Source organism: Leptodactylus fuscus, chromosome 1 (assembly GCF_031893055.1).
Source record: "Leptodactylus fuscus isolate aLepFus1 chromosome 1, aLepFus1.hap2, whole genome shotgun sequence".
NCBI lineage: Eukaryota > Metazoa > Chordata > Amphibia > Anura > Leptodactylidae > Leptodactylus > Leptodactylus fuscus.
Window position 1 is genome coordinate 50,064,440 of NC_134265.1, and position 65,325 is coordinate 50,129,764.

General features: G+C 43.3%; 1 protein-coding gene across 1 annotated transcript; it reads right to left on the reverse strand.

The window, feature by feature from the left end:
- Positions 1 to 12,080: 12,080 nt before the first annotated feature.
- On the reverse strand, positions 12,081 to 51,967 carry THBS4 (thrombospondin 4). Its single transcript, XM_075270131.1, has 22 exons — positions 51,709 to 51,967; positions 43,410 to 43,613; positions 40,011 to 40,258; positions 36,613 to 36,715; positions 36,099 to 36,181; positions 35,875 to 35,926; positions 35,183 to 35,376; positions 34,182 to 34,319; positions 31,019 to 31,096; positions 30,259 to 30,414; positions 28,153 to 28,257; positions 27,182 to 27,289; positions 23,481 to 23,640; positions 23,253 to 23,371; positions 22,720 to 22,772; positions 21,859 to 22,052; positions 19,393 to 19,571; positions 18,917 to 18,965; positions 17,629 to 17,825; positions 14,896 to 15,068; positions 14,293 to 14,432; positions 12,081 to 12,334 (listed from the first exon to the last, which is right to left on the reverse strand). The coding sequence occupies exons 1-22, from the start codon at positions 51,791 to 51,793 to the stop codon at positions 12,282 to 12,284; spliced, it is 2,871 nt and encodes a 956-aa protein (XP_075126232.1). The 5' UTR covers positions 51,794 to 51,967; the 3' UTR covers positions 12,081 to 12,281.
- Positions 51,968 to 65,325: the final 13,358 nt, after the last annotated feature.

The following is a 65,325-nucleotide window of genomic DNA, read 5'->3' on the forward strand; positions in this document are numbered from 1 at the left end:
ACCCTGCTTCATTGTAACATGAGATAAGACTCTGTATCTCTATGGTAATATGCATAGACATTATCCACAAGATATTCTCTCCCTGCCACCATTCAAATGCCTAGATTCTTCTTAGAGATCATTCAGCTTCCTTCATATCAAGCTGAAGTCTGTGCCGGATTTACACAAAAAATCAGTCTATGGTCATGTGACATTACAGTATCACATGACCATGGACCATACATCACATGATCATGGGCCGTACATCACATGACCATGGACCGTACATCACATGACCATGGACCGTATATCACATGACCATGGACCGTATATCACATGACCATGGACTGATTTTTATCCACTGAAAGTAAACGATGAATGACAACAAGCCAAGACCTAGAAAACCCTGAGGAGTCGATACAGAAAGTATATTGGAAAATTGCAGAACTAATATAACCATGTCATTGGTTGCTATGGGCAACAAAGCCAGTTTTACAGAAGCTTTTTGGGGACATTTACAAGTTGTTGCTTTTTGGCATTTGTCAAGTTGGTGTGTATTCGTTTTCTCCCTGTTTATAAATGATATGGGCCACATTTGTACGCTATATAGTGACCTACGCGGTGGAATACGTTTGTCAATTATTCCAACTTATACCTCCCACAGAAGGCTAAAGCAAAATGTGAACAGCGCCTAACCCCCTAAGGTTTAATGTAATGTATTAAAAGACACTGAAGGGAAAAGTTGTATATGAAGCCAAGGCATCTTCTTAGCCTAATATTTTACAGAATTTTAATATTTATATTTGCCCCTTTTTGTATTTAAGTCCTGACATATACTTATTAATATTGCTTTTGTACAATTTCCTTTTTTTTTTTTTTTTAGTTGGGGGGGTTTGCTAATTTATTATATGCCTAATACATTGGGATGTTGGACGTTGTGCAGAACATTTCTGGTATTTGTGGGCCAATTCTCCGGCCTCTTGGAGTGCGGACTCTAAGGCTTCTGTACCGAATTATCTCAGGAACTGAACATCTCTCGTAATAGATACTGACAGACAATGTGACGAGCGTGATGGGAGTAGAAAGATTTCTATTTCATCTGAAGTTCTTCTGATTTTTCCACAAAATGTGTCGGGTCATGGGAGTACCAGCTTATGAGTTTAGTCAACATTTCTGTGAATTTATAATATCACACAATGTTTCCTTTATAAAGTCTTTTATATCCTTTTTAAACACTGTATTCTTAATAAAGTTTTGTTGTAAAAGGAACATTTGTGGCCTTCTGGTTATTTACATTTCATTTTAGAAAAAATGTACGTGGATCCGAAGTGGCATCACTATTAGAGATGAGGGAACACTAAAGTGTCCGAGGTTCGAAATCCGATTCAAACAGCCGCACACTGTTCAACTGTTCGAACGGATTTCAAACCCCATTATAGTCTATGGGGGGAAATGCTCATTTTAGGGGTAGGCAACATTCGATAAAATCATACTTACCAAGTCCACGAGTGACGGTCGGGCTGGATTCTGCTTGAAGTCTTCTCCCGGCGCAGGGTCCCCGCGTCCTCTTCTGGGTGGAATTCACTCTGCCTAGGCATCCGGCCTAGGCAGAGCCGACTGCGCGTGCGGCTCTGCCCAGGCCAGACGCCTGAGCAGAGCCGACTGCGCATACGCGTGTATGCGCGTGCATCCCCACGCATGCGCAGTCGGCTCTGCCTAGGCCGGATGCCTAGGCAGAGGGAATTCCACCCGGAAGAAGACGCAGCGCAGAGAAGACTTCGGAAAGGTAAGAGAAGAACCAGCGTTGATTGGCAGAATGTATAGCATTCTGCCAATCAACGCTGGTTCTGCATCAAACCTTAAACTTCGAACAGCTAGTAGTGTTCGATCGAGTACGAGTATTTCGAATACCGTACTATTCGATCGAACACCTACTCGATCGAACACTACTCGCTCATCTCTAATCACTATGTCTCCATAGGGCCTTTGTAGGCCGCCTTGTGGTGTGGAAGGTCTTACACACCATGCTGTGAATTCTGGGAAAAGAATATGCAAATAAGGATAACTTGATCTAGCGCCACCTATTGGAAGGTAGATCAGTGCCTAGTTTTCGGAGAAGCCTAGTGACATTGCCTGGGAATAGCCATTCCTTTTGACACCCCGATAAACTTGCATACCTGGGCAATAAGGAGATGGGCATGCACTGCCAGAGACTAAATCAAACTTACCCAATCTGTTCCCAAAGGCTGCCCCTATACACATTAGATTGTTGGCTGGTTCTGCTAAAACTGGCTGGCAACACCAGAACCTATCGATATGTATGGCTAGCTTTATACTATATGACAAACCCCAGTTAAAGGGTCGAGAGGAAAAGGCTGCCGTGTAGGGGGAGTTTACACAGAGTAACGTGCCGCGTGATGTGGCACGTATACGGCGTGTGAGACTTTGAGCGCCGTAAACGCTCCCATTGAGTTCAATGGGAGAGAGGCTGCAAAATCACGGCCGCAAAATAACATCGCGAAGACGATCCAGGCTCCCATTGAAATCAATGGAAGCATATACGGCGCTCAAAGTCTCACACGCCGTATACGTGCCACATCACGCGGCACGTTACTCCGTGTGAACTCCCCCTTTTAGGTAGTAGAACAATCCACCTACAGCTTTGACTGCAATTTAGGCCTCAGCCTTGTTCAGACAGCAGTATTTTCAGTTAGTATTTATAAGCCAAAACCAGGAATGGAACACAAAAAGAAAAAAAATCGATAATGGGAAGAATTGTATCTCTTTCCTGTTTGTGTTCCATTCAAGGTGTTGGCTTACAGATACTGACCCAGAATATTGCTGTATAAATGCCTTACACAAAGTAAAACTAACTTACACCACTTCAGCATAATGGCCAAAGACTAAGAACCCAAAGATGTGAGATGTCTGTAACCCCCCTCCCCATGCCAAAGCTTTACCAAGTTCTTATATAAAGGGTTTTTTCCCATCCCAGGGTTTCACCTGCTCTCCTGTCTCCTCTCCCTTCCACTTCCTGGTTTCGGTGGTAAATTGGTGGGCAGGCTTAGCCTGCGTGATGTACATCCCAGGCTCTTATCAGGGCTCAGCAGCTAAATATACTCTGAAGAGCTGACAGAGAATGCATTTGGCCCCAGGCACTTGGAGTAATCTGGGTTAGGAAACCTAGTACGTACATCAAGCAGATTTCACGGTCCATCCTGAACCAGGGATCAAGGCCCCTTGCGGCATAGTGATCTATAATGCTGGAAGTCCCTGCCGGACTGTGGCTTTACTGTCCTGCACGGTATATAATACATGACAGTACAGCTGCAGACAGGGGCTCCGAGCATCATAGATTATGGAGATGCAAGAAGTCCTGGTCTCCTGACAGGGGTTGGGTGGTTAATGAAAGGACTGGACTTTCTGCCCCAGATTACCTCATCTAGGCAACAAGATGTAAACTATAAGGACACATGTTTAGCAGTATGTAAGAGCAAGATAGATAAAGCAATGTATTGGGAGAACACCTCAGTCCACTTATGCTACAACTTTGGATACAGGAGACATAAGTAAGGTAGAGGTGTAGACTCTGTATCCCATTTGGCTGTTTTCAATGTTCTAGCCCATAGTGTGGAATGACCCCATTTAGGTTTCAACGCACCCGTGCAGTGTCTTACAGTATTTCTGTCTACCACTGGACTATGGTAAACTAGATCTTGACTGGATCTTGTAGCTTTGAAAAAGGGAATCAATAAATGGATTGTCCCAAAATGACCTGCTATAATGTGGGGGAATCTGCCACAAGTCTTAGGGCTCATTCACACGGGGCAAGAGGAGGCGGATTATGACGCCGTATCCACCTCAGAATCCTCCCCCTCACAATAGAGGTCTATGTAGACCGCTACCTTCCTTTTTTCCGTGAGCGGTATGTTCTAGCTCACGGAAAAAAGAAACGAGCTGCCCTTTAGTCAGGTGAATTCTGTAGCTGAGTCAGCCCTGGCGTCCGCCTTGTGACAGCACCCTCCGGACTGGGCCCATTCATTTGAGCCTACTCCGGAGCGGGAAGCCGCGAGTGTCGGAAGCTGCAACAGTCGTGGCAGGCGCATTTTGGTCCAATTCTGATGTGGCTTCCTGCTTCAGAATCAGGACCAAAATACGCCAATTCCGTGCCCCATGTGAACTAGCTCTTATACTTCCCGGACAACGCCCTTTCAAGGAGAATGAAGTATTTTGCAGTTCTTATTAAAATGAAGACACTGTCTATAATATATGGATGCAGCAGGTCGTCCTGGGCTAGAGATACGTTTTGTGGTTGCCGTTGGCTCTGGTTTGTCAACGAGGGCTCTGAATGGAGGATATGGAAGTGAGTTTATGTTCTTCAGCTTGCTAAACCCACTTTCTATACTCATCCCCAAGATAATGGCACTGCACTACTGTGCACATAGTGGCCATCACTCTACGACATAGAGGCTCCATAATGACCTTCAGTCAGTCATTCATTCTTTCTTTCCTACCACTGTACTATAGATTTACTTACAATTCTGTCAAACATGATGACGTCCTAATATGATTTTTCATGATTAAAAATATCTGTTCAATATCCTTCATCCATCCTATTAATATTATAAATGTGTGAGTTTGTGGGTTTGTGTGTTTGGATGTTTGCATGTTCGGATGTTTGTTCCTCAATCACGGAAAAACCGCTCGACCGATTTGGCTGAAATTTTCCACAAACATAGTTAATACACCCGATTAAACAATAGGCTACTTTTCGTCACAATAGCGCACATACATTTGTGCCAGGACCCCCACAAAACCCAAACTCACACCACCATCTCTGCAATCTCACACACTTTGGACCATAGCAAGCCACAAAATTCATATTGCCCTCTGCAGCCCCGCCTCTAACCCCACACAATCTCATATACATATACTTTACCACTTTGGCCCTCACCTTAACGATACTCCAGGAGGCTCTCTTTAATGCTCCGGAGCAGCCATGTTTGCCGACCCCCACCGCTCTGACAATCCGCGACACCGCCCACCCATGTCAATACCCCTAGGCGGTCTAATAAATGCCAAAAAAAAAGTTTAACAAATGTAAAAAAAATATAAAAAATAAAATAAAAAGGATTCAAAATTCAAATCACCCCCCCTTTCCCTAGAACACATATAAAAGTAGTTAAAAACTGTGAAACACATACATGTTAGGTATCCCCGCGTCCAAAATCGCCCGCTCTACAAAGCTATACAAATATTTTTCCTGTTCGGTAAACGCCGTAGCGGGAAAAATGGTCAAAAGTGCCAAACCGCCATTTTTTCACTGTTTTGATTCTGATAAAAATTTGAATAAAAACTGTTCAAAGCAATAACATTTCCCGAAAATGGTAGAACTACAAAGTACACCCGGTCCCGCAAAAAAAGACACCCTATACATCCCCGTACACGCACGTATAAAAAAGTTACGGCTGTCGGAATATGGCGACTTTTCAAAAAATAATTTTTTAACACAGTTTTGGATTTTTTTTAAGGGGTCAAAATGTAAATAAAACCATATAAATTTGGTATCCCCGGAATCGTAACGAAACACAGAATACAGGGGACATGTCATTTTGGTGCACAGTGAACGCCGTAAAACCAAAGCCCGTAAGAAAGTCGCAGAAATGCATTTTTTCTTCAAATCCACCCCATTCTGAATTTTTTTTCTGCTTCCCGGTACATTATATAGAATAAATAATGGTGGCATCATGAAGAAAAATATGTCCCGCAAAAATTAAGACCTCATATGGCTCTGGGAGCGGAGAAATAAAAAAGTTATGGGGTTTAGAAGGAGGGGAGTCAAAAACGAAAATCAAAAAATGCCATCGGCGGGAAAGGGTTAACTTCAAATACTTCTGTCCCAAAGTCACTATGTAAAGTTTCTCACAACACCGTATAGCAGCTCTAATACAAAGTAACTTCAACACAAAAGTCTCACGTATTCTCTGAATTACAGCAACAACAAGATACAAAGTTACATTTCATATCCCATTTTTTTATTTTTTTTTTGTAACCGGACACAAAGTCGGACATGCTGGAAAAAAAACGTTTCGCCGCGGAGAGGCAGAAGACACAGGCAGTCACTTTGCAAACCCATTCACATAACTCCCAACTTTTGAAGAACCGAAAGAGGGACAAAATGTGCAGCGCATATTTAGCCCCGCCCACTTTTGTGTTGACTCCGCCCACTCGTTAATTTTTCATGTGCCCGCACACAGTATAATCCTCCTACAGTCACCCGTAAATTATATGTTCCCCCCTCTATCTCTCCCCCAGTTTCATATACACCCTTCATCTGCCCCCAGATTCATGTCCCCTCCATCTCTGCCCCCAGTTTCATGTCCTCTCCATCTCTGCCCCCAGTTTCATGTCCCCTCCATCTCTGCCCCCATTTTCATGTCCCCTCCATCTCTGCCCCCAGATTCATGTCCCCCCATCTCTGCCCCCAGATTCATGTCCCCTCCATCTCTGCCCCCAGATTCATGTCCCCTCCATCTCTGCCCCCAGATTCATGTCCCTCCATCTCTGCCCCCAGATTCATGTCCCCTCCATCTCTGCCCCCAGATTCATGTCCCTCCATCTCTGCCCCCAGATTCATGTCCCCTCCATCTCTGCCCCCAGATTCATGTCCCTCCATCTCTGCCCCCAGATTCATGTCCCCTCCATCTCTGCCCCCAGATTCATGTCCCCCATCTCTGCCCCCAGATTCATGTCCTCTCCATCTCTGCCCCCAGATTCATGTCTCCACATCTCTGCCCCCAGTGTCATGCCGTCCTCTCCATCTCTGCCCCCAGTGTCATGCCGTCCTCTCCATCTCTGCCCCCAGTGTCATGCCGTCCTCTCCATCTCTGCCCCCCAGTGTCATGCCGTCCTCTCCATCTCTGCCCCCAGTGTCATGCCGTCCTCTCCATCTCTGCCCCCCAGTGTCATGCCGTCCTCTCCTTCATCTGCCCCCAGTTTCACGTTCCACCTCCACATTACACTTACCTTCTCCTCCGCTCCCTCGCCGATCTCTGCGTGCCTCTCTCGCTGACACATATGCGGCTGAAGCGAGGAGCTGACACAGGTCAGCACCTCGCTTCGCCGCTGCCGCCGGCTACTGGCTTGTAGACGATGTGTCAGCTCCTTGCTTCAGCTGCATATGTGGAGGGACATACCTCCCTCCAACCAGGACCGCGGGACATGTCACCCAAATCGTGACTGTCCCGCGGAAATTGGGACGGTTGGGAGGTGTGCATCCAAGTGAATGGGTTTAAAAACCGACTGCCGGGTTTCCGTCTCCTGTCCAGTTTCTCAGCAGAAGACGTAAACCCGCAAAGCGGAGACTGGGAGCTGGTGTGAACCTGCCCTTAGTTTGATGGTGTAGATACCCTGTGACATTGAAGAGATACTGGTAGCAATGAAAAAGTTAGTAGAGGATGACGGGGTACAATATTTCCGACATCATGGCACTTGGCCACAACTAGAAATTAGGACACTTTCAAGAGTGCAAATACATTATAAACTCAGGGTGCATGCAGACTACGTAACGCCGGGCGTGTATGAGAGCCGTACACGCCGGCATTACGGCAGACTGCCGAACACTTCCCATTCACTTCAATGGGAGCGCTCGTAACAGCGGCGTTTACGAGCGCTCCCATTGAAGTGAATGGGAAGTGTTCGGCAGCCCTGCTGTAACGCCGGCGTGTACGGCTCTCATACACGCCCGGCGTTACGTAGTGTGAATGCACCCTCACTTTCTATTTTGTAGCTTTGTATAGATGGTTGTTTTATGGTCTTGACCTTCTTAAGGGTGCATGCACACTAGGTAACGCCGGGCGTGTATGAGAGCCGTACACGCCGGCGTTACGGCAGACTGCCGAACACTTCCCATTCACTTCAATGGGAGCGCTCGTAACAGCGGCGTTTACGAGCGCTCCCATTGAAGTGAATGGGAAGTGTTCGGCAGTCTGCCGTAATGCCGGCGTGTACGGCTCTCATACACGCCCGGCGTTACGTAGTGTGCATGCACCCTTAGGGCTAGTTCATACAGCGTTCCGCGTGAACATATTCCGTTGCAGCTTACTGCTCCGGATTATGCTGAAATGAGGGTGGCGTCGCGAGGCCTGGAGAAAGGGCAGCTCGCTTCTTATTTCCACGAGCGGGAAGAAACCGCTCATGGAAAAAGGAAATGACTGGCTCCCATTGAAATCACAGATTCCGCGTCAAAATCCTGACCATTTTGACCCGTGTGAACTAGCTCTTAAAGGACTTACAGTTATTCTGTGGACTTGGCAAATATTTTGTGCACTTTTCTACTCGGTGCCTACTTCCTACCACATTAAGATGGTAATGGACATGTTTCCTCACAACCCTATTCTGTATCTATCTCGATCATGTGCTCCCTAGCACTGCCTGCTCCTCATATGTATATAAACTGGACAACCCAGTGTAAGGCTACATACGTGTGCAGTTTGCCAGACTGTGATTGAACGATCCAGACGGTACATGGGTGACATCTATATGCTGGCTGTGCCTTCATAGCCCCATTCACTGCTCTCAGTATGGCTTGGCCGTAAAATGGACAAAAATAGGATCCATGATAATACACAATAGTGTGTATGTGGTCATAGAAAGAATGGGTCAGTGTGAAAAACACGGCTAGCACACTGACAATACACACAGTCATGTGTATGAGGCCATGTGTTCTGAAAAAGCTGGGGGGTTTTTTGTTGTTTTTCAAGATTGCCAAGATTGTTTCAACCCTATTTTTTCAATTTTCCTTTTTGACTCCCCACCTTTCAAATCGCCATAATTTTCCGTCTTCTGCCCCAAGAAACTGAACAGGAGACAGAAACCTGGCGGTCAGTTTTCAAACCCATTCACTTTGCAAAGTGACCGCCCATCTGCATCTTCTGCCTCTCCGCAACAAAACCGTTTTGTTTTTTTTTAACCGAACACAAAGTCCTACATGTCCGACTTTGTGTCCAGTTAAAAAAAAAAAAAAAAAATGGTTTCGCTGTGGAGAGAAGATGCAGACGGGCGGTCACTTTGCAAACCCATTCAAGTGAATGTGTTTGAAAACTGACCACCAGGTTTGCGTCCCCTGTTGGCCGCCATCTTTAAAGACCCGAAATACACTGTAATAGTACGGCAGATGTCAGGAAGGGGTTAAAAGAAATGGGAACTGTAAAGACATCACTTAAACTTCTCTGTTTTAGCAAATCCGCTCTTATTTTGGTTTAAAAATTTTACAGTAAAATCGGCAACAAAAGTTCAGCTTTTTTGCAATGTGTGGCTTCAGCTTACGGGTGGGTTCACACGGCTTCTTTTGTCATGTTTTTCGTACATGTTTTTTAAGGTGTCCCATTGATTTCAGTGGGATTTTCTCAGCGTGAAGATGGCACAAGACACTTATTTTTTATCAGCTATATACGTTATATTAAATAAGTATTGTGAGTGGGGAAAATCTCCTTATGTATAATACCACAATAGGCGGCCAGAAGAGGCCTCTACAATATGAGATCCATTGAAAGGATCTGGACATGTCCAGATGTTCTCATGTATGTTCTTCTCATACTTTACAGAGATCTGCCAGTCCAGTGTGGGACTGCTGGGTTATGCTGGAGCTCTGACATGGATCGATGTTTGGAGATTATAGCGATACTCTTTTTACTTGTATTGCCATATTGTACATGATGATAGACCAGTTTGGGTTGCAGATGCTTTTTCTGTAGGTTACACTTGTATGGGGATAGTTGTGGTCTGTCCAGTACATTTTGGATTAAAGGAAACAGACTGAATAAAACTCGGCCTGTTCTCTAAATGGAAACCTCTCATCAGTCTGTGGTTGCCGCCGTTTGCTTTGCTTTCATTCGAGTATATGCAGATCTATAATTTAACGTCCCCTGGAATAACCACGGCATACAGAAGAGTCTTCCCAGAATCATATAGGGCTGTAGTAAAGTATTCCAGGATGAATATTCTCCGCTAACGTGGCTGGTGAATGTATGTATACACAGAATGGAACGTCACGAGAGCAAAATCTATCCAAATTGTATGTTTTACACCCTTAATAAATACCATAAGTATCACTTTCTAGGTGTGTCTTTCCTTTGTTGTATGTAGCTAAATAAGCAACCCCTGCAATTATCTAGAAGCCAGAGACCAAATCCATGTTATTTAGAGACCATAGTAAAAATATCATAGGTGTGGCCTCATGGATGTGACATATAAGTATTAAATGAATAGCACGACTATGAAGGGGCCTTTGTTCCCGGGCATGTACTCATACTTTGGTTGTCTGGTCCGGCTATACCAGGTTGGATTATAACAAGGGTAAAAAGGGCATTTGTCTCAGGGCCTGCGCCATGATAAGATCCTCTCCTATACTCATTGCAATTCTGTGTCTTGTTAGCAAATGGCAGCATATTTTATTCATTCTTAGTATGACCATATTATGTGCTATGGAATAAGTAGTGGGTGGGTGAAGACTGAATATCAAGGATTAGATTCAGAGTTCTGTTGTTTTGGGAGGCTGCATCCTCTTCAAACAGCTGATCTGTGGGGGTTCTGTATGTCAGACCTCCACCGATCACATAGTCATGAACTGTCCTAAGGATAGGAAATGGTCCCAGAAAATCCCTTCAAGGTATTGTATGCAGGGCTGTGGAGTCGGAGTCGGAAAAAAGTTACCGACTCTGACTTCAAAATAAAATACAATATTAATAATTGTTTAGTATAATTAAAAGTAATTAATCTTTAATTACATGTGTAGTTTGTTACATTTACTTGCATAGAAATTCAATTACTGTCACTTTTTACTGAATTAGAGGATCTTCACTGCTTCTGACTATAGAAAAATAGGGAGTCGGAGTTGGTTGTCTTGTCTATGGACTCCACATCCCTGATCCTATGGCCTGTACATGGATCTTGTGTATGCGCCATATTTATTTCTTTGCCTGGGTCAGTTTAGCAAGCACGCAGGACATTTTCATATGAATGTACAATTCTAGTAGTCCATGACAGTGGAAGAGATGTGACTACTATAGAGATTGAAGTTGTCTATCAGGCAACGGCCTTATACTGAAGCTCAGTACATGTACAAGGTTTTCCTTTAGCCTGACTTTTAAGTGGACAGGTTACAATGAAGTTTGTCTATTGTATGGAGCTGTTCTTTGTGGAGGCCCCTCTCCCAAATTCTTAGCCATGACTATCTCGGCTCCAACCTGCTTTGAGAATTTAGGGTCAGGGGATAATCGTACACATTAGGGAGAGTGTGTGCCTTACAAGTCATTCCTGCTCTGTTAGGGATTCTGGGTAAAAAATATGCAAATCTATTCTCCAGGATGTAATTAGGAGAACAGTGCTTCTGTATGCTACCCTCTAGAGCAGGGGTGCCCAACACGTCGATCGCGATCTACTAGTAGATCGCAAAGGACGTATGGGTCGATCGCAGGATGCAGGGAACCCCGGTGTCTGCTTGCTCACAGTGCAGGCTGAGTCATCTCCTGACACTGGCAGGCGAGGCTGCTGTAGCCCCAGCCTGCCAGTGTCCAGAGATAACTCACAGCCTGCGCTGTGAACAGACACCGGGGATCTCTGGGCGGCCTGCTCTCACGATCCCTTCGGCCCCGCCCACATGCCCGGCCACACCCACAGAAACACCCGGGTCTGCCCACAGGCCCGCCTCAGCCCCGCCCACAGGCCCGGCCCCGCCCTAGTAGATTTTTGCCTTGGTCAGCTAACAAAGTGGCTCATACACTGAAAAAGTGTGAGCACCCCTGCTCTAGAGGGCATCCTCCTTAATATCATGCATGACTCAGTTAATAAGACTACTGACATGATGCGGATTTAATTGCCAAATTAGTATTTCTATTCCAAAAGGAACAGATTCCCAGCTATGGACAGCGCTATTTTGGCCTTTTGGACCTCCTCAGCATAGCACAGGGATACTGATTTGGCAGAGTGAGAGACTTTAGACCAGGGTCAGAATTTAGGACACAGATGCCAATAGAAACTGATCTCTTACCTTATTCTGCTGTAACATAGCCAAAGTCTAGAGGTGTCAAAGCATCCTGAACTGTGCCTTTGAGACATCCGAAATGACATCCAGAAATGTGACCTACTTTTAAACCTTTATTGTACCTGTTCCATTTCACATACATTCATGTACAGTAGGTATAAAAAGAACTTTGTTACATCAGAGATTGTTTCCTTATCAACATAGAAAAATGTGAATACAGCAAAACAAAAAATAAACTTCTTCTGTGGCTTCTGTTTCTTTAACTTACAAACTGCCGAGCCTGAAAAGCTTGAAAGTCCTCGGGGATCGTGTCTAGAAATGAAGAGGATAAACACATTATCTTGCAGTTTCAAGTCTGTTTTCTTACTGGCAGAAGAAACCATAACAATTAACTCACACACAAATTCCCTTAGTCTTTATAATAGGAGCCTAGTCTTGGGCACTTTACACCTCAGCGAGACATTTGCTCACCTTCAGGTCCATTATGCACCAATGATGAGATTCAGTAAATTTCAACATCATCTTTCCTTATTTCAAGTGCAAAGAACTTACTGGGTTATTGCATCAGCAAGATAAACTCACATGAAGACCTTAGTATTTTATATAGGAGATGACTATGTGTCATCAATGGTGAGACAAGTTCTCTGGGCACCCAAGGCAAGAGTTGTTGTTCTCACCACCCATAGCATTATAGCCGCTTTTCTTTCTCACTATCTTCCCCATAACACATGTAGAATCTTCAGTGTGGGGACTCTTGATAACACTTCCATATACAGGTATATAATCTAGCAGGCCCTTATGTCCTGTGTATACCGGTTGTTTATAGTTATAGCCTATCCTTCAAGTCACACGTCCAGACCCTCAACACCTCCTGTCGCCTCCAACTCAAGAACATCCATTGAATCTGCTCCTTCCTCACCCTTGAAACCACAAAGATGCTAGTCCATGCCCTCAATCTTTCACTTAGATTACTGTAACATCCTTCTCCCAATGAATACTTTCGCCCCCCTCCAGTCCACCTTACACTGCGCTGCCCGCTTAATTCACCTCTCCCCCTGTTCTTCATCGACTGCTCCCCTCTGCCAATCCCTTCACGGTTACCCGGTGCCCAGCGAATAGAGTTCAAGCTACTAACGCTAACATACAAAGCCATCCACAACCTGTCCCCTCCATATATCTCTGACCTAACCTCCCGCTACCTGCCCACACGTAACCTCAGATCCTCCAATGACCTCCTACTCCGCTCTGCCCTCATCCGCTCCTCACACAACCGCCTCCAAGATTTCTTCTGTGCATCCCCCATACTCTGGAACTCCTTACCAAGACACATAAGACTGACCCCCCCCAATCACAGGCTTCAAGAAGGCCCTGAAGACTCACCTATTCAGGAAGGCCTACAATCTCCAATAACACTATCACCGCACTGCCATCTGTACAGTCTCTCTCCCCTCACCTTCTGTCTCTAGGACCTTCTGTCCCTCTTCCCTCATAGACTGTAAGCCCTCGCTGGCAGGACCCTCTACCCCACTGGGCCAGCCGGTCATTTTTAGTATTATATCGGTTTGTATATTTTGTGTACTATATGTAAACCCTCAAATGTAAAGCACCAAGGAATTAATATAATAATGTACAGAACCTTGGAATTAATATAATAATGTACAGCCATGGAATTAATATAATAATGTACAGCAACAGAAATAAACAAACAATAATCATAATAGGCACCTTTTACTTAGACCTAATTCTGTGTCTATATTATAGTCTCACACATGACCCAGTTTACACCACCATAGATTTCTATGACGACAGTGACAAACATTTGTAATGCAAGGGGAGTATTGTGGATTAAGGCAGTTAGTCCTGGCACTCATCCCAACACCCACAGGGGTCAGTTATTTGTATAGGACCCCAGTGCTACGAGGCAGGTGGGATTTGTAGCTGTAATAGGATTGCTAAAATATGTCCATGCACGTTTATGTGAATAAATAAAAGTGTGATGGGTGGCGTTTTCAATGCACAGTTTCAATGCGTTTTCAGTGCTTGTATCAGACAGCACTCAAATCCAGAAAAATGTCCAAATCCGAAAAACTTATAACCAGAAAATTGTTCTTTTTCACCTCTCCTAATTCACAATTCAGCGGCACCTTAGGATGCTGCCTGTTTTGTCTAACCCTTGTCCTGGCCCAGCTAGGAGTCCTATTATATAGCTATGAGATCCCTCTCTAGTAGTTGCATTTGCTCCATTCAGTTGCTGTATATGGATAGTTTACCGTTACACCGATACTTCAGGTTGGACCAGATAATGTTTTCCTGTGAGAAGCAGAATACTCCAAGTCTTCCACCCCGCATTGTGGTATCCACCGTGACTCCTGAATCTGCTACCAGCTCGGTGCCTTCATAGAATCGTGCCCTGAAATTATAAATGTATGTAAATGCATTAAACATGGAGAACAGACAGGCAATAGTCCAACATGTATTTTATCTTGTAGAGGTTCTGCAATGGAATGGACTGCACCACACAGACATCTACACATAATGGGGCAGATTTATTAAAACCGGTGTGTAATATTCCATTCTTAATAACCTGATGCTGATATGTGATGTACCTCTTATTTATTAGGGCATATCTTGGGTCTATGCCATGCACCAGAACTAAGATCTAAGCCAGCTAGGAGTTGGCTCACATTCCAGTTATATTTAGTTTTAGTAGTGAAGTACGAGCCGGTTTGTGACAATGCCCATCCCCTTCCACTCTCCTCCAAATTTTCTCTGCAGTAGCGTGACCCAATATTTACCCCACTTTTATAACAAAATTTAGGCACACGACAAATCTGCCCCCAGTGTACCTTACACATCCTACTGGATACACTAACCTGATATATCCAACCTGAGGTCTGTGCTGCAGGAACCAGCGATAGGACACCTTGTCTTTCCAGCCTACATTTCTGGGGTCTTTCCACAACAGCCTGACTTGGTCAGTGGTGTCCCCAGTGTGCCACAGTGAGTTTCGAAGATGTTCTCCAGGCCCTGTCTTGGATTTGACTGCCTAAAAGCACATGAATCATAGAACTAGTTACATATGAGTCAGGAACGGGATGTTTAAAACTAGGTTTTGTAAAGCAGAAAATGTGTAATACCATCCGAGGGCAGACTTGTATCTCCTTTACCGTGGGCACTTTGTGCCATATCAATAAGCATGAGCTGCTGATGAATATGGCGCCAGAAAATAAATAATGCCAGATTGGGCTGGTCATTGTTTTGCACAAGTTTTCTAAGAAATCCAGTGCAAAATGTGATATGAACAGTAAATCTCATAGGGTGGCCATTTTTTCCTGACACTTTCAACTTTAAGTGAACTGATCCATGTAGGGCAAACAGGTAAAGTTACTGACCCCCCCATCACCTTCTACAAGGATTGGTACCATAGATGACCAGAAGTTCTTTACTGTAAACTGGACAGCAGGGGTGTAAGTACCGGGGTAGCAGTTGCCACAGGGCCCAGGACATTAGGGGCCTGGCGACAGCCGCCACTGCTGCGTTTTTTTTTTTTTGTGACCTTTTTTAATAGGCCGTTACCGGCTGGAGTAACTTCATTTACTGATCCTGGCAGGGGCCGGGATTGGTAAGTGACGCCGCTGGCCCCACAAACACTATTATTATACTCAGGGGTCTTTTCAGACCCCCGAGTATATTGATCGGAGGCCCAGGAGAGGCAAGGGAACATAAAAAACACTGTTACTTACCTCTCCGAGCTCCAGACAGGCTTCGGGCCTACTTCTGTGACATCCCTAACATCACATGACCAGGGCCTGCGTCTCGGGTCTTATGACGTCCCGGACATCACTGAAGATGGCTGACACCAGCAAGGACTGCAGCGGAGCCAGAGATAGGTAAGTAACAGTGTTTTATATGTTTGTATCCCCTTCTTGGGTCTCCGAATATTACCGTATTTTCCGGACTATAAGGCGCACATAAAAACCTACGATTTCCTCAGAAATCGTACGTGCGGCTTATAGTCCGGTGCGGCTTATATATGGATGGAAGCGGCGGCAAAGTCTGCGTGCCGCTTCCATACATACATAAAAGGCACCGTAAGGGTGCATGCACACTACGTAACGCCGGCGTGTATGAGAGCCGTACACGCCGGCGTTACAGCAGGGCTGCCGGACACTTCCCATTCATTTCTATGGGAGCCGGCATGCGAGCGCTCCCCATAGAAATGAATGGAAAAAGCAGTCCATTCATTTCTATGGGGAGCGCTCGCATGCCGGCTCCCATAGAAATGAATGGGAAGTGTCCGGCAGCCCTGCTGTCACACCGGCCTGAAACAGAACGTGAAAGTTACCCAGCGGTGCAGGGCGGGCGGGCGGGCATTCAGGCCTCCTCTTCCTCCGATGTTCCGTCCTTCTCCTCCGGCGCTCGCTGATAATGGCCGGGGCGCATGCGCAATATCATAATGCTTCTACTACGGCTACGCATGCGCCCAGGCCATTATCAGTTAGCGAGCGGCGGAGGAGGAGGACGGAACATCGGAGGAAGAGGAGGCCTGAATGCCCGCCCACCCTGCACCGCTCGGTAAGTTTCACATTCTGTTTCAGGCTTTTATTTTAAAACAGGGAGGGGGGGTAGTTTAATCTAACTTTTACGGTTGGGCTCTATCAGCATGATTTTGCTGATAGAGCCCCTCCTCGCCTGCCGAGCGCTTCCAATAGAAGCGGCTGGCACGCGGGGGGTTAAGCGGCCGCTGGCAAAGTCTGCCTGCCGGCGCTTTCAATAACATATAATGCGCACCGGACTGCGGCTTATAGTCCGGTGCGCATTATATATGAACCGAGACGGACTATAAGCCGCTCATGGGCAATGCGCCTTATAGTCCGTAAAATACGGTATATCTTATATTATTGTATCTTTTCAGACCCCAGAGTATAATAATTGTTCATGGGCATCCACAATGGAGCATAATACTGTGGGGCCACTATGGGGCATAATAGTGCATGCAGGAATGAAGGGGAAGGGGGTCGGTTGGGGGAGGGGGACCCATGTCAAAAGTTCACCACGGAGACCTGCCATTCCTAGTTACGCCACTGCCGTACAGTATACAGTGTATTGTGTATTGTTTACGTGACTATTAAGATTTTTGCATATTGTAATACATGCCTCATAATATCGATACCACATGTTTATGACGCCAGATAATCTTCTTAGAGTGCTGGGGAGATGCCATCTTACTGTAATGAGCTATGTGCTAGAAGACGAGTATGACTTCACCCTTCTGTTACCAGGGATGAGTTCCCAGGCGAGACTCATGCCTCTGGAATGATGGCCTCACTGCACACACCTACCATCCCTGCGCTGAGAACATTACATGGAAGTTTACCAAGAGCTGACCTCGCACATCTCCCAGTGCAACTGGAATCACAATGGAGCCAAGAAATATTCACACAGTCTAATCATAAAAAGATATCCATACTCTTGTTACTGTTCTTTAGGAAACGTGCCAGGAAGATCGTAAAAAACCTCACCTTTTATGTTTAGATCCCAGTCATATAGCAGTAATATAAAAGTAGCAATGTATGGAGAATCCTAGGAGAGTGTCTTAAGCTTACCTTCAGCTGAATGCCAGGTTCTGCTACAGCTCGGAAAGGAGTGGCCTGCCAGTATGTCTGCTCTGTTTGCTTCCACATAACCACATAGAAACTAGAACTGTCCTGATAGCCAAAAATGAATCCGGCATAATCGTCATCTGTAACTGTGTTCACATGGAAGGTGCCTTCAAAGTCAACGCCATTAAACGCTGTATAACCTGGAGAAACAACATGGCGATATGAATGAAGCCCGTCCTCCGCTGAGCTGATGTTAGCAGGAGTCTGTCATCAGTCACCTGAATCAGTGTTTCTCCTTGTGCTTCAGCTCCTCCGTTGCCAAGATATTGCTATTTTTGTCAAGATTTAAAGGAGCTCTTTAGAGCAATGACATTGTTTCCGCTTACTTGTTTGGAGCAATAGCAATGCCCTCCTTGCTCCAAAGGTCTAATTTCTGCATTTACAAAAATGGCGATATCTCAGCAATGGAGGCACTAATTCATAATGGGAACCGATTCAGGTGGCCCTAACCTATCTATCTGCAGGGCTGAATGGACCCGTTGGGTTCTGGTGATACACATTCTTTAAATTGTTTATCCCAAGATAAATAAGATAGGTGATAAATGTACAGTCACAGGAGACCCCACCCTGAGACCTCCACAATTACTAGAACTGGGGTCCCAAGACTACCCCCATTCCTCCTTAACCTATGACTGATTTTGAAGCAGAAGTCACACATACACCCTGCAGATCCATCCAACATCTCGGTCAGTCTCATAGTCTGGAGTAGCAGTATCCGTACTGAACTATTGTTCCATCCAAACTCCATGTCACTGTGGTTGGATATTGAGGAGCAACGGGGGAATTAAGACTCCAATATTAGTGACTGGTGGGCGTCCAGGGGACAGAGTCCCCCAATGGATTTATATTATTTATTTAAGCTGTGAGCAAGTGATGAATTTTTTTCACAGAATATTCCCTTGAATTAGAGGAAAAGTCTATTAATATTGCCGCGGTAATGTGATGGATCTTCAGCTGTTCTGGAAGTGTATTGGGCTTCATACACACAGCATAAAGACAGTATGATAGCACATGAAGTGCATATCATAGCACAATGCAGGACTCCAGCAAAAAGCTACATCAAAAGGTCTATATATATACGGAGCAATTCGTCCTTAGAAACAATTTTCTATGTGAAACAGGACACAAATAGAGGTCTAGTCAGAGTGCACGATACTGAGCTGCCATGTACACCAGGCCGAAATCCGATGTGTCTCTGTACGCTCTGAAAGGGGCCGAGGTGATGACGTACCTACAGCAAGTCCTGGGTCACTGTTCATAGTTTGTACAATCTCCATTCCCTGTAAATGGAAGAAAATGGTTTGGAAAATGAATAATTAATAATGCAAATGTTATAAGGTAGAGGAAACTATCACATTACATAAACCTGCTCTGCCCCATGCCCTTTCTTTTTATACATAGTTGTACGTTACAGCTTCGGCTGATGTCTGCACTAGGACATGTTATTTTCTATAATCTGAATTATATCTCATATAGCCTGTGGTGTGCTAGAAACGTGAAGATTATATGTTACACTTTGGGTAAAACCGTGTCATGCCTAGTGGAGGGTCCTATGTTATCTACCACGCATCAAGCCCTGCACTCAGTTTTACCCGGCGTGTTCCTTTAAGACACAATAGTTCAGTCTCTCGTCTATTGCTGTTCGGGCCCATTCAATTGATTCCCAATGGGTCTTCATTCATCATATTCACAAGATAAAGCTCTCACCTGGTTCAGGACAATCCAGTTGGGATCAATTTGAGCATCACCCTCAGGGTCGAGAACTACAGTCTGATAGGCTCTAAAGTCAGTCAGGGTGATCTCAGCATTTTCTGGGCAAACATCAATACGATCAATGATGGTGTCCTGGTCAAAATCAGACTCACAGATGTCTCCAACTCCATCATCTAGGCATAGGAGAAGACATGTCAGACATCATAAATGGAGATTGTTAATAATGAGAGCCCCTGGTACATTGGATCATTGAGGACCTCAGTAGCTATATACAAGATGATAGGAAATCGACATAATCTCAGCTTTTTAGGTAATACAAGGCTACACAAATAATCTGCTTACACAAAGTCCTAAAAACAGAGTCTGTTTAAGGGGGCTGTCTGGTTTAGAAACCGATTTCTAAACGCTCTATAAAGTTACAAGTGTAGGGTCTACTGTTTAAGACCATCATTTACAAGAAAGAACATACAGTCCTATGAAAAAGTTTGGGCACCCCTATTAATCTTAATCATTTTTAGTTCTAAATATTTTGGTGTTTGCAGCAGCCATTTCAGTTTGATATATCTAATAACTGATGGACACAGTAATATTTCAGGATTGAAATGAGGTTTATTGTACTAACAGAAAATGTGCAATATGCATTAAACCAAAATTTGACCGGTGCAAAAGTATGGGCACCTCAACAGAAAAGTGACATTAATATTTAGTACATCCTCCTTTTGCAAAGATAACAGCCTCTAGACGCTTCCTGTAGCTTTTAATCAGTTCCTGGATCCTGGATAAAGGTATTTTGGACAAACAATTCAAGTTCAGTTAAGTTAGATGGTCGCCGAGCATGGACAGCCCGCTTCAAATCATCCCACAGATGTTCAATGATATTCAGGTCTGGGGACTGGGATGGCCATTCCAGAACATTGTAATTGTTCCTCTGCATGAATGCCTGAGGATTTGGAGCAGTGTTTTGGATCATTGTCTTGCTGAAATATCCATCCCCGGCGTAACTTCAACTTCGTCACTGATTCTTGAACATTATTCTCAAGAATCTGCTGATACTGAGTGGAATCCATGCGACCCTCAACTTTAACAAGATTCCCAGTGCCGGCATTGGCCACACAGCCCCAAAGCATGATGGAACCTCCACCAAATTTTACAGTGGGTAGCATGTGTTTTTCTTGGAATGCTGTTTCTTTTTGGACGCCATGCATAACGCCTTTTTTTATAACCAAACAACTCAATCTTTGTTTCCAAAATGAAGATGGCTTCTCCAAATGTGCTTTTGCATACCTCAGGCAACTCTATTTGTGGCGTACGTGCAGAAACGGCTTCTTTCTCATCACTCTCCCATACAGCTTCTATTTGTGCAAAGTGCGCTGTATTGCTGACTGATGCACAGTGACACCATCTGCAGCAAGATGATGCTGCAGCTCTTTGGAGGTGGTCTGTGGATTGTCCTTGACTGTTCTCACCATTCTTCTTCTCTGCCTTTCTGATATTTTTCTTGGCCTGCCACTTCTGGGCTTAACAAGAACTGTCCCTGTGGTCTTCCATTTCCTTACTATGTTCCTCACAGTGGAAACTGACAGGTTAAATCTCTGAGACAACGTTTTGTATCCTTCCCCTGAACAACTATGTTGAACAATCTTTGTTTTCAGATCATTTGAGAGCGGGCTGTCCATGTTCGGCGACCATCTAACTTAACTGAACTTGAATTGTTTTGTAGAAAGAAATGGTCCAAAATACCTTCATCCAGGATCCAGGAACTGATTAAAAGCTACAGGAAGCGACTAGAGGCTGTTATCTTTGCAAAAGGAGGATCTACTAAATATTAATGTCACTTTTCTGTTGAGGTGCCCATATTTTTGCACCGGTCAAATTTTGGTTTAATGCATATTGCACATTTTCTGTTAGTACAATAAACCTCATTTCAATCCTGAAATATTACTGTGTCCATCAGTTATTAGATATATCAAACTGAAATGGCTGCTGCAAACACCAAAATATTTAGAACTAAAAATGATTAAGATTAATAGGGGTGCCCAAACTTTTTCATAGGACTGTAGGATACATACAAAAAATGTTTGGATCTGGAGAACCGGACGCAACCTCTTAAGAATGCTGTCACCAGTTGGAAAGGGTATTGTAGTCAGGGGCATATCTATAGGGATTGCAACAGCAGCAGTCACTACCAGACACTGGACCCTTAGAGGGGCCCACAGGTTAGGCATAGGGTAGGCGGGGGTCCTGTCACATATTTTATGTTAGGGCTCTAGAATTTCAAGTTGCACCTCTGGTTATAGTAATGATTTTTTCTTGGTGGATTATTATGTTGATTTCATTGGGGAAACATGATGTCATGTTCTATTTAATGCAGCAGGATGTGACATGAGCTGGATCCTTACTGATATCCTTACTGATATCTCATCTATGGGAATATTGAATAAAGTCATAATGCGTTCATACTGTTGTCATCTTCTTGTCCTGGGTTGGGGACTAGTCTGCAGTTGTCAGGTCCTGGAGGGATAAGATCAGGTATTCCGTCATTATCATCATCATCGTCGCACTCATCTCCCAGGCCATCCTTGTCTGTGTCCAGCTGGGAGCTGTTGATGACGGTAGGACAATTGTCCGTGCTGTCCTGGTGACCATCTCCATCACTGCGCAAAAGATATCAGCATTCAGCATGTACAGTACGTGCAGATAGATAGTAGAAGACACATTTTATAGCGCCATAGCTTATAGAGAAGGTCCGGAGCATGAGATGAAGCTTTATGATGTCCATATGTTCTACTAGGGTGTACATCTCATTTATAGTGAACATATACAGTATGCAGTCTATTATAGAGCACATGTATAGTAAGGCCCTAATAAATAACTAATACTTAATTTACCATTTACAAACAGGAAACATTGGGGTTTCAAGTAAAAGCAAACATGATGAAATACCAAATAACAACAAAATACAGGGGCAATGGTGATGGTATGCTGTTCTCCTCTCTATATTTTTTAGAATGCAATTACGGTGGAATTACAATGTATACCTTTGGAGAACCTTCAGTAAAAGAAAGAAGGATTTTATTATGTATTTACGCCATCTAGTGGCCAAAAGCATGAAGTACCACTCAGCCAAATATCAGCCCAAAGACAAGTATGCTGGAGATTTATCATATTGGGTCCAAGTCTAGCTATTTTATTGCTTGACGACAACCGCAGACTTGCACATTGGCGAAGCTCAGTATAAAGTCTGATTCACATGGACATTAGAAGGTTTCATGCATTTGTTACACGACATATAGTATGAGACTGATGATAAATATACTGTACCTGTCTTGGTTAGTGTCACAGGAATCTCCCACAAGGTCATTATCAATATCTGACTATGGAGACAAGAGGAGACACATCATACACTGCCACGGTGACATGTATATAGGCTACATAATGATATCCTTCTTATTTAAGTTTCCTATTTGGGTAGGGGGGTCATTAGACAAAACACCCCTGTTCTTGTGATTGGTGGGGATCACGGGCGGTCACATCCCCACTGAACAGCAAGTTGGGCCACAACACCCATAAGCAGACACAGCTTTGTACGTTGTATAATGGCTGTGAATGAAGCTACGGCTCTCTCCTATTCACTTGAATGGGGCTGAGCTGCAGTAACCAGACATTTGATATTGATGAACTCTACTAAGGAAAGGTCATGGATATTAGTCATGCAAAGCCCCTTTAACCGCTACACATAGTCTACAAGGTACGTATCACATGCCTGTGAGTTGGGGGTCAAAAGAACCTGACCTGTCACAGTTCTGAGAAACCTCTTAGCTTCAGGTCCAATCTTCATATACTTCAGCACTAACCTGATTTGGATTAATAATATCAGGACAGCTGTCACAGGCATCACCAACACCATCTCCATCCTTGTCCTTCTGATCTATGTTAGGGACACGCTGACAGTTGTCCAGGAAGTTCTTGATACCTTTTATAACATGCATTGGGTCAACAGGGTCATTTTTGGACCATACCAAAGTATATATCTGTTACTGGAAATACAGGATATAGTTCAAGGAATGTCATCATCTACTTACCATCTCCATCCATATCATCATCACAGGCGTCACCATCCCCGTCATTGTCTGTGTCTCTCTGGTCATTATTGAGCTTATACCGGCAGTTATCACAGGCGTCTCCAAAGATATCCTGATCGCTATTTTTCTGGTTGATGTTGGCGACTAGTACACAGTTATCCTGAAGAGAAAAAAAATGGTCATCCAGGGGACAACTGGTCTCATTGAGAACCTACGGAAAAAAACTTCATCCTGTAGGGAGATCCTGTCCTCATAGATCAAATAGAAACAGATGATTGTCAGTAGGAAAAGACCATACGGTCCATCTAGTCTGCCCTTATATTATTCTATGACTATATTATATATACAGTGCCTACAAGTAGTATTCAACCCCCTGCAGATTTAGCAGGTTTACACATTCGGAATTAACTTGGCATTGTGACATTTGGACTGTAGATCAGCCTGGAAGTGTGAAATGCTCTGCAGCAAAAAAGAATGTTATTTCTTTAATTTTTTTTTAAATTGTGAAAAGTTTATTCAGAGGGTCATTTATTATTCAACCCCTCAAACCACCAGAATTCTGTTTGGTTCCCCTAAAGTATTAAGAAGTAGTTCAGGCACAAAGAACAATGAGCTTCACATGTTTGGATTAATTCTCTCTTTTTCCAGCCTTTTCTGACTATTTAAGACCCTCCCCAAACTTGTGAACAGCACTCATACATGGTCAACATGGGAAAGACAAAGGAGCATTCCAAGGCCATCAGAGACAAGATCGTGGAGGGTCACAAGGCTGGCAAGGGGTACAAAACCCTTTCCAAGGAGTTGGGCCTACCTGTCTCCACTGTTGGGAGCATCATCCAGAAGTGGAAGGCTTATGGAACTACTGTTAGCCTTCCACGGCCTGGACAGCCTTTGAAAGTTTCCTCCCGTGCCGAGGCCAGGCTTGTCCGAAGAGTCAAGGCTAACCCAAGGACCACAAGGAAGGAGCTCCGGGAAGATCTCATGGCAGTGGGGACATTGGTTTCAGTCAATACCATAAGTAACGTACTCCACCGCAATGGTCTCCGTTCCAGACGAGCCCGTAAGGTACCTTTACTTTCAAAGCGTCATGTCAAGGCTCGTCTACAGTTTGCTCATGATCACTTGGAGGACTCTGAGACAGACTGGTTCAAGGTTCTCTGGTCTGATGAGACCAAGATCGAGCTCTTTGGTGCCAACCACACACGTGACGTTTGGAGACTGGATGGCACTGCATACGACCCCAAGAATACCATCCCTACAGTCAAGCATGGTGGTGGCAGCATCATGCTGTGGGGCTGCTTCTCAGCCAAGGGGCCTGGCCATCTGGTCCGCATCCATGGGAAGATGGATAGCACGGCCTACCTGGAGATTTTGGCCAAAAACCTCCGCTCCTCCATCAAGGATCTTAAGATGGGTCGTCATTTCATCTTCCAACAAGACAACGACCCAAAGCACACAGCCAAGAAAACCAAGGCCTGGTTCAAGAGGGAAAAAATCAAGGTGTTGCAGTGGCCTAGTCAGTCTCCTGACCTTAACCCAATTGAAAACTTGTGGAAGGAGCTCAAGATTAAAGTCCACATGAGACACCCAAAGAACCTAGATAACTTGGAGAAGATCTGCATGGAGGAGTGGGCCAAGATAACTCCAGAGACCTGTGCCAGCCTGATCAGGTCTTATAAAAGACGATTATTAGCTGTAATTGCAAACAAGGGTTATTCCACAAAATATTAAACCTAGGGGTTGAATAATAATTGACCCACACTTTTATGTTTAAAATTTATTAAAATTTAACTGAGCAACATAACTTTTTGGTTTGCATCTGTTAATAAATCCTGCTCTTGTTTGAAGTATGAAGCCTCTAACTTATTTGCATCTTATCAAACCTGCTAAATCTGCAGGGGGTTGAATACTACTTGTAGGCACTGTATATAGACATGCATTTATCCCAGGCATGCTTACATTCACATTCACTGTACACTGGTCCCAACTATATCTGTTGGAAGTTTCTACCAATACTCAGTTACTTTCAGTGAAATAATATTTCCTGACGTTGCTTCTGAGCTTCCCCCAACTCATTTCAGATTGTGCCCCTTGTTCTTATGTAGAGAGTTACAAAACTGTTACAGCCTGCTTGCTTACAGGAGTAACGGCACAATGAGTAGTTATTCTCTGTCCATAAGATAGGGGGATACATAGCTGACCGATCCTGAGAATGGAGGTGATTTCAGACCAATAATAAAAACAGCACTATTCAGTAATGATAGATGGTATATTTGACGTGCTATATAACATATTTATCAATATGAGCTTTGTGTTATAAAATAGGTTAATTTGTAGGACTGATCATCGATGGTGGAAAGCACCTGCCCATATGTTCCTCCTATGAGATGTAAATATCTTAGATGGAGGAAGATCCCTAAATATTAGCAATTCTCACTTTAGCAGATTCAGCCAGGGTGTGTATTACATAGTCACCCTTTAAATGGCCAGCTTTTTTAATAGACCCCTTTATAATAAGTTCAACAATACAAGAGAGGAGCAAATAAAGAATAGAGGATTCTCCAAAACAGATCATTTGTCTCCTATCTCTGGTTGTAGCACTGAGTAGGATCTATCAATCAAATTATTACACAGAAAGTGATGTCGCTCGTATAGCGATAACTGGACATGGTGGTAAAACCAGCCCACATAAATCCAGATTATTATAGGTAAAATTGGACTGAACCAAATTTATTACTCATGGGCATAACCATAGGAAGTGCAGAGGTGACAATTAGAGAAGAGCAAGTACTATTCGAAACAGCAGTTTCAAATAGCACACTCCCATAGGAATGAATGGGAGCGGCTGGCGCGCAGGGTGTTAAGCGGCAGGACGCCGGCCCCGGCTGCGTCCATTCATTCCTATGGAGCATGCTATTTGAAACTGCCGTTTCGAATAGTACTCGCTCATCTCTAGTGACAACCATTACTGGGCCCTGGAGGTTGAAGGGACCCAAAGGTCTCAATACAGCATATTAAGACCCCAGGATTATACAGAGCACATGGTAAGTACATCCCCTGTTATAGCACTGGGGCCCAAGACCTTCTGCACACATTGTACGATACATTTGGCTCATTTTTCTGCACATTACGCTAGGTTCACACCTGCATTCAGGTTTCCGTTATTTGCGTCTGCTTGGGGACCCAAAAAACAAAACCCCAAGTGATTTAAAAAGCTGTGACCTGCAGAAACCCACGGACTACACAGACTATGATGGAATCTGCTGGGTTTCCGCCTGAAATGTATGGAGAAAAATGCTATTCACAGGAGTTCTCTCCACATTTTTCAAGCGAATTTGGGGACAGAATCCCTGAATGGAGACCGGGCGCAGGTGTGACCCTAGCCTAAGACACTTAATATTCTTATTCTGTTGGGTAGATATGCTTTACAACATTACTGTGCACCAAAATATTGGCCATTTTTACAACTCTTCTTATCTATAACCTTTCATCAAGACACTTTTCTCCCTTTTTTTTTACTCAAGTCTTGGACATTTTGCTCTGCAAATCTCCCTCATTGTACCTGGTCTGTATAGTGCAATCTCAGGTATCTCACGTAATCTGTCCTGTATGATAAAATGATAACCACCCTATGGGTACTGGGAATACAGAAGTACATTCTAATTTGTATTTACTGTACCATTCAATAAGGTCCAAGTTACCTGCTCGTTCATGATACCATCTCCATCTGCGTCATCATCACAGGCATTTCCTATACCATCCTTGTCAGTGTCTTCCTGGCCGGAGTTGGGAACATACATGCAATTGTCCTGAGAGAGAAAAATATATATTATATTAGAAAGTGGGGGAGATAAAATTAAAATTGGTTATTCTAGTGTTAGTCAGATTTAGGCATATATAGATAAATGAACATATGTCTGTACTAGCAATACCTGCGACTTCGTCCGCGTCCCTGCCCGACACACCTGCAGCGCGGCCCCAGCCGCCCCCTATTGCCCTGTGACCATCGCGACCCGGGCCTCCCCTCCTCTCGACGCGCGACCCTGGGCCCCCGCTGCGACCCCAGCCTACCCCCCTCCCAAACCCGACCCCAGCTTCCCGTTACCCCCCTGCAACCCCGGCTCCCCCCAAACCACCCCCCTTCCCCACTGCAGGGCCCTGGCTCGCTTCCCTACCCCTGTGTGACCCCGGCTTGCGATCCTCCACCCTACCACCCTGAGGCAGAGAGAACGTTAGCCGGTCGCGGTCGGGATTCCGAGTGAGTGTGGGACCTAAGAAGTCGCCTATCTTTCCTTCCTAGTGAATAACTAGGTAAGTGTGAAATCTCACCTAAATCCGTTCAGCCGTTTGGCTGTGATTGCGGAACAAATATCCAAACACACAAACCCACAACCAAACACATAAACTTTCACCTTTATAATATTAGTAGGATTTACACAGATCATATCAATAGAATACACAGACAGGAATAGGACCTGCTCCATTTTTCAGAGCTCCATCCTACAGCCCACACATGGATCCGTAAAAGATGCAGCCATGTGTATGGGGCGATTGAATGAGTCTGTCTGCTATTCACTGTGATGGATCTGTAATAACATGTCCCTGGGCCTTTAGGATCTGACTTTTTTTTCCTGAATGTTTTGACTACTGTTTAGGAATAGAAATGGTTAACCTTCTTGCACTTTGAATCACTGCACAGAAGTGCTTCATCGGGGTATCCATCAATATCGGTGTCTTTCCCACAGACGTATCCATTACCAGCCCAGCCGACTGCGCACTGTAGTGAAGACAAAGAGTAGAGGAGAGAGGTTATCATCTATTAACCCTGTATCCCACCAACTATATGTATATCTATTGCATGTAGTATCATTTGGCCACGTGGAGGGAAGGCACTTGCCTTACTCTATTATCCTTAGTTTACAAGCACCACAAATAGTTACAGCCTAGTATACGGGTTTTAGCAATGTGTGACTCCTGTGTAGGACTTCAGAAAAACTTCAGACCAAATCCTCATTTTTGTATCGATAATTGTAATAAATATCTGTTGAAAAGGAAGAAACGGCCCATTTTTAACAGCCATTTTCCATCCACGTGTCACATATTTTTCATTCATTTCCCAGCTTTGTGACCATTTTTAACATCCATTTGTTAACCATTTTTAACGTTAAACTTCGGTGGTCTTCGACCAGACACACTTATTTATTCCTAACAACCATTACTCGGATGCCGATGGCTGATGACAACAGCCAAAGGGACAAACAGACATTAAAAACAGACAGATGAAATAATAATAATTTAAAAAAAATAGACCTAAGGATGAAAATGGATAAAATTCATGTTACACATGTAGGGAAACTCATTTTTATAGGCTGTATTTACTTCTCCAGTCTTCTGTTCCATTACAGGATCCATCATATTCCTGGCACAAATGAAGTTCAACAGAACCCATTGATAGAATCGGGAATGGAAGACCTAATGAAAAATCTGAAGCAGATGTGAACACTCGTAGCCTTATTCTAAATAATTTATCTTTTGATAAAAACTATTGAAGTTTTTCTCTAACTAGTTATTTATCTTCATTTATCATTTAGATTATTTTTCAAAATTTTTCTAAATAATTTTATTTAATGATTTAAATAATTACATGGTGGATTGCTTGTAGGTTGTCGCCTTTTCTTATAAATAAATAATAATAATATAATAATAATAATAATAATAATAATAATAATAATAATAATAATAATAATATCATTCAGAATTAGTTTTTACATCTTTTGTGTTCAATTCCAGTTATCACCACTAGATGTCAGGAAAGCGCTTACAAAGGGACCATTGGAATTCTCTACATATTCTTCAGTTCCTCACATTAGGCATGATACATGGCATCTCTTATGTACAGAGTCCACTTGACTTTAGCTTTAATGTTTCATCATTTATTGTCCATCAGGTATCCATTATATTGTCCTTCCATACACCAGATGAAGTGCTCATGCATGCAGGGCTATTTCACCTGCTATTTTGGATAGAAACTGAGAAAAAGGCTCTTGACGCTACTTCTGATGCATGTATGAATATAGGAAATGCTAAGTTCACACTAGTGTTCAGGTTTCTGTCCTTCAGGTTCGCTTGGGGACCCAAAAAAACGGAAACCCTATTCGTGTAGAAAGCAGTGACCCATAGAAACCTGCGCATCTGGATCTATCTACAGACTATAGTCTTCTCTCTGTCTGTGTTAAGTGGAATTATAGGTGAATTGACTCAAACATTAGTATGAATTTAGCGTAAGTAACTATTCTTCTCCGGTTCACATTAGCGTTCATGCACTCCGTCCCAGATTCCACTTAAAATCAGCAGAGAGAAAAGTCCTGCAAGCTCCTTGCAGACCCCATTAATGTCTATGGGGTTTGCAGGTTTCCATAGGTAGCATAGCAGATAGGGTTTCTGTTTTTCAGCTCCCCAAGTGGTGTGAACCTGGCAGACTACTTTTTTGTCAGATAAAAAACAAAAAGTACAGCAACAGATCCATTTTTTCTACATAGAACCCTGTGCGCACAGATGTCCTTCTATTGGCTTCTGCTTGCATCCATTTCTACCGGATTCGTAAATGGACTGTAGAAAAACGTTATGTGAATGTATCCTAATATAGGTGGCAGTTCACATGGCAATGATATACATTGGAAGATTCAGAATTCTTTTAGTGTGCCCTGGCTTTCTGCTGCAGTGGGTTGGCACGCTTACAAGTTCCCTATATCCATAAAACTATATAATATATACTCACAACACAGGTTATGTCGCCATCCTTCTCCTCGATACACTGGGCATTAGCATGGCAGGGGTACTGCCCTCTGTTCCAGCAGCTTTTCCTTTCTGCTTTGCAGCCTTTGACCTGATCCCCGACAAAGCCTTCTTTACAAGGTCCACAGCGGTAAGAACCCTGGATGACATGATATTAGTTTTATTACACTGGTTGTAATCTAATGAAGGGACGTATATCGATACTACATACAGACATAACATGCACACTGTGTATAAACAAGTCGATACTCTGCTAAACAAGTCTTTGTAGGAACCCCAGCTGACTGCCGACAATACAATGACTGTCCATCTGATTAACCTCAATGCAGATTCTGTTCCACTCTCTTTCGATGTCAGGACCTGCCCTATAATCATTGGAATGGAGAATCAGACCCACCATGGGGAGAGCTTCGGCCTACAGACAGTCGTGTGCATGAGGCCTTACTCTAAATCAACCATACCTACTTCACCCATAAATAAGCAAAGTGATGCGATTTGTGTAAATGGCGCAAATAAAAGATACCCCACAGTGTAAACCATTACCCCCCCCCCCCCCATAGAATAAGAAGAAAGGTGCAAGAGATTTGATAAATTCCCCCAATATGTTTATTCAGAAGTCCTGTTTTCCCCCAGATGGAAGCCTGAGCTATTTTTGTCCATCTTTTGGACAGAAAACACTCATTCAAATCAATGGATCCAAGAAAAATCATACATGATATCTTTACGTGAAAAAAGCGACTTACCATGGTATTAATGCAAAGAGAGTTAGCGACACATCCGCCGTTTCTTCCGTTTTCACATTCGTTGATATCCAGGCAGATCTGTAGAGAAACAAGAAAAGTTTTTATATCAACACCCCCTTTTTTTTTTTTTTTTTGCTAAGCCACACCCATTTTATCTAAGCCACACCCCCTTGTCACACTAAGCATAAAAAGGTTCCTTAATGTTTGATATGACGTGTTTAGTCCAGTTTTTGGTTTGCACTGAGGCTTTTTAAACATTGCACCGGAACGTCACGTTTGTAAAAAAAAAAATTTTATTATGGTGTTCACCGTATGGGATAAATAATGCTATTTTTGGATAGTGGGGGTACCTAACATGTCTGTCTATTTATTTGTGTTCACATTATATATTTTAAGATGGATTATTTTTTTTACTTTTTATTGTTTGCTTGTTTACTAGTCTGTTTTATAAACTATGTGTGTATTTCTTTTTTTACTTTTTACATGCCCCACTAAAAGCTGGGGTCTCAGATCCTCAGTGCAATGTCCTGCAATACATGATATTCAGAACATTGTAAATTAGTTCTTATGGGAACTATGCATAGGCAGTGAGGACGTCAAGGCCCCAGCTCCTGGCTGCCATGGCACCCCCTTGGAACCCCCGATCTTATCCAAAGGGGTCTGAGGGGTGAGGTGATCTTGCTGCACCCAGACCCCCTGTATTCCGTAATTGCTATTGATCAATGTATCCTGGAGTTAATCCACCGGAGTCGGAAGACTATACACTCAGCGCGAAGTAATAGTACGCCATCTGCTTCATGATTACGCCGCTGTGGGAGCAGCTGGTTGAGGGACATTACACTGGGGCAACTGGAGGTACATTAACCTGTTGGGGTAGCTGGAGAAGGACATTAAACTGGGGGCAACTGGAGGGAGACATTAAAGTGGGGGAAACTGGGGTAGGCATTAAACTAGGGACAACTGGAGGGGGACGATAAACTGTAGGGGCAATTGGAGGGGAACATTATAATGTGGGGGGGCATATCATGTTAATGTGACTGTAGGGGCATTTTACTGTGTGGGGACACAAATGAATGGAAGTGGGTGGGGTCAAAGAGGAAGATGGTGAGCCTAAATTTGCACCGCACATTCTGTCCATCTATCTGTCCTTTAAATGTTGAGGTATGTGAGTGTTGTTAGGGGGAGGGCAACTGGAGCATGTGCCTTGGGTACTGGCTGTCAGAGGGGTGCCAAGAAGGAAAGAGGGATGCTGGGACAGTGAAGGAAAGCTTAGCTACAACTCTGGTCCCTGGTCGGATACTTTGCCTTCTACAATCACCCGCTGGTGCCAATCCCACAAGAGACCTAGCTGTGAAGCTACTAACATTCCTAGGGCTGGGCTCAAGATGTCGTAGAGAAGGACCACTGATTTATTGGCTGGTGGAAACCATGGGCGCAGAATATTCTCAACTGTATCATCAAATAAAATGAACATAAAATGTTGTAACCTCTTAAGATAATGCGATACAAGGACGTAGATACAACAAAGGATTAGACTCCAGAACTAAAATAAGCCAATATTGTTGGCGCTCATCAGTCTCCAGGTCTCATCGTTCATTCCTACAAATGGACCATTACTCCTAACTATGCGCAGTATAGCAGACAATTCCCCCTCAGTCTGGTCACTTTCTATACAGGAAGCCAGTGTCAGGTAATGCAGCCATATGATCGCCATATGTCGTCTGCTCGGCTTCCTGCAAAGTTCTCAATGATGCAACCACAATGAATATATATAATTTCCTCCATAAATATTATCATACGCTGTGGTTTTCCCATCAATCTGAAAACGATCATTCATGCTGTGTATTTTTCCTCTAGCCGTCAGACGTGTTTCACTATGTCTCTGTCTCTGCTATATTGTAAAGGGGAAAATACTCATATAGACTGACAGGCCATAGAACCGAAAATACTGGGAAAATACTCTAAGTCTTATATAATGTGGAACATTTCTAACAACTGCTAAAGAAATGCTGCTGCCATAATAACAAGCTAACGTCTTTACAGAACTATTATACATTGTACATCTCTTGGTTCTACTGGTGTCCTGGCAATATTGGGCTCTGTATTATGGAGATCCCTTATCTAGGAGGTAGAGCTCCATAATATGACATCTGATGGAACAATTACAGAGATTTGTAGGGAGAAATACGGTATAGCCCCATAGATGCTGTATGGCACTATAATACTGTCATGACCATGAGGTCAAATATAAAGTAACAGCATGATCACATCTGCACCGATGAGAAACAGACCGTCTAATGACAGACATCAATAGATCCTGAGGGACCACATTGACTACAATGGGTCAGTGCATGTTAGGTTTGTAGGTCTTTTTAGTCTTGGATTTCTGACGGACACTGCATCAGAAAATCTGACACGTGAACATAGACTAAAGTGATACCACTTTTAGTGCTGCGTTGCATAACCCTCAGTCCTCGTTCACATCTGCGTTGGTAATCCGTTTGGGGGAGTCCGCATCGGGACCCCCCCAAATGGAATACCAAACGCACTGGCAAGCGGAGTGCCAGTGAAAGCACACGGATCCCCATAGACTATAATGGGGTCCGTGTGTTTACTGCGAGATCTCTGCAGGGAACATGCGGACAGGAAAGTACATCACAATCTACTTTCCTGTCCACATGATTCTCGTGGCAAGCACACGCACCCCATTATAGTCTATGGGGTCTTTGTGCTTTTACTGCACACCGCTTGCAAATGTGTTCGGTATTCCGTTTGGGGGGTCCCTATGCAGAGTGCCCGAACAGAATACCGAACACAGATGTGAACCATGGGTCAGGTTAGGTTCACACCTGCACTCGGGGACCATACAGGGATTCTGTCCCCGATTCCGCTTGAAAAATGAATTTTTCAGGTGGAAACCCAGGGCACCCCATGATAGTCTATGGGTTATATGAGTTTCCACTGGTGACCGCTTCTTAAGAGGATTGGAATTACTTTTATTGGGTCCCAAAGAACAAAAATCCCAACGCACGTGTGAACCTAGAATCTTTTGTTAAAACCTGTGAAACTTTACAATATCATCAATGCAACACACCCATCTGAACCTTACTCAGATTTTCTGTCTACCAATTTCTACATTCTGTGTATTTCAATGTGCATTTACCTGTTTATTTTGCTTGGCATATAAATTGCCAACACCCTGCACCACTGCTCCTGAGTATCCAGGCGGGCAGGCTTCACATCTGAAACCTGGCATAGTGTTTATGCACCGAACTCCGGGGAAACAAGGGTTCAATCGGCACTGAAACAAAAAGTGAAATAAATAAAGGATAGAGAGCAATGAAATATTGTACTGATGTCCCTGTAGTGCTGGGTACTTGGCTTATCACTAAAAACAAAGCTAATATGCTAATATCACTTGGAATATTCTGATATCACTGAAACAAAGGTAGAAGAGTATCTGTCACCGGGTCTGAAAAACCCAATTACATTTTCATCTCATAGGCGCAGTCACCCTGAGCATTTTATTATTTTGTTATCTAAATCTGTTTAGCTATTCCAGAGATATAAGTCCTTTAGTTTTTATACAAATTAGTCAGCTGATTGAAGAGGCCATGGTGCTCTAAAATAGGGACCAGAACAAGTACAGCTCTGTACACTGCATAGTGGCGGTGAATGGTATTGCAGCTCTTTACAGTTCATTTATTCATTGTATAAAGAATTGTACTGGAATATAACTGTGAGCCTTTCAACTCCACATCATTTTCACGATCTGTGGCTGAAAACATGTCCTGGTCATGCCCTTCTCAAGTGGATGAATGTGTTCTTAAAGGGGTATTCCCATCCCAGCATCCATCGCTATATGCATAGAGTATACCATAACTGCTATTTTTTGAACTTCTATACAAGTGAATGGAGAGACTTGTGCGTATGTGGCGCTGTTCTCCATACAGATGCAAGTGCCCGAGTTGGGATCTGCATCTGCCAAGCATTGATGGTATATCCTACATATATATCTATAAATGGTCTTGAATGGAAATGTCCCTTTCAGGATATCAGTTGCGCCGTGGTGTCAGAACAGGTGTAGAGCACCAATAATGGAAATTCAAAGAACATCTTAAAATTGCAGAACTTGTCATTAAGATATTATTACAGATTTATTACCTCGTCTATATCAGTACATATGACACCATTGCCAGTGTAACCTTCAGGACAAGGTCCACACTGAAACCCACTTTGGGTCTCTGTGCATTTCACACCTCGGAAACATGACGTTGCATCACATCGAGGCTTTGGAGGTGGAGTAGGTTGTGGTGGTTTTGGAGCTTCTGTTGGATTAGGATAGTCTGGAGTTAAACCTTCAATGGAGGAAAAAATAAGATATAGTAAAAACAGAATGATAAAATAGAGCAAACTATAAATTAGTAATGGATTAGGAGATTCCCTAAAGTTTTTGTAGTATATTTTGTGTTTTATTTAGGTTCTTGTAGTTGTGCAACATAAGACCCTCCCTGTGAGCAGTTCATTCAGCAACTTAAACATCACATCAGCATGTGATCTCAGATGGGAAAATTACCTATTATCTGTGATTTCATAGCTGGGAAGGGTGGAGAAGGGAGGGGTACACAGAAAGTGAGAGCAGGCAGATGAATCATGGGAAATGTAGTTTGTCCACAAATTCACTTAATGTAAATAACAGTGATACAAGGAGCAGCAAGTAAAATAAAGCCAAGCAAAAGGTGCACAGGGAACAGTGAGTATTTAGCTCTGCTGTGGGTATATCTGCAGATCATTTTTGGAAGCTGGATAACTCTTTTAATGCCACATCGCCATACAACCAACAGTACAGTACTTACCACAAGCCTGGCATTCTGAAACAGTGTTCCTCAAAAACATGGTCTCTTTCACCTTTAATATAGAAATAAAACAATTGAAATACTTTCCATTTTTCCAGTTCTATCCAAATAAAACAATATAGGATCCATCTTAAGCCCTATGGATAAGCTATTCCAGTATATTGCCCTTATCTTGATATTTATATAATTTATAAACCTTATTATTATTTTATTATCCAATTTACCTGTTGTCTCATAACATCCCTGAGTTCTCCGAGTAGTTGGTTGAGCTGCGAGATTTGCCCCAAGAGCTGTCTGCTGACGTCACCTGCTCAAAAACACATCTATATTATACATGTACAGTAAATTAAGGGGATATAGACAGGTATGGTGGTGACTTTCTGGGATGGTCAATCCCTTTGCAATTGCAACTACACTGATTGAGTCCTGCAAGGAAATTCTTCATAAAAGAAATGATTACCTATACATCTATCTATAACCACCTAATAATTCTAATACTAAGAATGCAGTTAGGGCTGGCTTTATCTTGTATCAAATATGGGCCTTATTATCACGATTCTTTACCATAATAACTTATCATGTTAAGTTTCTGCCATTACTTTGGGAAATGAACAATGAAAACAGATTGTAGTGATATTGCTGAGACTGTAGTTATTTTAATGTGCCACCAAGTATATGTTGCTGTTTTTTTTGTCTTCTTTGGTGGGGTAGGTCCAACACATATTTCTGGAAACCTACCTGCATATTGTCCAGGTTCACTCTGCTGCATGAAGCACTCTTGTATTGATGCTACTTGTGTAAGAGAACCACCTAGTACCAACTTCAGTTCATCCATAGAATCCTACAACACAAGAACATATATCTAAGAAAACTCTCAGGAGAGAAAAGAGAATTAAATCCGCTAATTGTGCAATAAGATTATTTGCTTAATTCATTTGGCTGACAACTCAGCCAACCAATGTGCGTCTGTATTCGAGTAGTAAACAGGAGAAAGACACTGTTAGACTCTTCTGGCATTGGGCAGCTGAAATCCCTTCCCTTATTTCCCCAACATCTGCTGTCAGGGGGGAGTTGGGAGACCCCCATACACATTAGATGATCCCTGCAGTTACCTAGAATCTATGGGAACACCAGCAGTGAAAGTAGCCATAGACGTAAGATGTTTATCTTCGATCCATCTAAATTGTGAGATGTGCAGGCAATCTGATATCTGTGATACACCTAGGATGAGTTCACATGGGGTATTTTGGTCAGGATTTTGAGGCCAAATCTGCCTCAATATCCTGACCAAAAAGACAGCTCCCATTGAAATCAACAGGAGCCGGTCAGTTCTTTTTTTTCCGGCAGCCATTTGTTCCGGCTCCTGGAAAAAAGAAGCGACATGCTCATTCTTCAGGCGGATTCGCGACACTCCCTCCTCCCAACTAGGCCAGCATTTCTACCTGCCCCTACTTATACACATGCGTGCTCAGTTTAGGAATGGAAGTAAAGTTAGCCATACACATTAGATGATTGCTGGTCAAACCTTCTGATTTCAGCAAGACTGGCCAATCATCTAAGGGTCAGTGCAGACTGAGTTTTTTGGCACTGATTTTGACACTGAATCTGCCTCAAAATCAGCCTCCCAATAGAGTTCAGCGTCAAAGTCAGCACCAAAAAACTCAGTCTGCACTGATCCTAAGGGTAAGTCCACACGGAGTAAAGTTCCGCGTGATGTGGCACGTACACTCCGCGTGAGCTTTTGCGGGCTGTATACACTCCCATTGATTTCAATGGGAGCCGGGATTGTATATGTGGCGCTATTTTGCGGCCGCAAAATCATGGCCGCATATATGATCCACGTTCCCATTGAAATCAATGGGAGTGTATACGGCCCGCAAAAGCTCATGCGGAGTGTACGTGCCACATCACGCGGCACTTTACTCTGTGTGAACTCACCCTAACATGTATGGTGGTCTCTCGACTATTCCCTGATCACAGATGTTGTGGGTTGATAACATAGGAGAGGATATATAAAAGGGGTTTTCCTGTATCTTAACATTTTTTGATACTGATGACCTATCCTGTGGATAGTTTACCAGTATCAGATTGGTCGAGGTCTGACATCTGAACCATGAACCTATAAGTTGATGTAGACCCCGGAAGCCATATACTGGAAAACTCCTTTAATATACAGTCCTATGAAAAAGTTTGGGCACCCCTATTAATCTTAATCATTTTTAGTTCTAAATATTTTGGTGTTTGCAACAGCCATTTCAGTTTGATATATCTAATAACTGATGGACACAGTAATATTTCAGGATTGAAATGAGGTTTATTGTACTAACAGAAAATGCGCAATATGCATTAAACCAAAATTTGACCAGTGCAAAAGTATGGGCACCCTTATCATTTTATTGATTTGAATACTCCTAACTACTTTTTACTGACTTACTGAAGCACAAAATTGGTTTTGTAACCTCAGTGAGCTTTGAACTTCATAGCCAGATGTATCCAATCATAAGAAAAGGTATTTAAGGTGGCCAATTGCAAGTTGTTCTACTATTTGAATCTCCTCTGAAGAGTGGCATCATGGGCTACTCAAAACAACTCTCAAATGATCTGAAAACAAAGATTGTTCAACATAGTTGTTCAGGGGAAGGATACAAAAAGCTGTCTCAGATATTTAACCTGTCAGTTTCCACTGTGAGGAACATAGTAAGGAAATGGAAGACCACAGGGACAGTTCTTGTTAAGCCCAGAAGTGGCAGGCCAAGAAAAATATCAGAAAGGCAGAGAAGAAGAATGGTGAGAACAGTCAAGGACAATCCACAGACCACCTCCAAAGAGCTGCAGCATCATCTTGCTGCAGATGGTGTCACTGTGCATCGGTCAACTATACAGCGCACTTTGCACAAATAGAAGCTGTATGGGAGAGTGATGAGAAAGAAGCCGTTTCTGCACGTACGCCACAAATAGAGTTGCCTGAGGTATGAAAAAGCACATTTGGACAAGGCAGCTTCATTTTGGAAACAAAAATTGAGTTGTTTGGTTATAAAAAAAGGCGTTATGCATGGCGTCCAAAAAGAAACAGCATTCCAAGAAAAACACATGCTACCCACTGTAAAATTTGGTGGAGGTTCCATCATGCTTTGGGGCTGTGTGGCCAATGCCGGCATCGGGAATCTTGTTAAAGTTGAGGGTCACATGGATTCCACTCAGTATCAGCAGATTCTTGAGAATAATGTTCAAGAATCAGTGACGAAGTTGAAGTTACGCCGGGGATGGATATTTCAGCAAGACAATGATCCAAAACACCGCTCCAAATCCTCAGGCATTCATGCAGAGGAACAATTACAATGTTCTGGAATGGCCATCCCAGTCCCCAGACCTGAATATCATTGGAAATCTGTGGGATGATTTGAAGCGGGCTGTCCATGCTCGGCGACCATCTACCTTAACTGAACTTGAATTGTTTGTCCAAAATCCCTTCATCCAGGATCCAGGAACTGATTAAAAGCTACAGGAAGCGACTAGAGGCTGTTATCTTTGCAAAAGGAGGATGTACTAAATATTAATGTCACTTTTCTGTTGAGGTGCCCATACTTTTGCACCGGTCAAATTTTGGTTTAATGCATATTGCGCATTTTCTGTTAGTACAATAAACCTCATTTCAATCCTGAAATATTACTGTGTCCATCAGTTATTAGATATATCAAACTGAAATGGCTGTTGCAAACACCAAAATATTTAGAACTAAAAATGATTAAGATTAATAGGGGTGCCCAAACTTTTTCATAGGACTGTATTGTAGTTGACTTTAGAATTGCCATCTGCTGCTATTCCATAGGTTGTGTCATCTATTCTCTCTCCGTTTCCACTACTGCATTTGGCCTCGACCAGTCATTGCTTGCTGTATTATGCTCGACAGGTCAGCATACACACATGTGAAGAATACTAAGATATAGCATTCATTCTATCGTTCTACATAATAAAACACAGGCTTAACATAATAACATAATGCATACATACCATTCTCAAAAATCAACCAATATAAAAAAAAACTACTTAAATTAAAAAATTGGTAGATATGTTGAAATACAGGTAGGTAGCAATAAAAGAATCTTGCAGGATATTTCTTCCATGCGTTTGGTTACCTGAGCTCTTTTCTGCAGTGTCTTTAGGCTGACAGATCCCGTGTTTAGGCTGACTCCTGCGAGCGGCCGAGGCAGATCTTTGACAGCATCCACCTGGTCACAGTCCAAGTAGAGCTCAGCAGTGCTAGGCCCTCGGTGCAGACCACTGAGGTGTAGAAGGATGGAGTGCTGCTTCCCATCAGCTAGCTCGATATTGCTGAAGATGACAGAGTTCATTTTGCCATCACTCTTGAGGTATCGAAGGGAAGCTGAGCCAAAGTGAACACAGAACAGAAAAGACAAGTTATATAATGTATTGCATCTAATACACCTTCAGGAACGCTCTGACCTATGAACTCTTCTCATCATTGTATCTGTCCATCCCAATCTGCCCAACCCGATCAGTAAACTTGTTAATGGAGTTACATTTTTTACAGCTGCCAAGTCTGAGATCAGGTATGGAGGCTGTCAAAAGCTTTGCGGGGAAAACGTGACGCATTTTCCCCCTATGTGGGGCCATAGCCTTAACACGCAGATACCTTAAAGATTCTCCCTCCTTACTATTTATTAGTACGACCTGTAGCATGATCATAGAGGAGCTTGGAGTGGGGTTAAGTTCACTGTAAAACCCATCTTCCCTCAGTTCATGAAGTACTGAAGTCTTACTGGTAGCTACCGCAAATGCACATGGTTGTAAAGACTGCTGCAACTGTTATTTCCTAAGTTATGACATACTAAAGAACACTGAATGTGATTTTAGGATGGGGCATGAGCATCTGTAGGTCTTGATGAAAATTTGCTATGAGGCCAACACTTTACTGCCAGTTCTTTCCTGCCAGGAGTCCAAAAAGCTGCAAGTGCCAAATGTCCTGAAAATGCCCTGACTGTTGGATATTATGAATGAAGTTAATCTAAATTGTGTCTCCATGTACGATATTAATAAGATTATGGCATTGTAATATAGTACTGCCCTAATACAGTAGTGTATTAGATGTATCCATGACATGAAGATATACAGTATGTAAAGCTTAATAATCTAAGTCCTACATTGTGGGTCTGTAACACATTTGGCTGCTTGGCACTACTGAAGGGGGCACTATGTGCCCTGTTGCCAGATGGAGGCATAAAAAAAAAATGAGTCACATTATAAGACACTAGTATTATATGGCACATTGCACCAGGCAGCAGATTGTAGACCCACTGTGCTTCCAAGCTAGTTTAGTCACGTCTAAGGGCATTATCTTGGCAGACTTCCAGATATGAGGGACTCCACCAGGCCACTACTTCCTGAGCTGGTTTAGGTTGGGTATCAGCTGACCAGGCGGGTCAAGACTGGGATATGGAGGACCACAGAAACAGGATAGAAAATGTGATCCATACAGAGACTAAAACCAGGACAGACAGGTGAACAAACTAAAAACAGAAGATCGGTAGCACAAAATTCCAGGGAAAGACACAGGACAGGTAGCAGAAGCTCACACAGAGGCCACAAGTGTCAGAAGTATACTGTAGAAAGCCCAAAACAATAGGTAACAGAGCTATCTTACAGAAAGGGTTAAACTAGTAACATAAATAATAGCAGGGCTAGCATAAAAACAGGGAAGACAAAGACTCTGGTATAACAACTGAGGGAGCCTTCACACGGAGTTACGCTCCGCTCGTTCTGAACATAAAACTCGTACAGAATGAGCGCGTAAAAAACAGATCCCATTGATTTCTATGGGTGCCGACACGTATCACATTGAAAGCAATAGTTAAAAAAGCCTCACATTGATTTCAATGGGTAGCGCACGTATGCCGGCACCCATAGAAATCAATGGTATCTGGTTTTTACGCGCTCATTATGAACGAGTTTTACGTTCAGCGGAGTGTAACTCCGTGTGAAGGCTCCCTGAGAATACATACATATCAGGAACAGAACTTACATAACAAAAAGGACGTGTAGATGAACAGACAGGAAGAATAAAACAACAGGATGAATGCATGGGAATAGAACTCATTGCTCAGCCAAAGTGGGATTAGATACACAGACTTACATAGATACAGAGGCAAAGGGATTGGCAGGAGGAAGTTTCGATGGTGCAACACTAATAGTTAAAGAGACAAGAGCACCCAGAGGAGGCCAGAAAGCTAGGTCTGTAAGAAAGGTAGTATTCCAGCAAACCACAGCGCAGGCGATACACACACAGATTTTGCATTAGTGGCCAGTAGTTACATTGTTGAATAGTAAGGTTGCTTTTAAATATTATTATTATTGTTTATTTATATAGCACCATTAATTCCATGGAGCTTTACATTTGGGGGTTACATAAAATACACAGAATATACAGGTAGATATAATACTAACAGTGATCGGCTGGCACAGTGGGGTAGAGGGCCCTGCCCGCGAGGGCTTACAATCTATGAGGGGAGGGGGGTAGAGACAGAAGGAGAGGGGGAGACTGTACAGATGGCAGTGCGGTGATAGTGTTATTGGAGGTTGTAGGCCTTCCTGAATAGGTGAGTCTTCAGGGCCTTTTTGAAGCCTGTGATTGTGGGGGTCAGTCTTATGTGTCTTGGTAAGGAGTTCCAGAGTATGGGGGATGCACGGGAGAAATCTTGGAGGCGGTTGTGTGAGGAGTGGATGAGAGCAGAGCGGAGTAGGAGGTCATTGGAGGATCTGAGGTTACGTGTGGGCAGGTAGCGGGAGATGAGGTCAGAGATATATGGAGGGGACAGGTTGTGGATGGCTTTGGTGTGGTGGTGTGCGAGTGGGAGACGCTGAATGTGCGGTCGGAGAGGTATGAGGAGATCCAAGAAAGGGCCAAGTCTGAGATACCAAGGGATGAGAGAATTTCTAACAGGAGGGAGTGGTCAACTGTGTCAAAGGCAGAGGAGAGGTCAAGGAGGAGGAGGACAGAGTAATGGCGCTTGGCTTTGGCGGTTAGCAGGTCATTGGTGACTTTTGTTAGGGCAAATATTGAGGGGATCTAGTTAAAATCTCCATCATTTGACCCATCCACTACTGTCTGTAATGTAGCAAGGAGAGGAGACAGATAGAAGGGAATAACCTTATCATTGCAGGATGAGACAACATTGTAGTCTGTAACCCTGGAGACACATATATCTACATAAGAGTTGTATACACAATACAGGATTCATTTTAATGACGTCTACAAAGTTATAGATGATAGTAAATGGGAACATATCCTGAGGACACATTGGTCAGTGTCATTTTTATGGCACAGAGCTAAAGACAGCAAATCTACAGGTGTAGATATCAAATTTATCATTTTTAGCTGTGTTTCTATTCTTATCAGGTTTATTATAGACTTTAGGATAATTACACATAGGATAAAACTATTGTACTAAGCATAAGAATCCAGTGACTTTGTGTGGATTTCACTCTTAGTGTCAGTATAGAAATTCTTTCGGACTTACCTTTATTTAGTCGTCCCATCACTGTGAATTCAAAGAAGCGACTGTTGTCTTTTGTGGAGTAAAGACCAAAGAGAGAGGCTGTGGATTTAGGCTGCAGCTTAAATGTGGACAGTATATACACTTCATTCATGGAGGGATTATTGAGCGCCTGTTGAAGGTAATGTGTGATCTGTCTCTGGACTGAAGGCGACAGGAGATCAAGAGCTGGAATAGAAAAAAGTAATGGAATCAACATTGCACAAATCTAAAATATATTCTGTATATTCTCTAAGGTTATTCATTGAAAAGAAAAGAAAGTGCATTATTTTCTATAAGAAACTATAGCTAGGAGAAATTATACCCTTGTCAGGACATGACCAGTACACAACAAAATTCAGATTTTAGTGAAATGGGTTTCCATTAACTGACAGTAAGCAGAGATTTTACAACTAAGGGTCTATTCACACGGAGGAAAAAAAATCCTCCCATTGACTTCAATGGGTTCCTTTTTCTGCTAGCAAAATTCGCGACAAAATCCGGCCCAAAAAACCCTGTGTAAACCCAGCCTAAGTAGTTCCACATTCAGCAGCAAAATGGGGCCTCCTCATAGTTTATACAGACACATGAACTCACCTGTATATACTCTTCTGCCTGTTACTGCAGCTCGGCCGCTATTACATGGTCACTAACTTTTCAGACATCTTAGTCTCATTTAATAGAGCAACTGATTCTTGGCCAAAATAAAATGAACTTTAATTAAAAATATTGTTGCTTTTTTCCTGAAAAAACCTCTTGCCTCTAGAAGTCTCCCTTCTAACTAATCAGTTAACCCCTTTTTGTTATATCATTTTCATCTCCATAGATGCAAGTCAGGATCATGATAAGTAGAAGGGGGCGTTTCTTTTCTGTCTTTACGCAGCAATCTGTGCTCTATGCAAAGGACTGAACATTCTGCAAATCTCATAGTTTATAATGTAAGTAAAGTCTTCTATGCACATGTATCTACTTCTGATTGCTTGTGTGATTACAGATGGCATGATATTCACAGACAGCAAGCAGCTTTCCTGACTGTGCCCATAGATTTTTCCTTTCTTGTGTCATGCTTCCATATAATCACTAACAACCCCAGTCACATAATTTGTCATATTGTGATATCCCTTTAATACCTTGTTTTACAAGTTTGCACAATCCCACACTTACAATAATAACAGTCTCAGCTGCCTGATGTGTTATCACCTATATCATAATTAAGTATTTATAAGTTGTGTGATCTTTTTTTAACATAATCCCACCACCAAGGAACTGACATTAATACAGTCCCTGACAGAAGTTCTGTCGCTTATCCATGTTGTGGAATCAAAAGCTTATAACCTGACTTTAAATTCATCTATTGGTTTTAGAAATGACTCGTATGAAAGCTGAAACCCTCCCAAATGTGTTTTGTTTTATTAAGAAAATAAATTGGTTTCACCTCTGAAATATTGATCATTTAATGAACACAGAAAGGTCAGATTTTGGCAAGACAAAAGTTGTGATGTGATGCCCCCAATCCTCACCTGTGCTCACTAATTGATCAGTTAATTAGTGGGTGCGTATTAAAAAAACTCCAGCACCCCAGACCTTCACTTCAACTTCACCTCTGAGATCATTCCTAAAGTCAACCCTGCGACCAAAGCCTTGATTATCAAGAATTTAAGGTTAGGTCCTTTTAGAATTTTAGAATTTAAGCTTTTGAGTCCACAACATGGATAAGTGACAGAACTTCTGTCAGGGACTGTATTATCCAGTAACCCTCATTATGTACCATATATTGTTATAAGGCATTGGTTAACCATTGAAAACACTATATTGTAATTTTCTTGACTTAAACCCAAAAATGTCTCCAAGCCATATATACCCAAATTCACTGTCAATGATAATGTTGGCAGTCATGCAAGTAAAATCCTACAACTCTGAGCTTCTAGCTGGTACACTGTTGGGATGTGATTCTGATAAGGATAGGTCATCATTGTTTAATTCCTGGAAGGTAACCTAAAAAGGCGACTATTGCTACGATTTACATATAACATAATACAAGCCTATTAATAGAGTGCAAATCACACTGGCATCCTGGCTTCCATTTTTTATATGAATCAAGTTGAGAATGAAAGATCCATTCTTTTCCATTATAAACCACTGTGATCTGTTTGCCTTCCATTCAATAATAATAGATCCACTAGATATCTGCTTTACCAAATGGTATACTGCAGCATGCAATGCTTTCCGGACAGTCTACAAGCAATGAAAACATGATGGAAAAGACCTAAGGCTTTGTTCACATAGATGGTGTTTTCCATTCCTTTAGGCAGGGGATGCCATCAAAGATATCTGTGATATCTGGCTTCATATAGTCCAATGGTTAGGGTCCCGATTTCTCTATTCTGTGCATCAATCTTTTGCCATTTGATAACTTTTTACCATCAGGTTTGCCCATAAAGTTTTATTAAAACAGACTGATTTTTTTTTTATAAGAGAATTTTTTTTAGCTGATACAGTGACTAGTTGGTTCTAGGTAGCCCACAGCCTGGGCCCCTAATTTGTTGGGGTCCTGTCAACAGTCGGACCTATAGTGGCTTGATATCAGCCCTGGGGTCTTGATATGAATAGTGAAGTATTCAGCACTTTCTTGCTATGAAAAACACAAAAACCACAACTAAATACTGATGAACTTCACTATAGGTCAGTCGGATTGGTCAGGATTCATTGACACCCAATATGGATCCTACATACAGGTTGTGGCTCATGACATCAAGAACAGCAGCCATTACAGCGGTGAGTACCTTTCATGTCCTCGGGCACATGCGGTTTTATATACCAATAGAATTCAGCACACTGTGAGCTTTTCCGCTATGTGCCCCAGGTGAAGAGCTATCGGTGCCGTTACTGATAGCTCTTCATTGTCAGACGGGCGTTCCTGACAGTCTAACTGGGAGCTCCCATCCTGACAGTACTGTTTGTAGCTCTATACTGTCAGAGGTGACGTTCCTTACCACCCAGCTATATATGACAAGGCATCATAGCTGGGTGGTAGAGAATGTCTCCTCTGTCGGCTTTCTAGTGGTATATAAAACTGCATGTGCCCGAGGACATGAAAGGTTCTCTTTAAATACAAGAATATTGCTTTAACGGGTTATCCGGACTTCAATGCGGAGGCGCCGCAGCACTTAAACCAACCATTACACTTTGTAGGGCAAGTGTACAGCTGATCTGTGCCGGTCCCAGGTTTCTAACCATGACGATCTAATATTGATGGCTTATCTCAAGGATAGGCCATCAATATTAGAAACTTGATAACCCCTTTAATGGTTTTAGATAATGAAGTTTGTCTTCAACAATGTCATGGTGGGACAAAACCTGCTAATTGTGGATGTGTTTCAGGAATCTTTCCCCGAATATGGCTTTACTTCCTCTGCATCAACACTGTAGAAATATGGGTTAAATTTGATGAACACGTATCTTTATTCAACCTTTCATGTCACCTAACACCAGCAGTTTTAAATACGGTAGAAAGCTGACAGAGCACCATCAACTTTGCCAGTATACGTCCCAATGCCAGAAATATCGGCGCTGTTAGTTTTGGCACTGATATCCTTTTACTGTCTGGAGGGTGGACCTTAGAGTCTAACATCATCTTTGGACTGCGAGGAATGCCTCCCACCCCCTCCTTTTGACGGTATTCTTCATAATCCTTGTACTGTCATGAGGGGCGTTCCTCGCAGCCCAACAATGATGCCAGACAATAAGGCCACCTTCTGACAGTGGAGGGATATTGGTGCCGAAACTAACGTCACTGATATTTTTGGCACCAGGGCACATACCTGCAAAGCTGACAGTCCTCTTTAAATATGTGACTATGTAACCATATACCTTTATAATAATTCTAATAGTTATTTTAATGTAATCTGACTGCAACATTGATTGGCTGTAATTCCAGATATAGACAAGAGTGGCGCTATTTCTGGAAAAAAAACGAAACTTTTTTCTTGTCTCACATAAATCCTATAGACCAGTTTGACTACATCAGAAAATGACATTTATTTTCTTATAAGATGACTAATACCAGTTCTCAGTCGCAGTTACTTGCATTATGCATGAAGTATGTCTGCACATTTTGCTACATAGAAAACGTCTTGCGTGGCACTACACAAGTAAGCTTATGAAAAAAAGCCTGACTGGGCAATGGAAAATATGCATGATGGCATCAACAGAGTCCATTCTTAGAGCTCGAAGAATAAAAACAGATGTTGGCAAAGTCCAGATAGACTGCTATTGTCATCATAGGTTTTACAGAACAGCCTATTGTGCACAGGGACCATAAATACCACCAAGGTATGCCAGTATAACTCTAATGAGAGAAGACGTCCTCCAGAATCCCTCTAAGAAAGGCTTCGAAGTAGGTTGTTATGTGTATACACATACAGTAGACTTGGCTCTACTACATCATAAGGGAGACATTTTATTACAGTGCTTGGCTGTACATTAGGTACCTGACACATTTTAATGTACTCTAATAATCTATAAAGAACGTAATACATATATATATAGAACTCTATTCATGGTAGGATTATTGTAAGAAAGGAAGAATGAATGAAATGAAATGAATGTATTTATGTCATATCTATCTATCTATCTATCTATTATATTTATCTATCTCTAATATATAATATGTTTATCTACTGATCAAGTAGGTTCTATTCCATGCTGGCATTGCTATGCAAAATCACATACAACATACTCCTCAATTTTCGTGAAAAACCTAGTCGGCTCCCAAAAAAAGAAGAGACCTCCAGGACTCTCGGAAGAATTGGCAAACCTCCCCAGAGATAGGTAGAGGTACAGTAGACTCTTGCCATGGCACTGGGAGACGGCATCATAAAATACAGTCCCGGCATTACATTGCTGTGAAATGGTATGGACGCCATAACTGAACCATCCTCCATCCAAGTCTCTTGAAAGCCAACCATGGGTAAGGACCTGATGCTGCAATGCTGGCAGCATGCAATCCTCAGGAAAGTTACATTATGGGTTGTCATTGAGATTCTTGAGTCAAAGTTCCATCCCAAACAATGAAAAATTGAGAAAGAGTTTTACTCCTCCACCAAACCTTACTGTGCTAAAGTCAGCTTTGTACTTGATACTGTGTATTTTGGCTAAATGTTCGTTCAGCCAACAGCTAGCTTGCCAACTCCCATATACACATGCATGCTTGGCTCGGCTAAGTGTATGGCCAGTTTAAGAAATGTTCTCCAGGCAGCTAGTAAACCTAGATATTCCATTACTACACCATAGTGAAGTCTGATTACTTTATAGACTGAGGCCCAGTTCACATCTGCATTCGGGTTTCCATTCGGGGAGTCCGCTTGGGGACCCCCGAATAGAAACCTATACACATAAAAAAAGCGGTTAACTTGGAAACCCACAGACCCCATAGACTATAATGGGGTCCATGTGGTTTCCGCACGAAACATGCGGAGAGAAAATTACTGCAAACAGAGATTACCGCATGTTTCGTGCAGAAACCACATGGACCTCATTACAGTCTATGGGGTCCGTGTGTTTCCTTAGGTAACTGCTTTTTATACATATAGGTTTCCGTTCAGGAGGATCCCCAAGCAGACTTCCTGATTGGAAACCCAAATGCAGATGTGAACCGCGCCTGAGGTCCCATTGGTTGGGTTTGATGTTACTTTTAAGATTAGAATAGAATTTGATGGGCAGATATTTTACTGTACTTTCACATTGCCCAGTGGTTTTTCCTTAGCAATTCCTTGACAGTCCATAAGAAGTAATTATGTCATGATTCCTCAATTGCCATGTTGCTACTAGGATAGAATATGGCACCTTATAGAGTTACATAAAGTACACACAGCAAAACATACAGAAACAAATGCCAAAATCTAGCCATACATGGACGGGTGACTTGCATAAATAGCTGCCCAATGAGATATCTTAAAGGAAACCTGTCAGGTGTATTTTCCACCCTAAACTGTCCCCAGCATTTGTAACATCAATGACTTTTCCTATGGGGCCCCTCACTAAGCCTTCTGTGGCTGAGTCAAGTTATAAGTTATTAAAGCCTTCGATTGGCTTATGCAAAGTTACGTTAACTAGTCACGGGGTGGGGAGCAGCATCATCTAGTCATGCAGTCATTACGGTAAATTGCACCCTGCACAGCTGGCTATTAGGTAGGATATCTGGCTGATGTCTGACGCTAAGGGACATGTCAGTCACACTGTATACAGTGTGATTTAGCACAATGACTTGACTATATGACTTGACTTTTCAGTAACAGATATCATGGTCACCATAGGTGAGCGGCACCATATGAAAAGTCATTCCTCGATGTTATACATACTGGGACCAGTTTAGGGTGGAAAAGCCATCGGACAGTTTCCTTTAATATTCTATTAGACTGGACATAATAAGGAACATGTACTCAGTACCTCTCCATACATGACTTGAGTCTCAGTATCTACAAAGTTACAATCACACATCTGCAGCTAAATAAATATGGTTTCCTGGATCAGTATTTTGTTTTTTTTGCTATAAAATCAACTTATTCCTGGTAAAATCCATGACACTAGGGATCTAATTTTAGTTACACAGTTGGTAAGACCCACCGTCCTGGTAGGAACATAACAGGCTGCAATTTTTAATCATTTGCTGGCAACCATGGCGGTTTGCCAGTGACATCTATTATTACACTCATATCTTTGCCAAAATAGGTGTAATGTGCTGGCAGCGAAGCTCTCTGCATTGGTCATTCTGTAATATCCTTGAAATATGTTCATTTATTCTAGACGTCGCAAATAAGCTCTTACATATGGCTTGCTACGTGTGACAATCCACATAGGTAACATCATAGAGGGCAGATCCCATCTATAGGAGCTTGTCTATAAGAAGCTTTATGTTGGTGACTTTGTTCTTCACATTCACACAGCTGAGCTCCTACAGCATATCTACATTAAAGGGGTTGTCGCTTTGCTTGTAAAGGTTCCTAAAATTGTTGCCGCTCTTCTGAGTACTAAACAATTGGATGTTACTTTCAATGGGGTGAGTTGGAGATTCAGGGGCATACGTTCCTCTTAGTGTAGGGGTGTGAGGGCTTCCCAGAAAGCACCATAGTCTCATATTTCTGGGCCATGAGAAAGGCATACCGTATGGTTTTTTGTAAATCTGACTATTTATAAGTGGTATTTCCCAGCAAAACTAGGCAGATTCTTGGCGTCTCATTGGCAACTTTTATGCTAACTGTGATATCAGCCATATTGTTTTCTATCCAGCATATACAAATTGTTAACTTGAACGGAGAAACAGAAAGGTTGTACCTTAGTCTTATAAATACATTTCTGTGCAAAGAAATTCTACTAACTGTTCCTTCACCATGATCACACTGGAAAACCCATTTTTGGCAACTAATAGAGTTTAATATGATTTGCTTGTGACATTTATTTCCAATGACTCCCAACATTCTGTGTGATGTCGCCAGCTTAGACTCATATCCCAATAATTTATTATGGAGACGTCTCTGAAACCAATAACATAGTTCAAACCATTATCCAACATGATTGACTCAGAGAAGTAGGTATAAGCCTACTGTAGGCTTAGGCAGAAATTTTTGGATGAACAATCTATCTCCAGAAAGGTAAGGTGTCTGATCTTTGGTGTCCCAGTTTTCTTGAGAATATGGGTTCCCAAGAGCCCTATGAGATTGACACATACTAAGACACTGCTCCAATCACTGCAATAAGATTTTGGACCGGCAATTTTCTCAATTTTCACAGAAATAAATCGAGCAGTGAATGAGAATGTGAGAGAATCTCCGCTCCCATGGAGCACGCAGGGATCCCCGTTCTCTTGACAAGCACTCAAGGACCCCCATTGTCTTAAGTGAGCACTCAAGGACCCCCATTGTCTTAACTGAGCACTCAAGGATCCCTATTCTCTTGACTGAGCCCTTAAAGATCCCCATTCTTGTGACTGCTGGGGGTCCAGTAATCCAAACTCCAGTACCCAGATACTTCTCCCCTATCCTGTGGCATCTACCATTAATTTAAAAAAATTAAGGCAAAAATTGTTCAGACACTCAGTATTTCTAGTAAAATTAGGAAAGAGAATAGTAATCCATGCATACAATATTATCTAATGTGACTATACATGTGGCAATATGCTGATTTAGCGGAGTTCAATAGAGTTGTGCTATATGACAAACACACCTCTAATAGGTGCATATAACATTTGCAAGCTTTTGTTGTATAGAAGTAAGTCTAATGTGGTTACCTTGATAATTTGCTTGTGCCTCGCATCCTCGGTATAATTCCAGCAACACCTGCAACAGAAGCAGCAAGATTTTCCTTTTAGGCATCTTGATGTGAGCTGTGTCTTCCCCTGGACCAGCAGATTGCGCTCTCTTAGAGAGACAGTGGATGTAGACAGCTCCCCAGTAGAGGGCAGGTCTACAGACAGCCTGGCAGCACTGGAAGGGCTTGAGCTCCTCTATTAAACATGCATGGGAAGAGGCTACAGCTGGCCAGCAGAATACTTCTTGGGGACACTGAAGAATTGCTCTTGCTCCTTCAGAGTTTATTTGGCAGTCCCTCTGACAAAAAGAGGTGGGGTCTTGGGGGGAGACACCAGCTGGGCTTTAAATCCCAAGGTGTTTATTACCTCCGCCTTCAAAGAAAGTGTAAAAGTACTTGAAGGGATACAGAATACTTCTTGCCTGGCACAGAGAGGTTATACCAGTGAGTTAAGGTTTCGTGCTGTAAAAACATTCACAATCCCATAAGGAGATAAGCCAAGGTTAACTATGCCTCAGATGGCAGACACATGGCATGTAGGAAACGTTGGGCTGTCAAAGAATTTTTTGTATAATTTATGTAACAGACCTAGTATTAATTCCTGAGATTACACGAAAAGCGTCAAAAATACGTTATAAAAATATACTGAATCCTAAGACTAACACAACCCCCATATTGTAGGTCTATTGTGGCTCCCAATGCGATTTTTTTCACACGTTAATAGTAGGCTCCCATACAAAATAAACAAATGCGCCATTTTTATTTATACCATTTAATATGTTAAATATATATTCATTTTATTATGTGATTGGGAACGGTTACGGTAGTGTAGAAGATGTCTATGTTACTTATGCTAGTTCCACTTGGGGACTGAAAAAATAGTAACCCATCTACTTAAAAAGTGGTTACCCGCGGACCCCTAGACTATAATGCAAATCACTATCTAATGGACATGTCAGTTTTTCTGCTACATTTCTTAGTAGTAAGATTTGCATATTTTTTACCCAGAATCCCTAGCGGAGCAGGAATGACTTGTAAGTCTCCGTATGCCTATGTAGGCACACACTCTCCCTAATGTGTATGATTATCCCCTGACCCTATCCTAAAAGACAAATTAGTTTATACACTTGAGAACTACAGGTATGAAAAAGACAACACAGTGTTCCAGCAGGACAACAACCTCAAGCATACATTGAGTAATGGAGAAATGGTTCAAAGACAATGAAGTAGAGGTGCTGGATTGGCCCCCACAGTTCCCAGATCTGATCCCAATCGAACACTTGTAGGTAGAGTTGAAGAAAAACCTGTATTCATGCCCAAGTAAATTGATCAGTATACACCAACACTGGGAACATGTAGAAGAGACCTGGAATCAGATTTCATTCAAGACATACTTGAATCAGATCAAGAATATGCCCAGAAGTATTCTAACATTATTGAAAGCCAAAGTTGGATTTACAAAATACTAAAAATTTAAATTTAGATTTTTTTGGAGCAAAACAGTGACAATGCAGTTACATGCCAAGAATCTACATAACTAATCATAGGCTAAATAGTTGCAAGTAAGATTTATGTATGAGATAGCCAAAATGATTGTCTATAAGGTAATGGTAGTCTCACGTTGGAAATTGTAGTGGATGGTGAGATATGGAGCCTGAAAGTCACAAGTTCAAACCATTGTTACCCTTTTGCTCATATATGTGTGTGATTTATGAAGTATTGATTCTTTTTAGGCGCATTGAATGAAAACTCCAGCAAAGATGACCTAGGACTATTGGGCAACTACAATGTTACATCAGACATGAATGGGACAGCATTCCTTTGCCAAAACTCCAGCAATTGGTCCTCTCATTTCCTAGAGATTTACAGAATGACGTAAAAAGAAGAGGAATGCTACTCGATAGTAGACGCGGCCATGTCCCAACCTTTTGAGACACACCATCAATTTCTAAATGCATTATGTTTCAGATGAAATGGAAACATGTCTATTTGTCTCCTTCTATGTTCTTTTGTGAATAAATATGGTTATATGAGATTTCTAAATCATTACATTCTTGCTTTCTTTACATTTCATGCAGTATCCCAACTTGCGGTTATACAATCTCAGATTTATTTTCTTGTTCATTTCTTTACTATTAGAATACAAGTCTGTCTGTGCCCAGTGAATACAATCCTCCTCTGAGTGACATTCAGTTGTACATAGACTTGCACTGATTGATTTCTAGTGGTTAGGACCTGGAAAACGTCCAATCCCATAAAGTACATTCTATCCATATAGTGGTTTGTAAACAAAACCATGTTGGTGATCTCAGTAACCCATGTTTATCTAGCTTGCCGCATAACCTTTCTTCAATAAAGTGTCTTGTGGTTGCAAGACAGCTGAAATCCTTCCAGACTGAAAACACTTGTATAATTTTTTTTGTTGAGTGTACATTCATAGAACCCCTACAAAGATGGTTAGGCAGGAGCTGCACAGCCTTCTAAATGATATACTGGAAGGGAATAGTGTCCTCCGGATCCAAAATCATGTATAGAAGATAAAATAAAAAATCTACAATTGGAAAATAAAAACAGATTAGAACAAAAGTGATAGATTTGGCTTTAATAAATGAATATAAAAGATGGGGATAATTTTCTTTTAAAGGGGTTGTCCCATCACAAGGATCCTATCTATACTGCTTGTTAATGTGGATGTAAGACTTTTCCTAAATACATTGCTTCAGTAAAACTGCTTTGTTTGTCCACTATCTTACTTTATTGATTTTTTTTTACACATCCCTTGACTTATCTGGTCATATCTGGACTTATCTGCTGCTCTGAGGGGGGAGGGGCTAAGTGCACAGGAGCGAGCCTGGAGGGGGGGGGGGATAGTTTACACTTTGGGAGGAAGGGGCCACCAATACAGACCCGGTATCCGCTGTAATAGAGAGGCGTATGCCGGGGAGTGTTAGACGCCGGCACAGGTGCCTGCGACATCGCTATGCTTCTGCCCTGCATGAAGCCAGCATGCCGCTGCTGGCTTCATGCAGGGCAGGAGCATAGCGATGTCGCAGGCACCTGTGCCGGCATCTAACACTCCCCGGCATACGCCTCTCTATTACAGCGGATGCCGGGTCTGTATTACATTGTGAAGGCTAGACTGGTCTCACCATCTATGAGCGTGCACGCAGGGCCAGCGGCATCTTGCCGCTGGCTTTGCATATGTAACCCCGCCCACCAATGACGCAACAAAGCAGGAAGACAGAAGATTTTAGAGCAATGAAGAGTGGTGAGTATGCGACGTGGGAATACCCCTTTAAGTCTTGTCCTGTTTAGAAGTCCCATTTTTATATCCCCTATTAGACAATTCTGAGTAAATAGAGGGGGCTGCACTGTTCAGGATCCTCATCTCATGGTCATAGTAGATAACAGTTGCAAGGAACACCACTCACTCCAAGCATTTTTTTTTATTTTTTTTTTTGGCTTAAACTCATTTCTAAGACACCAACTTCTGAAATGCCATTGTGGGTTTTCCTTATTTGCTGTTTCTGGGTTATGTCATGTCTGCTACTGATCAAACACATACATGGATAATGAGTTACGAAGGAAACCGCTTATATAAACACTAAACATATTCACATCAATGCGTATGTTCATTTGGAGATCACTGTTATGTTGGGCTGCTTCCTAAAACCAAAGCATATTGCTTTTCCAATTCAATTCAATATCTGTCTCCATTTTTCAAAGCAGGATGTCTTACTTAAAGCTGCCGGTGTAAGTAGAAGCGACTCTCTCTCTTCTGTCAAAATGAATAATATCCAAGTGGATCATTTTCTTCTGCAGCTGCTGTTATTTTTAAGATCACTGAGCCACTGTAATGCAGAGGTTCCAAAATGTGTCCTGTGCAACCCATGGGTACCATGGTGGGGGTCTACATCTGCCTGCAGGTTTGTGGTGTATGCAGGTGCATGGATGTACACTGATCTCCTGGATCTGACCCCCAGCTGCCATCGGGCTACCCTTCTGTGCCACATTGTTGACATATCTTACTGCCAACTGGTGCTTTTTTTTGAGGTCCACTTTAGGGGATCGGCCCAGTCAAGTCCAAACTTCCTTACAGGCATCCCTGGAGAAGAATGGGAGTATTCCTTGGACTCTGCATATGTTATTCCTTGGACTGTGACATGTTTCATAATATTTTATCCTTACTGTAAATATTCCTTTTATAATATTCTGTAACCCAGACACAGCATATTAACCCAGCCTCGTAGATAGGTTAGGGTCACCTTTGTTCCCCCTTGCGAATCAGTGCCTTCATTGCTGAGATATACCGTATTTTTCGGACTATAAGACGCACCGGACCATAGTTTTTAGGTTTTAGAGGAGGAAAATAGGGAAAAAAAAAATTTTAAGGAAAAAAAATTGGTGAAATATTTAATAACCTAATAATATAATATTTCACCAATGTAAATAGAACTGGGGGCTTTCGGACACAGGGATACCAAATGTGTATGTGTTTCACAGTAATGTTTTTGTTTTATATGTATTCTAGGGATATGGGGGTGATTTGAACATATCTATCTAATCTATCTATCTATCTATCTATCTATCTATCTATCTATCTAATCTATCTAATCTATCTATCTATTCTCATCCATGGATGGAAAGAGACACCCTGCAGTGAAGCTATGCAAGAAGAGAAAAAGGGGCGGGCCAGACGGGTGAAGGAGGTGTGGTTTTCTAAGCAAACTTGAAAACATGCCTCTTTCACCCATCTGGCTCGTCCCTCTTTCACTGCCTCTCAGATCTGGCTCTTGCAATGAAGCCACACAGGCAGGGAAGTAGGGGCGGGCCAGACGGGTGAAGGAGGCGTGGTTTCGAGCTTGCCGAGAAAACCACGCCTCCTCCTCCCGTTTGGCCCGCCCCTCCTTCCCTGTCTGTGTGGCTTCATTGCAAGATCCAGATCTGAGAGGCAGTGAAGAAGGGGCGGGCCAGACGGGAGAAGGAGGCGTGGTTTTCTCGGCAAGCTTGAAACCACGCTTCCTTCACTTGTCTGGCCCGCCCCTACTTCCCTGCCTCTCATATCTCGCTCCTGCAAACACGCGACACAGACAGGGAAGGAGGGGCAGAGCAGGCAGGCACCGAGCTGCTCTCCGTGCTGCTCCTCATAGACAGGACACAGACGCTGCACACGCTGCATTCGGACTATAAGACGCACACACATTTTCCTCCCATATTGGGAGGAAAAAAAGTGCGTCTTATAGTCCGAAAAATAAGGTATGCAAATGAGCTCTAGAAGTAATGGGGATGTTGTCATTACTTCAAAGAGTCCTCATTTCTCCAAAGAGATCATTTGCATATTGACAAAACTGGTGATCTCTTCTTGGCAATGGGCACACCGATTCACAAGGGCAAATCCCCATTTCATTTCAGTGACCCTAACCTGTTGTTAGAGTCTGAGCCGAAGCCTCCACTGTAATGCACAGAGGCTGCCGACCTGCTCTGTTTCCAGTGTCGTGTTCGGCGCTTCCAGTCCCTGGAAGGGGAAGACCAGAGCCTGCCAATCTCCTCCTGGGATAGAAATCGGCGCTTCCAGGGTCAGAGGGGTTAGTGGTGGACTGGAGGCTATTTAGGCCTCATACTGGCTCCAGTCCTCCACTGGTTACTCAGTTCTCTTGGGATCAGTTCACCCCGTGCTCCTACTCTTGCCTGTTGCCTTTCCCTGCCTTCCTGTTGTGTTCCTGTTTTGGCCTCCATGTATGACCCTGCTAACCTTCTAGACCAACTCTCCTTGACCTGTGATTTGGATACCTCGTGACCTCCAGTGTATGACCCCACTTGCCTGAAGACCACCTCTCCTTGACCTGTGATTTGGATTCCTCATGACCTCCAGTTTATTACCCCGGATTATCTGATTACTCTTCTGCTGCACCCTCTGTTAACTTGTGACCTCCTGTGTACCGACCCGACTTGTTTTACATTGAACTATTCCTGGACACTGCGTGACCTCCTGTGTACTGACCCAGCCGGTACGACCCCTGCGGTGCTTCCGCTATCCCCTGGCGATCATCCGTTACTGCACTCGACCCTGCTGACCAGCTTCCCCTGTTTCTTCACCCACCTAGGTGAGTGGTTTTCGGGTTTTCTGGTTTCACTGCGACTTGGGGAGCGCTGTGTGTGTGACGCTCTCTAGGCAACTGTGGTTCTGGGTCCCAGAATTTATCAGTCCAACTCCACCATCAAGAGCTCTGGCGAAGACCTCTGGGGCTTGGTTCAGAGAGCGTTAGATGGTCAGTGCTGTTTTGCCTGTGTGTGTGCGGGTGACTCTAATTGCCCAGGACTGTCCATTTTATATTGCACTAGGTTCCTAACACCTGACTGTTGGGTGGATTATTATGCCGGGTTCTGTTGACAGACTCCCTTTAAAGAAGCTGTCATCTTCTTTGAGAAGTCATAGTATCATATGCTAATGCTATGATGGCAGCATTGTTGTGTGTACCCCAATGTTCACCCTACCACTGCAGGAAGATCCAGGCCAATAACTGCAGACGATTCACTGATAGAACTGACCCTACTGACTTCATTGACTGCATTCTCATTGACGTATGGTAATATGCCAACAGAAGTCTATCTCTGCTGATATTTCAGGGACAGGATCAGCATCTGGAGCCAATTCATCTACCACCAAGTACACAAAGAACTAGTTCTGACAGTTTCACTAAGGAAAATGTTCTAGAAACAATGTGTCATAGCATATAAACTACGACCTTCCCATCTACATCTTGTAAAATGACATTTCCATTCTAGGATCCTGCACATGAGAAGATCCTTCCTGCCAAACCTTTTCCAAAGAATTTTAATATGCCTTGTCATGCCCAATATGATGATGCATGGCAAGAGAGAATATTCGAAAAGCCAAGGCATTAAATGTGTAAGCAACACCAATGCCGGATATGAGAATGTGACCATGGCTTTATTTTCAGTATTTCTGTATCATCAGGGAGGCGGCAGAATGCAACCAAAGTGTTCCAGGCTTGTGGCGGATGGCAGGGGATCGCTATAATTTACTTCAGATGTCATATTGGCTTTTGATCTTAACACTGGATAAGAATAAAAACTTTTCCAGACTTGCCTAGGGGAACCTGCACACTGCACTACCAGGCTCTGGAGAACAGATCGACTGTTATCATGGGCACAACCATTTCTGACTATACAGCTGATATCACAATGAATATGTCATTGAAAGGAATGGCTAGCCATGATATGCATATATTGTCTGGCTCTACCAGAGTGGGATTTGCTCTGGCTCATAGAGAGTGGTCCTAGGTGGGGACTCTAATCTATAATCCCTAATGTGGCAAATAGACAGGAGTTGCCTTCTTAAAAAAAACCCTTTATATTAGCCCAGATGCGGCTAATGGGCAGCCGTGTCCATTAAAAACCAGTATAAATTGTATGAGTTGCCTGTACTACCTGTAGGCTGCTGCCACACAAAGTTCCAAATGCGGCTATAGCCATATTCAGTGCTGGGGCCGCTGTATCTTGTTACTGACCATGATGTTTTGCTGTTACTGCATGGTCAGCAATGAGATGTGGCTGCAATTGATTGATGTTTCACTTACTTTTAATTGAAAGTGCTGCAGCCCATTGGAGGATGGCTAGGAAAATAGGAGTGGTTGGCACTGTGAACACAATGGCAAGGATCTCCACCAGGTTCTTCAGATCTCCTCCAAGGCTGGTGCAGTGCTGAAAGTGTTTGAAGGATGTCTGATGGTGGTAGTAGTGTTATCCCTCCTATAACCCCGTTCACATGGGGCATGGGATGGCGTATTTTGGTCCAGATTTTGATGCGGGAAGCGGGGACTTCCAACAGTCGCGGAAATGTCACCCAAATGAATGGGCCCAGCTAGGAGGGTGCTGCTGTGAGGTGGACGCCGCGGCTGGATCAGCTGCAGAATCCGCCTGAAGAAAGGGCAGCTCAATTCTTTTTACCATGAGAAACCGCTCATGGAAAAAAGGACACTAGCGGTCTACATAGACCGCTATTGTGAGGAGGCAGATTTTGAGGAGGATTCAGCTCCAGAATCTGCCCCCTCTCGCCCCGTGTGAACGGGGCCTTTAATGGTTGTAAGCCTTGCTGAGCCTGATGGTGGCTGGAATACCCATTATTGCCATGCAGAAATAAGACTCAGGAGACAGGGATTTCTAGAACAAAGTAACTCATGGTGTTTACAGAAAAGAACAGGGTATATCCAACAGCTTCCAGCTTCTTAAAGAGGGCTGGGACTGATCTGATTGATGGCAGTCTGTATCTCTCTTGTTGGGACAGTCTTCTACTTTAACAGTGTGATACACTATTAAAAATCTACAACTACAAGAAGGGTTGCAGCTATGAGGTCCATATATCTATAACCTCTGCACACTCTATCTTCTGCAAAATGAGCAGGAATAAATCCAATCTTCCGACTTCAGAACAACACTAAGACTGTCCTTGAGTTAGTGGACCCCAGCCGTACCCCAGCTCTACAGACAGCTATGACATCAACAGAAGCAGAAAATGTCAATCATGGCTAAAGGTTCATCATTGGGTAGTGAGAGTAGGAGCACGTGTAGCGGTTTGTAGGCAAATCTAGTAAATCAGACCCTACCCCTGGTGCACTTGCAGACTGATTTGCTTCTCCTCCTAGTAAAGGTCCCTGCACCCTGTTATTGGTTTGAGAGGCATTTTGGACCTGATAGACTCTTTTTTAAATTAAAATGCCAGGAGCTAAAGTTTTTGAGGATTAGTTGAAATTATAGAAAGCAGGAAGAGAACATAATTATAGAACTGATGATTTTTCCAGACAACGACTTACAGTGAAAAATCTCTGAAGTCAAATTAAACAACATTATTCTAAGTACTTGCAGATTTAAGGAAGCAAAGCCTGAAAGGACATCCAGAGCTAAGATTGATTGTGTATATACTAAACGTGGCTGATAATTGTAGTCAATTGATGGTTCACTGAAGGAATGGACATACCTGAGGAGAACACTGGAAAAGTTCGACTGCAAAAGGGAACGATTATAAAACTTGGACTATGATTTAAAGTTGCACTTCCCACAAAATTTTACTCTCTGGCTGGTTAGAAAGAATGGAGGATTATATGGATAATTTGTTTTCCCTTAGCCCAAACAGCAGCACAAAATGGGGTATCCCTGCCCCTGCGTGCTGTTAGGACAGGTGGAACTTTTAATTAACTAACAAAACCCCTATAAGACGCCGGAGAGACCTCCCCCACCCTGTGTTAGTCATAAAGTATTCTATACATGAGACATAAAATAAATATAGTTCTAACAACAAAAAAAGTAACAAAATCACAAGGGAGGGAGCCTTGTGCTACTGTTTGGGCTAAGGGAAAACAGATTACCTATATAATCCTCCATTCCCCCTACGCCCAACAGCAGCACAAGATGGGGAACTAGCAAGTATAATCCCCCTAGGGAGGGAGATCTTGGCAAGTAGATGACAAGACTGAATGGCCAAAAACAGCTGCTTCAGAGGTGCGCCAATCCAGTCTATAATGCCTTGCAAAAGTCAGATGAGAAGACCAGGTAGCAGTGGAATAAATCTGGTCCAGCGAGAGAGAGTGCCTCTCAGCCCAAGATACTACCCTAGTAGAATGGGCCCGTAAGAACTCTGGAACCGGAAGAACCTGAGCACGGAGTGAACAAGACATAGCTTCCCTAACCCACCTGGATAAGGTGGGTTTAGAGGCCTTAATACCTCTGTTGTGTCCACAGGTATTAATCAACAGATTTTCTGATCTTCGAAAAGACGACGTTCGGTCCAAATAAATTCGCAAGGCTCTCACCAAATCCAAACTGTGTAACTTCTCCTCCAACTCAGAAGTGGGAGAGGGAAAAAAGGTAGGTAATGTAATGACCTGACTGATATTCTGAAAAGATGGCACTTTAGGTAAAAATCCCAGGACAAATATAAGCTGCACCCTGTCCGGGAAAAAGGCAAAGTATGGCTCAGATGCAGCCAAAGCCTGAAGCTCCCCAATACGCTTAGCTGAAGTAACAGCAAGCAAAAATGTTACCTTATAGGAAAGGTATCTGGGATCAACTTCTCCCAAGAACTCAAAAGGGAGAAGAACATAACCCCTGGAGCACTGATGCTAAGTCCCATTGAGGGATCGGGGACAAAACCTGAGGGCGGAGCCTAGAGGCCCCTTTAAGGAACTGTTTTATTAGAGGATTGAGAGACAAACGTGTCTCTAAGAGAGCTGGGAGTGCAGCTACATGTACCTTTAAGGTTGCTGGAGCCAAATTCTTGTCAAGCTTGTCTTGTAAAAATTCCAGGACTGACTCGACTGAGGTATCCTCCCGCTGTTTCTCCAAGCACCACTCCTGGAAAATCCGGATGATCCTTTGTTAGCTCCTGTTTGTAGACTCAGCTCTCGAGCAGGGTATTGTCATCTGGATGGCCTAGGATAATCCTATGTCTCCACATACTGTGCAGTCAACTCCTAGGCAGGATGTTGAACCTGTTCAGGTCCTGGCAGAGCTGATTGTTTAGAGTTACCAGGTTCTGAACTTGAGGAAGTCTCCAGTAAGTCCCTCGACTCATTAGAATGAGGTGGGTAAACCATGCCCTTTTTGGCCAGAATGGCATGATCACTATCACCGAAGTCTGGTCTTGCCTGAGTTTCGCCAATACCCTTGGGATCATCGGAATGGAAGGGAAGAAATAGGCCAGTCTGAACCTCCAGGGTATTGACAGGGCATCTACCGCCAAGGGGTTGTCCTCCTGGTAAAGGGAACAAAACCTATCCACCTTGGCGTTGTACTGGGTGGCCATCAGATCCACCTCAGGGAGACCCCACATCCTGGTGAGATGAAGGAAGACTTCTTGATTCAGGGACCATTCGCCCAGTGTCACCAGGCCCCGACCTAGCTGGTCCGCTAAGACGTTCAGTCGACTTCTTATATGAACAGCCGACAACAGGGATAAATTCTTCTCCGCCCAGGAGAATATTTGGTCTGTGACTTGAAGAATTAGCGAGATCGAGTTCCTCCTTGCTTGTTGATGTATCGTACCACCGTCAGGTTGTCTGTCCTCACTCTTACTGCCTTTCCCTGCAGAAGAGGAGCAAAATACAGAAGTGCCCGAAGCACTGCCCTTAGCTCGCGCCAGTTGGAGGAGTGGGCTTTTTCTAGATGGTTCCAGGTCCCTCTTGTCGGGATCTCCCACAGATGCACTCCCCAACCTGTGAGGGAGGCATCTGTGGTCAACAGGGTTCAGGATGTCTGGACCATGGACCTCCTGTCCTTGAGCTGAGACCACCAACCTAGTGATGGATGGGTAATGATGGTCAGCTGGATAGACTTCCTTAGCCCCAGAGGGCTGTGGTTCCATTCTCTCAGGATTTCGCACTGTAGTGGGCGCATGTGCCATAAGGCCCAGGGAACTGCCTCCACAGTTGCGGACATCAGACCAAGGACCCTCATGGCGGTCCTGATTGTGACCTTCTGGGTTACGGACAGGTGGTGAACCGCTTGACCGATCTTCTTCCGAGGAGATGGCAGGAAGATCTTCATGCTGAGAGAGTCCAATATGAATTCCAGGAATTGAATCCAGGTAGATGCAACCACTACTGACTTCTGCCAGTTTACTAGCCAGCTGAGCTCTTTCAGGAAAGCCACCGTAGTTCTTAGATGCATGGCAAGGACCTCCTCTGACTCAGCCTTCAGAAGACAGTCGTCTAGGTATGGGGCTATAAAGATCCCTTGGAAGCGCAGGGCGGCTACGACCGGAGCCACTACCTTTGTGAAGGTGTGGGGGGCCGAGAATATGCCGAATGGGAGAGCCGTAAATTGGAAGTGAGAGAGACTTCCGTCGAGATAGACAGAAATTCTTAGAAATCTTCAGTGAGGGGGGAAGATAGGTACATGAAGATACGCATTCCTTAGGTCTAGGGTGACCAAAAACTCTCCGGGCTGAAGGAAGGGAAGTACCGACCTGATGGTCTCCATGCGGAACCGTACATTGTGCATGAATCGATTCAAGTACCGGAGATCGATAATCATGCGCCATCCTCCTGTAGACTTTGGTATTAGGAACACCAGAGAGTATACACCTTGACCCTGTTCTGACAGGGGAACAGGTTCCAATGCGGGTTTGTCTACGTATTCCTGTATGGATCTTTCCAGATGAATTTGCTTGATGCCCTGAAGAGGGCGGGTTGCTGCGTATGTTGCTGGAGGAGGAGAAAAAAAGCTGATTTTGTAACCGTATAGTACCAGTGGAAGAACTCAAGAATCTTGAATTAGATGGAGCCTGGCAGGAAAATGGATAAAAAGCCGACCTCCTACCGCTGCAAAATGAAGGGGGGAAGGGGAGGAGTCAGAAAGGTCTTTTCTTGTCAGTGTTGCGGGAGGATCCGCGACCACCACCTCTGGGTTGGCCACCAGGCCGCCATTGGAACTGGCCTCTAGGTGCTCTGGAGAATCCTTGGCCACGAAAGGAAGAATGCTGTCTCCCTCTAGAGGACTGGGGGAGACATTTCCCCTTGGAATCAGAGAGACCTTCCATAATGTGGTCTAACTGTGAGCCAAATAACCTACCTGGCTCAAATGGGAGAGCACATAAGTTGAACTTAGAGGTGTTATCAGCCCGCCACGGCTTGAGCCAAAGTGGATGCCTGGCCGCTGTAGACAGGGTCATGGACCTCGAAGCCAGCTTCAATTGATAAGATGTAGCTTCTGTCAAAAAATCCACTGCCAGTGAGATCTTAGACATAGCAGATAGTAGGTCATCTCTTGTGACACCAGAATCAATATCCCTCTCAAGAGAGGAAAGATCTGCCCGAAGTTTATTCACCACCTCAGAGGAGGCAATGCCCACAGAGGCTTGGGCAGATGAGGCGGAGTATATACACCTAAGTGAACTCTCAGTGCAGCGATCCATAGCGTCCTGAAGGTTAGATCCGTCCTCAGCTGGGACTACCGTGCGTTTTGACAGCTTGGATACAGCCATATCCACACGTGGAGGAAGTCTCCAAGACCCCAACTGGGAAACAAGGCTCTGAAATGTCTAGAGATCTTAAAGTCCTCTTAGGACGCTTCCACTCAGCATCCATCTTGGAAGCTAAATCCTCCTAGATTACTCTTCTGTTCTGCGCAGACCTCTTGATGCCAAATGGATTGGACGACTACTCTATTTATTTACCACTGCCATCACCGTTGCCTCTGCATCTTCAGACCTTCATCCACCCTCAGGAAGTTTTCGGTAAGTGGTTTCAGTTTCTGTTGAGACTAGTGTTGCGCTGTGCATCCTGCACTGTCTGACCTGTTTCCACTCTGCCCAATGGTATCTTCCAAGTCCATCATACCATCAAGGCCTCTGGTGAACACCTCTGGGGATCAGGAGTGGTAAGGCTTGGAGGCTTGGTGGTTGGGACTCATTATATACCCGGGTGCTGCATTTGCTTTATAACACATTTGCAAAGCACTTTTCTCACACAGAGTGTTAGGAGCTGGGCTGGAACCGCCGCCGCGGCATGTGGGAGTAGCCAGTCCCTTCCTGAACCGGATTGTGGACTTCCGGCGCAGAAGGTTATGTGGCCTGCCAGAG

Bases quoted from the DNA above. Each gene is read 5' to 3' on its own strand.
- THBS4 (XM_075270131.1), bottom strand. From the start codon at position 51,793: ATGCCTAAAAGGAAAATCTTGCTGCTTCTGTTGCAGGTGTTGCTGGAA. The intron at 43,614-51,708 runs GTAACCACATTA...TTTCTATTCCAG, and splicing joins GGCACAAGCAAATTATCAAG to CTCTTGATCTCCTGTCGCCT. The intron at 14,433-14,895 runs GTTAGTGTATCC...TTATAATTTCAG, and splicing joins CCTCAGGTTGGATATATCAG to GGCACGATTCTATGAAGGCA.